The 60948-nt window shown below is 42.1% G+C and overlaps 9 protein-coding genes across 9 annotated transcripts; 6 read left to right on the top strand and 3 right to left on the bottom strand.

Moving 5' to 3' along the window:
• Positions 1-2073: 2073 nt before the first annotated feature.
• SERLADRAFT_431948 (uncharacterized protein) lies at positions 2074-3092 on the top strand (the record flags this gene model as incomplete). The annotated part of the gene is made up of 3 exons (XM_007312230.1): positions 2074-2253; positions 2362-2916; positions 2955-3092. The coding sequence occupies 3 exons, from the start codon at positions 2074-2076 to the stop codon at positions 3090-3092; spliced, it is 873 nt and encodes a 290-aa protein (XP_007312292.1).
• A 20685-nt stretch (positions 3093-23777) lies between these two features.
• On the top strand, positions 23778-24090 carry SERLADRAFT_431943 (uncharacterized protein; the record flags this gene model as incomplete). The annotated part of the gene is made up of 3 exons (XM_007312229.1): positions 23778-23796; positions 23843-23937; positions 23965-24090. 3 exons carry the CDS (start codon positions 23778-23780, stop codon positions 24088-24090), a joined length of 240 nt encoding a protein of 79 aa, XP_007312291.1.
• A 4438-nt stretch (positions 24091-28528) lies between these two features.
• On the top strand, positions 28529-29079 carry SERLADRAFT_431942 (uncharacterized protein; the record flags this gene model as incomplete). The annotated part of the gene is made up of 2 exons (XM_007312228.1): positions 28529-28670; positions 28727-29079. 2 exons carry the CDS (start codon positions 28529-28531, stop codon positions 29077-29079), a joined length of 495 nt encoding a protein of 164 aa, XP_007312290.1.
• A 3584-nt stretch (positions 29080-32663) lies between these two features.
• Positions 32664-34095, top strand: SERLADRAFT_454720 (uncharacterized protein; the record flags this gene model as incomplete). The annotated part of the gene is made up of 9 exons (XM_007312227.1): positions 32664-32719; positions 32778-32946; positions 33004-33035; positions 33092-33130; positions 33185-33203; positions 33264-33445; positions 33507-33613; positions 33664-33797; positions 33850-34095. 8 exons carry the CDS (start codon positions 32931-32933, stop codon positions 33903-33905), a joined length of 585 nt encoding a protein of 194 aa, XP_007312289.1.
• Positions 34096-40800: 6705 nt separating this feature from the next.
• SERLADRAFT_454717 (uncharacterized protein) lies at positions 40801-42903 on the bottom strand (the record flags this gene model as incomplete). Its single annotated transcript, XM_007312226.1, has 11 exons — positions 40801-40881; positions 40945-41023; positions 41074-41219; positions 41280-41364; positions 41413-41475; positions 41529-41740; positions 41799-42065; positions 42114-42530; positions 42583-42685; positions 42737-42770; positions 42826-42903. 11 exons carry the CDS (start codon positions 42837-42839, stop codon positions 40802-40804), a joined length of 1500 nt encoding a protein of 499 aa, XP_007312288.1.
• Positions 42904-49008: 6105 nt separating this feature from the next.
• On the top strand, positions 49009-51760 carry SERLADRAFT_404587 (uncharacterized protein; the record flags this gene model as incomplete). Its single annotated transcript, XM_007312225.1, has 10 exons — positions 49009-49076; positions 49160-49374; positions 49525-49716; positions 49826-49948; positions 50523-50764; positions 50885-50914; positions 50948-51012; positions 51052-51108; positions 51179-51316; positions 51397-51760. The coding sequence occupies 10 exons, from the start codon at positions 49009-49011 to the stop codon at positions 51758-51760; spliced, it is 1494 nt and encodes a 497-aa protein (XP_007312287.1).
• Positions 51761-52861: 1101 nt separating this feature from the next.
• Positions 52862-54185, bottom strand: SERLADRAFT_431937 (uncharacterized protein; the record flags this gene model as incomplete). Its single annotated transcript, XM_007312224.1, has 3 exons — positions 52862-53671; positions 53739-54051; positions 54130-54185. 3 exons carry the CDS (start codon positions 54183-54185, stop codon positions 52862-52864), a joined length of 1179 nt encoding a protein of 392 aa, XP_007312286.1.
• A 662-nt stretch (positions 54186-54847) lies between these two features.
• On the bottom strand, positions 54848-55652 carry SERLADRAFT_404586 (uncharacterized protein; the record flags this gene model as incomplete). The annotated part of the gene is made up of 3 exons (XM_007312223.1): positions 54848-55264; positions 55317-55442; positions 55512-55652. The coding sequence occupies 3 exons, from the start codon at positions 55650-55652 to the stop codon at positions 54848-54850; spliced, it is 684 nt and encodes a 227-aa protein (XP_007312285.1).
• Positions 55653-56675: 1023 nt separating this feature from the next.
• On the top strand, positions 56676-60029 carry SERLADRAFT_404585 (uncharacterized protein; the record flags this gene model as incomplete). Its single annotated transcript, XM_007312222.1, has 13 exons — positions 56676-56814; positions 56866-56945; positions 57062-57238; positions 57295-57573; positions 57792-58003; positions 58060-58170; positions 58210-58276; positions 58335-58509; positions 58630-58802; positions 58878-58997; positions 59167-59199; positions 59525-59824; positions 59874-60029. 13 exons carry the CDS (start codon positions 56676-56678, stop codon positions 60027-60029), a joined length of 2022 nt encoding a protein of 673 aa, XP_007312284.1.
• Between the last annotated feature and the right edge of the window lie 919 nt (positions 60030-60948).

Raw genomic sequence — 60948 nt, 5'->3', positions numbered from 1 at the left:
TGCCTTTTCTGAGAATTGGTTCCACATCCTGATTTGCCTCTCTGTATATACTACATGACTGGTGTGACAACACCAACAAGACACAGTCTTGGGGCACTGGAGCACAACAAAAACAACACTCAAGAGAGTAATGAGAAGGAGGGATTTCCCCTCAAGGTGCGACCGGGTTAGTTGTTGGTAGACAACAGGAGGACTTGCTGAGTCCTTCCCCATGTATTACTCCTGTATATATACTAAAATACATGAGGTACTGTACAATTGTAACTAAAGTTTAAAGTCCGATGTTTAGCATGTGACCAGTCACATGGTGAGCCTAGACACTGGTCAGGTGATGTGTCACATGACTGGTCATGTGACTATGAAAAGTCCGAAAATGTAAAGTAAAGTAAATGGTCATGTGACTGGCCATGTGACTTGGAAAAAGTAAAAGTAAAAGTATGAAAAGAGAAGTGTAAGTGGGTACTGGTACATCAATTGTAACAGTGGTTCCAGTTCAAGTTCTGTGGTGAATACTGCCAGGGCAGGAGCTCATCCCATAGATTTGTCACATTCAAATTGTCCACACTGCTGGAATAGGTAGTATTCTGGCTTGCCACCCAGGAAAAGGTTCCTGTTGAGGGATATGATTGTTGGTGTGTTCACCTTGACCCACGGATAGCACAGAACACAATGACAATCCATAAGTGACCAGTACAAATAAGTTTGAGCGGAAATTTACAGGGTTTGGTGGTAGGTTTGGGCTGTTGTTGAGCAGTTGAAGTAGAAGCTCCAAGTCATGGGTATGTATGTCAAGCACACGGAGCAACACCTCAGTACCAGATAAGGATAATTTCATGGCTTGGTAGTTGGCAGTTGGCAGTATATTGCAGAAAGGTCCTCAATTCCACGAAATGATTCCCATATTGCAAGAGGACAATGAGAAGTTGCAGGACATGGGTAAGATAGCTCCAGGATGTAAGTGAACAAACCAGTGCTTGAGCTTGCCACTCAGCAAGACCTCTCCGCTTGCTGCACTAAGTTTATCTCATGATGCCTTGTCTCGCCTTCCCCAGGAATTCTCCACCACCCCTTTCATGTCACACTATGCTCTCCTTGTTACGATAACACAATTTTTGGACCTTTCTTTCATTTTCATTCTCCGCTTTAACCTTGTATACTTTAACCTTCACACATGGTGCCACGCGGCACTTCCCCTTTTGTTCAAAACTCCTCTTTCTCGCGCCGCGTTGCCTTCTTCTTATTTTAGGTACAACTCTCTCACACAGTGGAGCTGGTCATGTAGGCTAGGCCCCATGACATCATCAGCCACTAAACTTTATCAACTGTACAGTACATAAGTACAAACACTCTGTATTAGTATATATACCCCAATAGATCCAGGAGACTCCTCAGCGAGTCCTCCTGTTGTATACCAACAAACTCTCTGCAGCTTAAGGGGTAATCACTCCCTCATCACTACCTTTATAGTGTGTTCTAGTGTGCGCCAGAGTAACTAACTCTTGGTTGTTACATTAGGACTCGCTCTTCTACTCTCTCGCACAATTGTGCAAAAAGTCCCACTGGGCACCCGGACTCCAGGGTGAAGGAGATTTGGTTATTGGTTAGGAATATCCCGCATAGCAGATAGGTGCACTCTTCACAACGGCCTTGTAGTGCTTTGGGAGAAGAACCAAAACCTTTGATACGTGGCCCCCAGCGTTAAGGGGAGTACTATAGCTCAACAGTTGGTGTGGAACCTCTGTTGGTAAGATTTTAGAATACAAAACTTCTTCTTGAAATACCTCTGACCGGGCCGGGCACTTGCCTCCGCCAGTCTGGAGAAGGGTTGACAGCTTAACAAGCGGACCACCCCCCTGACAACCGTTCGGACCAGGGTTTATTACGAATAACTTTTATATAAACTTTCAAATACTATAGTGTGGGTAGTCGGAGATTGAGATCCGATACTCAGCTGGGAAGGGGTAGATCCGCAGATAGGAAGCGGGGACCCCCAGTTACATTTTTCTTATTACTTTACAAAGAGAACAAGTTGACGTGTTGTCGCAACCAGATATCAATGCCCTGCTGCACAACATGCGTGCGCAGATTCAGGCGTTGACCACTCAACTTGCCGAGCTGCAGGCAAACCCCCCTGCGGCAACCCCCTCGGTAGAGAAAAAGTTCAACAAGAAAGTTGAAGTCGTCGCTGACCCTGGCACCTTTGAAGGAAACAGAGCGCAATTTGCCGAATGGTGGATCAAACTCCAGATTTGGGTTAAGGCAAACTAGGACACATTTGCCGATGACTTTGAGGTAGCCACTGCAGTGCTATCTCGACTAAAAGGACCTGTGGTGGGTTGATACGCCCAAGTAAGACTTCAGGAGTGCTACACTGCGGGAGTGTGGCCCACCTGGGACGATCTCGAAGTAGAGATCAAAAAATATTTCAAACCGCAAGCTGAGCGCAACTGGGCGCGTCAGCAAATCTGTTCCTTCAAACAAGGCAACATGAGGACGGATGATTTTGTAACCCAGTTCCTGGCCCTCTCCATCCAAGGGGGCCTTGGTTATGAACATGCAGTAGAGCTGCTGGAACGCAATGTGAACCCCCACATTGCAGAACAGCTTTATCTGCAGGATATGAGAAACGAGAACCTCTCTCAAGCAGCAGAGGAGGTTCGAAAAATAGGTAGGGCCATAGAGCTCTACAAAATGCACCAAGGTGGCGAGACCACCAAAAACAACACACCCCAGAGGCGCCCTGGGTCATCAAACCAACATAATCATTCTCACGGGTTCAAGCTGTTCGGGCTGCAACCAGGGCAGGGAGCCCCTATGGATATTGGCGCGGTCCAAGGAGGACAGATGCGCAGATTCAAAGGGAACTGCTATATTTGCGGCCAAGAGGGACACATGTCCCGGGATTGCAGAAACGGGGTGCAGGCTGCCCAACAAAAAATAACCAAGGGCGCCAGGCGCGCCAATTAGAATCCGAAAAACCAGACAATTGGCTCCAGACTCTGGCCGGTCGTTCGTACGATGAAATCTGGGCCTTTTTCTACGATCAGCAGGCTGCTGAAATGAAGGCTCAGGGAAAAGAGTTCGGAGCTTAGGTCACTTGGGTGCCTTTGCTCCTATGAACAACGTAGTAAACCACAACAAGGTGGCCCCTGCTCCGGGGTGTTGCACAAGCAATAAAGGAAAGACGGGGATGGCTCCCCAATTTGTAAATAGATTTCTAAATTTGTCATCTGAAGTATGTACTTATATGAAGCACTGTGAATGTAATATTTATAATACTACCGCTGCACCAGCGTCTCCCTTGGAGTGTGGCCCCGGCGAGACAAACAATAGGGTGCTTGATTCTGGTAAAAATAAAACAGAAAAACATGTAACTTTTGATACCTCTTCTTCTTTGTTGGAGCCACCCTTTCCCAAAATCCCAAGGCATGTGTTGATGCGCACGTATTTATTCCAAAAGGAGATCTGTTTAGATGTTGGTGTGGAAAATCTTGCCCGGGGCATAGTACACCCAACCAGCGCACTGCTTGATTCAGACGCTAACAAAATTTTCATAGATCAGGTCTGGGCGGAGCAAATTGGACTCCCCCTTGTAAAATTAGATGTATCTATTCCCGTCTATAACGTTGACGGTACGCTTAACGCGGGTGGCTGTATCACACACAAATGTTCTTTTGTGGTCGAATACCAAGGACACAGAGAACGAGTCACTGCCAAAGCTACCCAACTAGGGAAGATTAATTTAATCTTAGGCTGGACCTGGCTATTTAAACACAATCCTGAGATCGACTGGCAGACAGGGGTTGTCACATTGTCACATTGCCCTCAGGAGTGTGTAAACTTGGGTAAACCGAATCATGTCCGTCACAATGAGCGTCTTGAGAAGATAAACGCTGGTCACGTTTATGAGCTCAGATCTTTAGAAAAGATTGACAATGACGATGATGAGGTAAAACCCGAAGAAGAGATTAAGAGGCTGGTACCTCCCGAGTACCACGACTTCTGGAAAGTCTTTTCAAAACATAAATCAGAGCACTTCCCAGAGGCTAAGCCTTGGGACCATGTTATAGATTTGAAGGACACCTTCAAACCGAGAAAAGGACACATGATACCACTCTCTGCTCCAGAAAGAGATGAGGTATCAAGTTTCATAGATGAACAGCTTAAGAAGGGTTACATCAGACCTTCTAAAAGCCCTATGACGTCCCCAGTGTTCTTCATTCCTAAAAAGGATGGTAAGAAGCGTATGATTATGGACTATTGTTACGTAAATGAGCACACAGTTAAAAATGCGTATCCACTACCTTTGATCAGTCAGCTAGTAGACAAATTGGCTGGTGCCAAGATCTTGACAAAGATGGATCTCAGATGGGGGTACAATAATGTACAAATCAAAGAAACTGACTCTTGGAAGGCCGCGTTCACGTGCCACCGAGGATCCTTTGAACCCCTTGTTATGTTTTTTGGGTTGACCAACTCACCGGCGACCTTCCAGAACATGATGAACAAGATCTTTGCGGATATGGAAAACTGTGTCGTCATTTACATTGACAATTTGTTAATATTTACAAAGTTGGACGATGAGGCTGAGCATGATAGGACCATGCAAGAAGTCCTTTAACGCTTACAGGAACGGGACCTATTTGTCAAACCTGAAAAATGTAATTTTAAAGTGAAGGAAGTAGACTTCCTTGGTATGATCATAGGCCAGAATGGAATCAGGATGGATCCTGAGAAAGTTCAAGCTATATTGGACTGGCCAGGACCTACTTGCGTCAAAGGAGTTAGGGCCTTCCTTGGCTTAGACAATTTCTACCGAAGGTTTATTGAAAACTTCGCAAAAATCACAAGACTGTTGAACAATCTCACTAAAAAGGACATTGTTTTGCACTGGGGCGCCAAGGAACAAGAAGCTTTCGATAAGCTTAAACAGGTGTTTACAACGGCGCCCATATTAGCATTTCCAGAATTAGACAAAGAGTTCCGGCTAGAAACCGACTCTTCTGATTTTGCTACTGGGGCTGTTCTATTGATTAAATGCCCTGACGATATTTGGAGGCCTTGTGCCTATTTATCGCATAGTTTGTCGCCTACAGAGCGCAACTATCAAATATATGATAAGGAGATGCTGGCCATCATTAGAGCTCTAGAGCACTGGCGGCACTACTTAGAAGGTGCTAGACACCAATTTGAAATTTGGACTGATCATAAGAACCTAGAGTACTTCATGACGGCCCGAGACTTGAACTGAAGACAGGCCCACTACACGGTATACTTGTCAAGGTTTAATTATAAATTAATTCATAAGCCTGGAAGCTCTATGGGGAAAGCGGACACTTTGTCCAGAAGAGAGGATCATGCCAACGGCATTGAAGATGACAACAAAGGTGTTACCTTGATAGACCAATCAAGGGTTGCCAATGTTAGAATTGGACAGGATTCCAATCTTCTGGAAGTCTTCAAGAAAGACATCTCCTTAGAAGAGAAGGCGCACCTTGATGGCAATGAAAACTATTTATGGGAAGACGGGCTTTTCCATTTTAAAGACAAAATCTATGTGCCTGAGTCCGCAAGGATCAAGGCAATAGATAGACATCACAATACTCCAGTGGCTGGGCACCCTGGGTGGCAACAAACAATGGAGTTGATCTCCAGAAATTATATGTGGCCTGGCATGGTCAAAGATGTACAGGAATATGTAAAATCCTGTCTGAAGTGTGCCATGGCTAAGAATTCTCACCAACCGCCGGCCGGTAAACTTATGCCGAATCCAATACCAGCTGGTCCCTGGCAGGATATATCGGTTGACTTTACGATGCATCTGCCCAAATCAAATGGGTATGATTCAGTAATGGTGGTAGTGGATCGCTTCTCCAAAGAAGTGGTATTCATACCCACCAATAAAACCATTACCGCTGCGGGTACAGCAGATTTATTTAAAGATTTTGTATGGTCTATCCATGGGTTACCAGAAACGGTTATCTCCGATAGAGGACCTCAATTTGCTAGCAAATTTACGAAAGAATTATGCCGGATGCTGGGCATCAAACCTAAGTTATCAACGGTGTTCCATCTGCAGACCGATGGACAAACGGAGAGACTCAACCAGGAGTTGAAGCAATACCTCCGTATATTTATTAATGACAGACAGACGGATTGGGCCAAGTGGCTAAAGATAGCCCACTTCTCTTATAATATCAATGATTCCTCCCCCTGTTTGAGCTGTTGCCTCCTCAGCTCGCCAAACGGACATATCATCATGCTTATACTCATTCCCAGGATCCTGCATCCTTTAACGCCAAGTAGTGGTGTTTGTCAAATCATCATAATTTCTATGGCCTTCCTTTCCTTATTTTGCACTACTACAGCAGCAACGCTAATAATGGCAGCAACGTTAAAGTCAACTATGATCTCAATGCACCAAAAAAGGCACCTGATAACCCGAGGCAGGGCCAGGCGCTGGACATTGCCTGGTCTACCTTGTCCACTAAGAATATTGGGTATGGGTATGTGACGGTTTCACAGGCTCTGGGCATGCCACAGACTAGCAGATTAGATATAAAAGACATGTAGCTTGCTCACTTATAGAGTATCTTGCTCTTTCCCCTTGTCAGAACCGTGGCCTCTTTGAAGTACGGAGCTGCAGAGTACAAGGGCGGAGTAATGGAGTGTAGAGGACAAGATGGGAATTGGCTTAGCTTGTGCGCTAGACCCTTCCACAAACCTTGGTCCCTAACTCGTTGGAAGTGGACATAATTGCATATGTCCGAGAGGAAGCAGATTTCAGAACCACTGGAAAAGGCCCAAACGAGTCAGCATTAAATGCCCAAAAGAAAAGGGGAAAAGGAAAACCACAAAAGCAAAAGAAAAAATGTAGCAATCTTAACTGCAAACAAAAGGGCCATACAACTGAAAAATGCTGGAGAAAAGGCGGAGGAAAAGAAGGGCAAGGCCCACATCAACAAAAGAAAAGAGACCAGGCCAATGCAGCCCACGAAATCACTGATGACAAGAACTACGCATTCACATCATTTGAAATGCCCAACATTGCCTCCCACACAAAATCCTCACATGACTCAGATATCATCATAAACTCCGGGGCCATGTTCCACTTCTGCCCCAACAAATCAAAATTCAAATGATTTACTCAAATACAACCGCGCTCTATCAGCATAGCCAATGGAGCTGATCTCCAGGTAACCGGGAAGGGCGACATAGACATCTATCTCCCAAATAAAAATCAACGCACAAAAATAACCCTGAAAGATGCACTATACATACCAAGAATGGCCGTAACACTTATTGCTGTAAGCCAAATCGACAAAGCGGGCTGTACCAAGTTTCTGCAAAAAAACATGCAAACACGGCTTGAACAGAACCAAGATATGTTTCAGCACAATACATGCATAAATGCATGGGCCATATTGCCTTCTCAGCCATCAAAAATATGACGTCCAAGGATATGATCCAGGGCCTAATAGTGACCAAATCACCAGACAACAATTTCTGTGAATCATGCGTCAAAGCAAAAATTACCAGAACACCAGTCCCAAAAGAAACCCTCACATGCGCTACAAAATATGGTGAACGGATCCACACAGATGTAGGGGGACCCATGCAGACCAAATCAATAGGAAATAAATCTTGTTATGTATCATTCACAGATGACTTCTCTCGCAAAACGGCAGTATACTTTCTATCAAAAAAGGACAAAGTATTATCAGTTTTCCAAGAATTTGTACGAAACTTCACTACACAGCACAAAAATGCTAAAATAAAATGGCTGAGATCAGATGGTGGTGGAGAATACATAGGAAAGGAGTTTAAAACCTACCTATCAAAACTCGGTATTCACCACAAAGAGACTATCCACGACACTCCAGAACAAAATGGCGTGGCCAAACGACTCAACTGTACAATAGTTGAAAACACTCGCGCCATGATGTTCGAAGCAAAACTACCAAAACACATATGGGCCGAAGCAATCAATCACGCTGTATGGCTAAAAAACTGACCCCCAACAAAATCCTTCCCTGAAAAAATGCTGTACAAAATGGTGAACAAAAAAAGGATAAACCTATCAAATATACATCAGTTTGGATACACAGTCTACATAAAAAATACTCACTCCCCCAAACTAGAACCCAAAGCTGAGGAGGCCAAATTTGTTGGTTTCAACAACAACAGCAAAGGATTTCAAATATACTGGCCGAGTAAACATTGCATATCAGTCGAGCGAGAAGTTTGCTTCAAACCCGAAAACGATGACTTACCAGGCAATGTTATACTTGAAGGGGAGAACTCTGAAAACAACCACAACAAACAAAACAAAACAAGAACAAACTCACCAAACAAATCAACACTAACCTTATCCGCGAACCAAAAACCAAACCAACCTCAAAACAATCCTGAAGACCCTCCAACCGAACGACAAACTCATAACAGACCACCCCCCAGGTTTACGTGGCATTGAATTGTGGACAAAGAGCAACCATGGTTTGGACAGACAACAAAGAAAGTGAAATGACACAAGATGACAATGATGGAGACAAGGAATTTGCTCTCATCCATCAAGCACTCAAAGTCATTGAGAAACTACACACCTGGGAAATCATTGTCCCACCGCTGAACACCAATATCGTCAAGTCCCATTTTGTCCTCAAGATGAAATAAGACGAACTTGGCAAAGTCTCCTGCTACAAGGTGAGGCTAGTTGCAAATGGCTATGGACAATGTAACAACCAAGAGTTAGTTACTCTGGCGCACACAAGAACACACTATAAGGAAGATGTAGAGGGAGTGGTTACCCCTTAAGCTGCAGAGAGTTTGTTGGTATACAACAGGAGGACTCGCTGAGGAGTCTCCTGGATCTATTGGGGTATATATACTACTACAGGTTGTTTGTACATGTGTACTATACAGTTGATGAAGGCAGTGGCTGATGATGTCATAGGGCCTGGCCCGTATGGCCAGCTCCACTGTGTGAGAGAGTTAAGTCTAAAAGTAAAAGAAAGGCAACGCGGCGCGAGAAAGGGAAATGCTGCGTGGCACTTAAAGTATAAAGTTAAAGCGGAGAATAAAAAGGAAAGGAGATGTCCGGAAATTGTGTTATCGTAACACTACCCCCCTTCTAAGGCTCGACTTCCAGGCGAGACCAAATTCCGGAGGTAGTGGTAAAATTTTCGGGCATAGGTTGAAAGAGGGAATTAAAAAGGTTTGAATCCATGCCTCTAAGCTTCCTGGGAGCTGAGGGATTCCTAGAATAAAATTTGCGAACAGCATCGCGGGAGTTTTCCAGATGGGATTCTGGTTCCCACGTTCTGTCCTCGTCTCCATAGCCTTTCCATAGGACCAGGAACTCTAATTTTCCACGCTTCAAGCGTGCATCTACCACCCGTTCGACTTCGAACTCTTCTTCACCTTCCTGGGTGACTACCACCGGACCGGGCCGGTCTACGCGCTGTCCCGGTAGCGGTCCTTTGTAGGGTTTCACACGGCTAATGTTAACCGTGGGTACCACCCTCATTCGTTTTGGGAGTTCCAGCTCCACCGCATTAGGTTTGACTTCCTTAATCCGGTAAGGGCCAATCCACTTTTTGGTCAGTTTTCTAGACTGCCGGTCTTTTAATTTTAAGTGGTCGGTGTCTAACCAGACCAGGTCGCCGACCTTGTAATCAGGGGCCTTAGAGCGTCTACGCTCTGCCCTGTCTTTCATCTGCTCCGCAGTTTTAAATAGCGCTTTGCGCGTTTCGTCCAAGACAGACTTCATGTCTTTTGCCATGTTCCCAGCAGCCTCGTTTTTGCTTTTGCCAGGTTCTACACCCATTCTGGGGAGGTACAATCTAGTAACCTCGAATGGTGCCTTTCCTGTAGCCGACGACTGTTTAATATTATAAGAAAACTGGGCTATCTTTAGCCACTTGGCCCAATCTGTCTGTCTGTCGTTAATAAATATCCGGAGATACTGTTTCAACTCCTGGTTGAGTCTCTCCGTTTGTCCATCGGTTTGCAGATGGAACGCCGTGGATAATTTAGGTTTGATGCCCAGCATCCGGCACAATTCTTTCGTAAACTCGCTAGCGAATTGCGGTCCTCTATCGGAGATTACCGTTTCTGGTAACCCATGGATGGACCATACGGAATCCTTAAATAGGTCTGCCGTACCGGCGGCGGTGATGGTTTTGTTGGTGGGTATGAATACCACTTCTTTGGAGAAGCGGTCTACTACCACCATTACTGAATCGTACCCGTTTGACTCGGGCAGATCCGTCGTGAAGTCCACCGATATATCCTGCCAGGGGCCAGCTGGTATTGGGTTCGGCATGAGTTTACCGGCCGGCGGTTGATGGGAATTCTTGGCCATGGCGCATCTCAGACAGGATTTTACATATTCCTGTACGTTTTTGACCATGCCCGGCCACATGTAGTTTCTGGAGATCAACTCCATCGTTCATTGCCATCCAGGGTGCCCAGCCACTGGAGTGTCATGATGTCTATCTATTGCCTTGATCCTTGCGGACTCAGGCACATAGATTTTGTTTTTGAAATGAAAGAGCCCGTCTTTCCATAAATAGTTTTCATTGCCGTCAAGGCGTGCCTTTTCCTCTGGGGAGATGTCTTTCCTGAAGACTTCCAGGAGGTCGGAATCTTGCCCGATTCTAACATTGGCAACCCTTGATTGATCTATCAGGGTGACACCTTTGTTGTCATCTTCAATGCCGTTGGCATGATCCTCTCTTCTAGATAAAGCATCCGCTTTCCCCATTGAGCTTCCTGGTTTATGAATTAATTTATAATTAAACCTTGACAAGTACACCGCGTAGCGGGCCTGTCTCTGGTTCAGGTCTCGGGCCGTCATGAAGTACTCTAGGTTCTTATGATCGGTCCAAATTTCGAATTGGTGCCTAGCACCTTCTAAGTAGTGCCGCCAGTGCTCTAAAGCTCTAATGATGGCCAGCATCTCCTTGTCGTATATTTGATAGTTACGCTCTGTAGGCGACAAACTATGCGATAAATAGGCACAAGGCCTCCAAAGATCATCAGGGCATTTGATTGATAGAACAGCCCCAGTGGCGAAGTCAGAAGAGTCGGTTTCTAGCCGGAACTCTTTGTCTAATTCAGGGAATGCCAATATGGGCGCTGTTGTAAATGCCTGTTTAAGCTTATCAAAAGCTTCCTGTTCTTTGGCGCCCCAATGCCAAACAAGGTCCTTTTTGGTGAGATCGTTCAACGGTCTTGTGATTTTTGCGAAGTCTTCAATAAACCTTCGGTAGAAATTACCTAAGCCTAGGAAGGCCCTAACTCCTTTGACGCGAGTAGGTTCTGGCCATTCCAAAATAGCTTGAACTTTCTCAGGGTTCATCCTGATTCCGTTTTGGCCTGTGATCATACCGAGGAAGTCTACTTCCTTCACTTTAAAATTACATTTTTCAGGTTTAACAAATAGGTCCCGTTCCTGTAAGCGTCGAAGGACTTCTTGCACGATCCTGTCATGCTCAGCCTCATCGTCCGACTTTGTAAATATTAATAAATCGTCAATGTAAATGACGACACAGTTTTCCATATCCGCAAAGATCTCGTTCATCATGCTCTGGAAGGTCGCCAGTGAATTGGTCAACCCAAAGAACATAACAAGGGGTTCAAAAGATCCTCGGTGGCACGTGAACGCGGCCTTCCAAGTATCTTCCTCTTTGATTCGTACATTGTTGTACCCCCATCTGAGATCCATCTTTGTCAGGATCTTGGCGCCAGCCAATTTGTCTACTAGCTGACTAATCAAAGGTAGTGGATACGCATTTTTAACCGTGTGCTCATTCACGTAACGATAGTCCATAATCATTCGCTTTTTACCATCCTTTTTAGGAATGAAGAACACTGGGGACGTCATAGGGCTTTTAGAAGGTCTGATGTAACCCTTCCTAAGTTGTTCGTCTATGAAACTAGATACCTCGTCTCTTTCGGGAGCAGAGAGCGGTATCATGTGTCCCTTCCTTGATTTGAAGGTGTCTTTCAAATCTATAGCATGGTCCCAAGGCTTAGCCTCTGGGAAGCGCTCTGATTTGTGTTTTGAAAAGACTTTCCAGAAGTCGTGGTACTCGGGAGGTACCAGCCTCTTAATCTCTTCCTCAGGTTTTACCTCATCATCATCATCGTCGATCTTTTCTAAAGATCTGAGCTCGTAAACGTGACTAGCGTTTAATTTTTCGAGACGCTCATTGTGATGGACATGATTTGGTTTACCCAAGTTTACACATTCCTGGGGACAACGTGACAATGTGACAACCCCTGTCTGCCAGTTGATCTCAGGATTGTGTTTAAATAGCCAGGTCCAGCCTAAGATTAAATTAATCTTCCCTAGTTGGGTAGCCTCGGCAGTGACTCGTTCTCTGTGTCCTTGGTATTCGACCACAAAAGAACATTTGTGTGTGATACAGCCACCCGCGTTAAGCGTACCGTCAACGTTATAGACGGGAATAGATGTTTCTAATTTTACAAGGGGGAGTCCAATTTGCTCCGCCCAGACCTGATCTATGAAGATCCCGTTAGCGCCTGAATCAAGCAGTGCGCTCGTTGAGTGTACTTTGCCCCTGGCAAGGTTTTCCACGCCAACGTCTAAACGGATCTCCTTTTGGAATAAATACGTGCGCATCAACACACGCCTTGGGATTTCGGGAAAGGGTGGCTCCGAAGAAGAAGAAGAAGAAGAAGAAGAAGGAATCTTGAATGACACATGTTTTTCTATTTTTGTTTTACCAGAATCAAGCACCCTAGTGTTTGTCTCGCCGGGGCCACGCTCCAAGGGAGACGCTGGTGCAGCGGTAGTATCATAAATATTGCAGTTACATTTCTTCATACAAGTACATACTTCTGATAACAAATTTAAAAACTTATTTACAAATTGGGGAGCCATCCCCGTCATTCCGTTATTGCTCGTGCAACACCCCGGAGCAGGGGCCACTTTGTTGTGGTTTACTTCATTTTTACCAGGAGCTAAGGCACCCAAGTGACCTAAGCCCCGAATTCTTTTCCCTGAGCCTTCATTTCGTTGACCTGTTGGTCATAGAAGAAGGCCCGGATTTCGTCGTAAGAACGACCGGCCAAAGAGTTGAGCCGATCGTCCGGCTTCTCGATTTCTAGTTGGCGCGCCTGGCGCCCTTGATTATTTTTTTGTTGAGCAGCCTGCGCCCCGTTTCTACAGTCTCGGGACATGTGTCCCTCTTGGCCGCAGTTGTAACAGTTGCCCTTGAATCTGCGCATTTGTCCGCCTTGGACCGCGCCAATATCCATAGAAGCACCCTGTCCTGGCTGCAGCCCGAACGGCTTGAACCCGTGAGAGTGATTATGATGTTGGTTTGATGACCCAGGGCGCCTCTGGGGTATGTTGTTTTGTTTGGTGGACCCGCCACCTTGGTGCATGGTGTAGAGCTCTATGGCTCTACCGACTCGTCGTACTTCCTCAGCCGCCAGGGCCAAGTTGTCACTTCGTGTATCCTGCAGATAGATCTGTTCGGCAATGCGAGGGTTCACATTGCGTTCTAGCAGTTCCACTGCGTGTTCATTGCCAAGACCCCCTTGGATTGAGAGGGCCAGGAACCGGGTTACGAAATCATCCGTCCTCATGTTTCCTTGTTTGAAGGAACGGATTTGCTGACGCGCCCAGTCACGCTCAGCTTGCGGTTTGAAATATTTTTCGATCTCTGTTTTGAGATCGTCCCAGGTGGGCCACACACCCGCAGTGTAGCATTCCTGGAGTCTTACTTGGGCGTATCGACCCGCCACAGGTCCTTTTAGGCGAGATAGCACCGCAGTGGCTACCTCAAAATCGTCGGCGAAAGCGTCCCAGTTCGCCTTGACCCAAATCTGGAGCTTGATCCACCATTCGGCAAATCGCGCTCTGTCTCCTTCGAAGGCGCCAGGGTCAGCGACGACTTCGACTTTCTTATTAAACTTTTTCTCTACCGAGGGGGTTGCTACAGGGGGGTTGGCCTGTATCTCGGCGAGCTGCGAGGTTAATTCAGCTATCTGCACACGCATTGCGTGCAGTAGCGCATTCATATCCGAACGGTTGTCAGGGGGTGGTCCGCTTGTTAAGCTGTCAACCCTTCTCCAGACTGGCGGAGGCAAGTGCCCGGCCTGGTCAGAGGTATTCGAAAAAGAAGTTATGTATTTTTGTTCTAATCAACAGTGGTTCCACACCAGCTGCTGAGCTAAGTACTTCCCTTAACGCTGGGGGCCGCGTATCACAGGTTTTGGGTTCTTCTCCCAAAGCACTACAAGGCCGTCGCTAGGAGCGCACCTATTTGCTATACGGGATATTCCTAACCGCTAACCAATCTCCTTCACCCTGGAGTCCGGGTGCCCAAATGATGGGACTTCTGCACACACGTGCGAGAGAGTAGAAAGAGCGAGTCCTAATGTAACAATCAGAGTTAGTTACTCTGGCGCACACAAGAACACACTATAAGGAAGATGTAGAGGGAGTGGTTACCCCTTAAGCTGCAGAGAGTTTGTTGGTATACAACAGGAGGACTCGCTGAGGAGTCTCCTGGATCTATTGGGGTATATATACTACTATAGGTTGTTTGTACATGTGTACTATACAGTTGATGAAGGCAGTGGCTGATGATGTCATAGGGCCTAGCCCGTATGGCCAGCTCCACTGTGTGAGAGAGTTAAGTCTAAAAGTAAAAGAAAGGCAACGCGGCGCGAGAAAGGGAAATGCCGTGTGGCACTTAAAGTATAAAGTTAAAGCGGAGAATAAAAAGGAAAGGAGATGTCCGGAAATTGTGTTATCGTAACAGACAATGCCAAGGCATTAACTACACTGAAACATTTGCAGCAGTTGCAAAACTCCCATCAGTAAGAGCCATCCTAGCAAATGCCACCAACCAGGGATGGCATATCCATCAAATAGACATACAAAATGCATATTTAAATACCACGCTCAAAAAAAATGTGTACATGATGCCTCCACCAGGATACCTTAAACCAGAAAACAACCGAAAATTTTGCAAATTAAAAAAGAGTCTCTATGGACTCAAACAGGCTGGACATGAATGGTGCGAAACACTGGTGAATATGCTACGAGACATCGGATTCAAACGATCAGCCATCAACCATGCAGTTTTCTATTACCACACGTCAACTGGATCTACAGTACTGTCAGTATTTACTGACAACATAGGGATGACGTCAAACACAATGCAGGCCATAGAATCGTTCAAACACAACATAGCAAGATACTTTGAGGTATCTGACTTTGGACACATCAAGTGGCTTCTAGGATTTGCTATAGAATAAAAGTTACACACCATAGCAATATCCCAGAAAGCGTACATTGATACAATGATTGAACACTTTGGACTGAAAGACACAAAACCAGCACTCACCCCATTAGAACCTGGCATATCCCTCAGCACTGAACAATCACCATCTACACTAAGGCAATTCAAAGAAATGCGTGACACACCCTTTCAAGAGGCTATTGGATGCCCCACATGGATCACACTAGGGTCTTAACCAGACATGGCTTTTGCCACGAATCTACTGGCTCAATTCACTCAAAATCCGGGCAAACAACAAGTCATCTGCTACCTGAAAGGGACTCGAGAACTCACTCTCAAGTCAGCTGATGGAAATGAACCAATTGTCTCCTACACAGGCACTGACCACGCATCCCAGGATCACCAACACTCTATTTCAGGCCATGTTTCATTCTTCTTGGGCCTACCAATTGTATGGGGAGCCAAGAAACAATCAATAATTGCATTATTGAGTACAGAGGCTGAGTATATAGCGGCAATGTATGAACTCAAGGATGTTTTTTTGGCTCTGAAGCCTTATCGGCAAAATCAGATCCTCCATAGACAAACCCACAATACTCTATTGTGACAACCAAGGAGCAATTGCCCTGTCCAAAAACAACAAATGACATCCCTGCACAAAATACATAGACATATGATATCATTTTATCCGAGAAGCAGTTGATGATGACAAAGTCACACTACTATTCTGTCCTACAAACAACATGATAGCAAACATATTCACTAAGTCTCTATCAAAAGTTAAACATGATAAATTCACTCATATTAATGGTCTATGCTAGGATTGAAGGGGAGTGTTAGAATATACAATCCATACTATAGACTTAGAATATTTCCGCTTTGTTGCTTACTAATGGCATAGCCACAACGCAGTATGTCTCGTTGCATCACAGTTGTTTTCCTTAGTTCTACTGAGGCAGCCAACTGTGAGTATATCCACATTATCACTATAGTAGTACTTTACTGACAATTGTGTATAGTATTAACTCTACTATAGTGTTGGCCAACTCACAGTACTCGCCTCTATGGCATTCTCTCAGAACTCAAGTGGGGAGGATGGAAATTTGTTGGACTTCCTGCAGTCCTCAAATCTATACCTGCATTGCTGGAGCATGAAACAAAGCTGACTATACGTCTTTTTGCTAGCTTGAAGAAACAAAGGAAAATAAGCAATGTAAGTGTGTTTTGGAGAAGATGTCTAGAGTAATGGGTTGTCCACAGATTAGAAACATGGGAGAGCAAAGAATTCTTCACTTGGTATGCCTAAATCAAAAGCAAACTACAAGTCTGCCTACGCAAATTAAGCATGGGTAGTTGGTTTATGCATGTGTACAATAGCATTGCACCATCCTTCACAGTGGATCAATATAGTGGATCTTGGGGTTATCACAAGCTGGGGTTGGTCGGTGAGTGTACTGGAGGGATTGGTGGCACTACTGTGAGCAGGTACCTTATTTTTTTTCTGCTATTGCTTTGTGCACTGACAACAAAATTACAGTCCAACAAACAAACCAGTGTGTTCATTCTTAGAAATTTACACACCCCTCAAAGCAACCCTCATTTCACATTCTTGCCTTCTCCATCTTGGTTTCCTCAGGATTTTGGCCTCTTCACTGGTCAAGGCTTCACTGGGAGAGCAAGATGTTGTTAAATATTGTCTACAGGGAGAAGAAGTATGCCCATGGAGTGCATGAACATGTTTTGCACATCGGGAGAATTGGTCAAGTAGTAAAGGATGGTGACCGGCTTGCTGCGGACCTTTGTGCAAGATGGCTTATTTGTGCAATTTTATTCATGCACCAGCTGTTATTAATTCTCACCCAAAAATTATAGCACAAATCAAAGTCAACCTTTGACCTCTGTGGTCCCTTGCTACCGAGGCATTGTTGTTGCTCTTGCAGAGATTTGGTGACCAGGTTTGGAGTTTGATGTTTGACAAGCTTCAGGCTTTTTTGCATAGTCTGTCTAGTAATAGCATGTTGGAGGACCAAAAATGATGCTTTAATCTCCAGCCTGCTCTCCCACTGCCAAATTGGTATCCTCTACAAAGTTGCTCACTATATTTCCAACGCAGGGAAGTCATCTTGGCTACTAGAGCTGCTCACACCTCTTCTGCATAAACTGTCCAATGTGGTCCCTGAGAAGACCAAGGTTAACCCGTTGAAGCTACTGGGGGAAACCTTGCTTATTCCAGATCTCTCAAACCAACAAAATACATCAAGGTGTACAAATTACTCTCCCAACTTTTTCAAAGCTTGTGATACAGTCTCTTTCATGCAGCTCTCGTTACGACTTTCCAGCGCTTATCAACTGTAGTTGAATTTACAATCTCTGACAGCTTGGAGATCCCAAGCCATGAGTTAACCTTTTTCTGAAGGCAAATTGCACACCTTAAGCTGGATTGTTTGCATGGACATAGGCCAATGTTTGGCCGAGTCTCGTGGCTGCAGTTGAATATGCCAGGTTTGTTGTGCTAGGGGTAGGGTTGTTGCATGCTGCAGGTAGGGTTAGAAGTTAGACCTGACTTTGTCTTCTCTCCTTCAAGTCTCTGCTATGGAACACTATTCTCAAACTGTACAATTCCTTGTGTTTTCTGCCAAACAGGAAGGCATACTCATTTCCAAACACTCTAATCCGAGGATGAGCAAGAGCTGCTAGAAATTTTTGTATCTGTAATAAAGTCTTTTGAGGGAGTTAGCAACAGTGCCTCTGGCACTCCCCTGCAAAGGGTGTTTGGGACTCCAGGGTTATTAAGGTGCTATCTATCTGCACCCAACCTTTTTCTAATTTTACTGAGGAATACCAATCTACAGGGAGGAAAAAGAAGAGGATGAGGAAGAAGAAGAGGAATAAGAAGATCTGTGCATTGAAAAAAGCCCTAGCTGCACAAAGGTGGTGCAAAAGAGGAGTTGTTCACGGTGCAGCAGTCACAGGCTGGTAGAGTAGCTAGATCTTTTCAAAAGGCTTGCCGTTGCAATGGGGTTTAATGGGCTCCAACAAAGGTACGTACAGCCCGAGAGCTAGCATATTCTCAAGGTGCAGGGGCCTTAATTGCTGAATTAGCAGGTGCACACCTGTTTGGAGAAGTGCCTCAACCTGAAGCCATAGTAGAGAGTATCAAATGCTGCACTGGACTATACACTGATTCTGACAATTCACTTGCTTCCACTGTTACACTTTGCCAGGCTTTTAGAAGGGAAGGTGCTGGAGATAGCTTCCTTATGATGATGAGCTATATACAACTTTTTATGAAATGCAAAAGGTATTTTTGCTGTTAGTATCTAAAAAGTAAGCTATTGATAGTATGTAAGTCTTATCTCTCAGACTTCTACATATTCTAATATTACAACACTTTACAAAGGAGAAATACCAACTGGATACTAAGCCTTCTCTTTGTAGGTTCCAAGAGTGGAGAGCTTTAGGAAGTAAATACGGAGCACTTGCTGCTTGTGGATCTGTTTATGTGCTGGCTCTTTTAGCTACTCTGGATTGGAAAATGGAGAGAGTCTCTTACAAGACAGTAAGGGAAGTGGGAGTTATATTAAGAGCACCCAAACCTAGTAAGCTTTCAGAATTTTTAGTTTAGCATAGAACTTCAAATTGTCTAGATACCATGACTGGGAATGTCGTTGGATATTATACCCTATGTCAACAGATTACACCATTTACTGCCTTTATCACTGCCCAACCTATTCAGTGATACTTATATCCAGTCTCAAGGCCTACAAAAAGTTTATAACTTTGCAATACTAGCTGAATCAGATAACTTATTTGTTTACTTTTTTGCTAAATAAGGGTTTTTCCTTCAAGATTTTGCAAGGTCTAATATAGAAAATCTACAGCAACTTTTACCCCCTGGATGCAATTCTTCTGCTTGGGCTGTTTGCCTAATACCTTCTCTCAAACCCCCCTCTATTTGGGTAGAATTGGGGACCTTGTTTTAGGCAATGCTGGTTTACAGTTATCCAGGTCTAGCTACGCAGAAGGTCTTCCCAGAGGTTCAAACAATAGAGTTGATTCCTCAGATCTCTCGTTTTCCACCATTCATTTACAGATGTTCTATTATCCTTCTATCCTTGCCAACACCAGTTATCCTGTACCTCGTAACTATCAAGAAAACATACAATGGACCTAGCATCAAAGGCACATCATAAAAGATAAAAGCATCACTGTGCATAGTACAGAAGAATTAGAACAACTTGTAAGTTTAATTCCACATTACAGCCACTTTTCTATCTATATAGATTTAATCTGTAGATCCAGTCATTCTATCCAAATGGTCAGAAGGTGCCTAATTCCTTTATTACTATTCCAGAGGGCACAATTACCAGGTGAGTTTTATACTTTTGCTTGTTGAATAACAACTTTTAACAAATATGTTTGAAGTAGTACACTAGATTTGTGCAATGTGGATGGCACACTACTAGCCTTTATATGCACTTCTATGTCAAATTATCTGCATGCCAATCTACAGAACCTTTTAGAGCTCTTGTTTGATACTGAAGGGATACAGCAACTTATTCACCAGTCTGGTAGTTCTTTTAAAGAGGCAGCACCTTTCCAAAGCCTGCATTTTTCAAGTTATAATTGCTATACTACTAAGGTTGGCTTTTGTTAAAATACTTTCAAGTAATTTTATGCTTATTTTATTTCTTTGTTTAAGGGAAAAGATGCTCCAACAAATGTTCACCCAAGATATCTGGTATGAGAAGATGGTAGAAGGGTAAACTATTCTCAGATACTGCCATGCCCATCAGAAGATATACAGAAATTGCCTAGTCTTTATAACAACCTTCGAAAGGCATTTTCAGGAGTTTTGTCATGGATAGAAGTATTAGTAAGTTTATTTTACTCTGTAATTTCAACCATCTAAAATTATGGTTATTAGGTTAAGAAATCCCTTCCTGATGAATATGCAACATTGGCAAAAGTGATAGATATTTTGCCAGGATAGCCAGGATCACCTGTTTCTCCTTGGTTATCCTGGGTAGTCATTATTAATGTTTGCACAGAAGCTCATCATGATGTTGGTGATAGCAATATTTGCTTGATCCTTTCTATTGGTTCCTTTCAAGGCGCTGAGCTTGTGTTATTAGAGCAAGACCTAATTGTAGGTTTAAGGAGTGGAGATTTAGCTATAATCTGTTCAGGAGATACATGGATAGATGGGCATAATGGGTGTGAGGAACACCCTTCATTTAATTGATTAACATACATATTTCTGTTACTAAGCTAACCAATGTTTGCTCTACTTGAGACCAAATATTCAAGGGCCTTCAAAGTAGGGGAGTAAGCTATCTCTCTTCTCTGAAGCCTAACTGATGCTGATTTCTCTCTAGGAAGTCAGGAGATGTTATCTGATATATCAATAAGCTACAAAAACCTTGAGGAATCAACTGCTTCTTCGCAGAGGAGCGGGTAACCCAAGGCTTCTTCACAGAAGTGGGGTTTCAGCAAGAGGAACATGAGGCTTACTAGAGGTTTACTGTTAACACTTAAGTATTACATATCTGCCTTATACTCCTGATTTCTCCACAATATATCTATAGGCTTCCACCTATTCTATTTGTGTTTTTTAGACTTTAAAATGGTCAGTTTGCTTTATGGTTTTAAGAGCTTAATATTTGAAATGACAGTTTGATTTTTCTATTCCGTACTCCTAGCATCTAATACAAGGATTCCACATGGTGCTGTGGAGTATCAAAGCATAGAGCTTTTAATAGCACAGTTCTCCTACATGCTTATATCACAAGCAAGGGTCCTTGAAGCGAACCACTAGCAAAAATGGTATAATGCTGAAAAAGGGAACATTACAGTGTAGGATATATATATTAGATTTCTTCTTGCTCAAGTTGGACATAATCTACTTCTGTTGTATTATCATCAACCCTTGCTCCAAAGGTAATCTGTTCAAAGGGATTTCAAATGCCTCTCCCAACACCAACCATTGGATAAAGATCTTCATCAGAACTCAACACATCAAAAAAAATCTTCAACTATTGATAAGACTGCAAACTCAGTTGACCTGAGTCTGATGGGCTCCACTAGCTGCAGGAGCTAATGCCACAGGTTGTAGAGGATGGGCTCGTGTCATAGCCTTGAGGTAAGCTTTTGATTTGCTAAGGTGGGATATACTTGTGTTTTTTTAAGTACGTGCCCATAGTCCCAACATTGAACCTTCTGTGGTTCATTTGCCTTGGAGAGAATATCACTAAAACCTTGATGATGTGTGTGTTAGTACAGTGACTCCAAAAACCCTTTCCATGTTAACTCTAAATGTCATCATGAAGCATACCATCAAATGGCTTGAGTACTACACCTAGCTTTGGTGGGATTATAAACAGTACATACCACTGGCTATAAAATTGCCTAATAGGTCATGTAATGTGGTTCACATGCTTTAGAGATATGGTCACTTTAAAACAGCAACACTATGGAAAGGGTTTTTTCATTGTTGAACTGATGACTGGAATTTTGGTTCAAATATTGAATATTTGCCTTTATTTGTTGGTACAAACAAAGATATATATACAAATAATATGTCTGAGTTTCAAAAAGTTCACACACTTCTTGATTCTCAACTATGATTATGGTCAGAATCCTCTCTCTTACTCAAAAAAGCTCTATTTTTTCATTGCTTGATGCTGGCTACTCTGGTAAGCCATTGCCAAGCAAACTGATAGTAGCCCTTCTATTCTACTATATCTAAACTTCACTCCAAAGAGTGTTCTGCCCTACCTAAAGCTATTGGAGGTTGTGTTAGTTTTGGTGATTCTGCACCTTTGTGCTAACTATATATTTTCATTCCTTTCTCTATCTATTCTTCTATCATTCACTATTGATTGTGTTCTCTATTATTTCGCCTTTGTGGCTGCTTTGTTTACCTTTGTTTACAAAACTTTGGACAGTACTGCAGAGTCCAATGCTTCCTATTCTCTAGTTACTCACATTGGACTCTAGGTACTGTATACCTGTCATACTCTCTAATAATACAGTTACTCACATTGGACTCTAGTTCCAGTCCCTGATTGCTCTCAGCAAGTGGCTAGACACTTCCTTCAAGCTTTGTTCTTAATAGGTTGTCCTTTCAAGCTTTCCCCTATTAACATTTGTCATGCCCAACATCTTATTACCTCTGACAAAGTTGACAATACTGTCAAAGTGACCAAAGCCCTTACCAAAATCATCAACCAGCCTCTCTCTCCTAACACTGTTTGTCTTCATTTGAAAAAATCTGGTATGAAGACTGTGGTGAAGTCCAAACTTCTCTCTACTAGGGATCACAAAGTTTGTTGGGATTTTGCCTATGCCCACAAGGATGAGGGCCTGTTTGGGAACAATTTTTTCATGGTTTTTCTGATCTTTTTTCTCAAGCCAAATTTTCCCCAAACACAGTTCAAACTGAGAGTAAAATGGAAGGATAGAACTATTGTACCCATCATAACTAGCCGTCTACAAATGTGCGCAGAACGAGCTTATCAAGGCAATCAAGTGGATGGAGAGGGAAGAGATCAGCTGGCAAAGGTGGAAAGGGCCAAGATTACCTCTAATCAATACTGTACTCTCCTGCATGCACAGCGGTAAAAAGATATCAGGACACAGGTATCCAAGCTGATATCCATCATCCTCGGCACTATCACTTAATCTGCCACCCTTATCAATGATGATTATGCTAATAAATTGCCTCCTGTTCTGTACCATACCTTCATCTTGACGGGATACACATGGGTTTGGGAGCTGATAGATGGGCATCCAGATAGAATCAGGACCTAGCTTGGCATGTGACAGGAAATATTTGCAAAGCTTATTGATCTTCTCCAAGTGCACAGCTACAACAATTAAAAGCACATTTGGATCAAAGACCAGTTTGCCATCTTCTTACATGCCTGTGTAACAGGGCTATCTACATGACATTTTGGTGAGCATTTCCAATAATCAAATGATGCTATCTCAAAGTAAGTGTATTTATCTTTATCTGCGGCTCCTTACTAAATTTTACACAGATACTTCAAATGAATGTTAGAAGAGTTCACCTAAGCTGATACATATATATATGGCCTACCTACATCTCCTGGACACCAATTCACCAGCACCCACTGTGATTGCCAATAACCCCAAGCTCCACCATTTTGAGGGCATGTTAGATGCAACTGTTAGATGCAACTAATGGGACTCACATTGCATGTATTCCATCAGCTAGTGGGCAAGACACTTCCCGCAATCACAAGGGTGGGGTCTTGCAGAATTGTCTATTATGCTGTGACTTTGATATGAAGTTGACCTTTGTCCTTAGCAGGTGAGAGGGCTTGGTTTCTGATACAACTTTATTCCAGGATACTCAGACTCACAATTTGTATATCCCCCCTGGCCATTACTACCTCGTTGATGCAGGCTTCCCATCTTGCAACCATCTGCTGGTATCATACCGGAATACTCAATATCATTTGACTAAATATGCATGGGGTAATCTTTGGTAAGTAATGCAAAGCTTTGGAGTGGGCTGTTCTGATCTATTACAGGCCTCAAGGTCCACAGGAATACCTTAAACTGTGTCATGATACTCAAAGTTGCCCCAGAATTCAATATAGGCATCCAAGCCATGATTCCTCCAGCAGTCTGCCTGATCCACAACTTTATTTAGATGCACGACCCAGCCAACATCAGCAAGCCCAATTCTGACATCCTTGAACCTCTTCCCAACACGAACTATGGAAACATTGCTGACAGTCGGTATGCCAACCGAGGCAGGCCACATACTTGCAAATGAAAGGCGGGACAATATTGCAAGGGCGATTACCAAGCCGAGCTTTATAGGAGATGTAATTATTTATAGTGAATGAAAAAAAAGATGAAAAGAAAGATGCAGTCTTGTAAATAGAGACTGTGTTATTAAGAGAGATATATACTTAGTGAATGAAAAGAAAAATTAATGGTATAATTAGTATGGTGTATCTCTAGGTATGATAGTATTAATCTTACCTCAGTCTTGTAAATAGAGACTGAGGTCAAAATAGTAATAAGTGGAATGCTAAGTACGAGTTGAACAAAGTCCAAAGTCTAAAATCCAAATTGGGAAGGAGTTTCACATACCTCAAGAAAGAACACATGTAAAGTGGAATAGAGTTTGATGGTCATAGTTCATGGTCATACTCTTATCTACCTCAACATATTATGGTCTCAATCCTGCTAACACCACCTTTTAGCAGGACAATGACCCCAAGCACACCTGCAGGAAGGTCAAAGACTGGCTAGAGGAGCAAGCATTCAACACTATAGTTTGGCCTGCACAGTTTTCTGACCTAAACCCTATTGAATATCTCTAAGGTTGCCTCAAGAGGAGGCTTGCAAGGTGTGAAAATCCCCCCAATGGGATTCATAATTTTTGGGAAAGGGCTCAAGTAGAGTGGAAGAAGATACCACTTGAGAATTGTCAGAAATTGATTTAAGCATGCCTAGAAAGATTCAGGCAGTGCTTAGGGCAAAAGGAGGCTATGCCAGTACTGATAATACCCAAATACCCTTATCAATTCAAAAGTGAAAAAACCATTTCCATGGTGTTGCTGTTTTAAATTGACCATCTCTCCATAGCATGTGAACCATATCACATGACCCATTGAGCAATTTTATAGCCAAGAGTATGTACTATTTATAATTCCACCAAAGCTAAATGTAATACTCAAGCCATTTGATGGTATGCTTCATGAATAACACCCAGAGTTAATATAAAAAGGGTTTTTGGAGTCATTGTATTGGTGAGTGTTTGTGCTTTTGATTCATACCTCCTGTGACGTCTTGACCTCTCACTACAGGCATTAAGTGATTAAATCCAAATTGGTTTTTCACCCCAGCTGCTGGCACCCAGATCTCTAACCTGTGGTGCACTGCCACACTAAAAGTATTCTATCCGGTTTGTGCCTCTTATTTCCACTTTATTTTCCTTTTTATGCTGTCTTTAATTATTTTTTTTTCACCCATTTCTTTTCAATTTCTTTTTATCCATGGCCAACTGTGCTGATGAATACAATATTCCCAGTTCTTATGTTGCCATTCCATGCTCACTAACCCCTTTCACAAGCCTAACCTCCATACCACCTGAATCCCCAAACCAGGAAAATATAAGCCCTTGCCCCAACCTAATTACTGAAACTTTCACTTTAAGCTCTGCTCAAAAGCGACTTGCTGAAGACCTGACTCAGTTTGCAGAAGAAGTCATTTGAAATGTTCAACTAAAACCTGCAGGCTATTTACAGATGCTTGCATTTGCACACTTTTCCCCTGCCAAGTGGCAGATTGCACTTGCAGCTCAAATCTACAAAGTGCTGGAATGTCAAGATAAACTCCAACCCCTGGGTGTTGCCTTCACAATACCTGACAGCATGCAGGTGAGCTTGTTTTACTCCTCTTTTGTTTGGTGTTGTATATTGACAAAAACCTATTCACAACAATCATCTGCCCAACTTTAAGTGACTACAAGAAGAACAATGGGCTAGATAGATTATTAATGGTGAAGAATTCATCCCTCATCCTTTGAGATTCAGTACTCAAAATGACCTGCAGGATAAAGTTGAGAAACAATACCTAGCTACAACATCAAGTGCAAGTTAATTGCAAAGTGCATGAAAGATTACCTCATATTATGTTGGTTAATCAGATCACAAACTCAATTGGAAAAGAAGATCCTACAGACAACAACAAGAATGTTGCAGCACTCAACATCCTTGCACTATCCCATAAGATACTGAAACTTGATTTTATGGTACAGGTCTCACCATTAATTGAAATGGTAGTGAGGTTTGCATTCTTGGTGCATCACAGTTTTTTCTTTCTTTTGAATATTAGACTTTCTCATACTTTGAGGCCTTTAGTGAAGACACTCACAAGATTCACAAATATGTATTTACTTGTTCATCCTCATTGCTCACTACACTTATCACACAGAGTCTTCAAGTCCATTTTTAATAATTCTACATAGGCCTATCTATTGAATATTAAGCTACTGTTAAGACACTATTGAGCAGAAGGAATACTACTGAAACATGAACTGGGGACATTATAGAGAGACTTGTGCTGTTGACAACCAGAATTCCTCAGAAAACCTTGTTAGGATATATTATTGAGACATTTTAGACTATATATATCTTTTGACATTGTATGATTTGACGTTTTGGTATTGTACAGACATTCCTACATACTCCAGGTATGTCCAGGCCTAACGGGGCCAACTTCATCCCAAAATGTCAATGTGTCATCTTGCCAGGATGGTGATGTACTGCACTGCTCATGTGTTGCAACAAAAACTATGCAAGCAAACCTAAGTGAAATAACCAACACAATGTAACAACCAAAACTTTATACTCTGGCGCACAACTACATCAAGCAGAGAGGGTGAGGGAAGGAGTGGATCAACTCCCTTATAACAGGACTAAGTTAGTTATGGGTAAACAACCGGAGGATTTACTGAAGAGTCTTTATCTATTACAAGAGTGTATATACTAAAATACATGTGGTATTGTACAGTTAATACAAATTAAGGTAAATGTTCCATAGTGTTCCATCATATTATATATAGTGTCACTGCTGAGTAAGTAAAGTGTCTGATGTCATAGCATGTGACAAATCATGTGTTGAGTCTAGACATTGGTCAGGTGATGTATCACATGACTAGTCACATGACTTTCAAGAGTTAAAGTCCAAAAATAAAAGTGAAATTAGATGCCAAAAATACTGTTGTAACATTTTTCTCAAGACAACGTCTCCATTTTTTTCCTTGTACTCCTTGCACCTTCAACTAATTATGCCTGCATAACTGGTTAGAACTTTCCAATGAAATCCAGCACTGGCTTGTAAGGCTAACCGCCAAATCTCAGCATTTAATGTGGGGTCACCATGCCTTCTGGATTGATTTTGTAGCATTAAGTCCCGAGTTCCCAAATGTTCAGAATCAGATGAGGGAGAAAAATTGGCAACAAATAGTAAGGATGATGTATTTGAACGCATCTGGTTTGAATTTTTCAGATGTGCTGCCCTCTTTTTCTCTTCTCCCCTCACCTCTTCTAGATGATTGAATGACATTGTATACTGCTGTAGAATTTAGGTAGTAGTTATCATGTTCCATATATATGTTATACTGTATATCTTGTTTGTACATTGTATTATTTTGCTATTAAAATTTTGCTGTTCTCATTCTCAGATATTCCCGCATCATTACTAGATATTCAGATGTTTATAGGAAATACATTCAGCATAGAAATTGTCACACACATGTATACCACACATCTAGATAAGACACAATACATATACTTGATTGTGAGTATTGATTTGTGTTCCCACATTATTCAAAAAATATATAAGGTCCCAAATTCATAATCATGTATGCAACACCAATTACAACTTTGATTACATGCATTACAATTTTGTTCAATATTTACTTGTCATAGGTAAAGTTGGGGCTTTGCTGGATTTAGGCTTAACCTTTTGATAAAACTAAGTGAAAGGGCAGGATGCCCAAACTACAATAGATGTCAGTTTCAAGTAATCTCTATAGAATGTAATGTAACATACCTCAGCCACTGTCTGAGAGGCTATAGAAATGACTGAGGTATTCCTATACTAATTCCCCTACTACTCATAGACAGAGGTGCTACTTGCTAAGGTATAATGACTCCAAGGAGCACAATAGCTGCTTGGTGTAAGCCTATGTAGGCTTACTACAATTGCTCAATGCTCATTGGACACTCTTCTTTGTTTATATGTCATTGCTGATGTAGATACATTGTTTGTACTGAGTAGTACTTAAGCCCCTGTTGTTTGATAACATGTAGTTATTGCTGGTTTTCCCCCTTGTTATACATGCTCCCGTCTACTTTCTGTTCTGTTCAATCATCTTAGTGTTCCACCCCACAGTGGCTTCCACTTTTTTTGAAAGTTCAATTGTCGCATAATAACAACCAAACCCCTATCACACTGTTACATCCCTGTTTGCCAAACTGTCACAATTATTGTCAAAACCGGTGTTTTCTGCAACACATAGCTGTTCCCACCACCACAGTGCTACATACCATCACATTACTTCACATCACCAAATCCAATCTGAATCATCATCACAATACTCATCATCAGATGAACATCCCCAAACACACTCTATTATGAATTCCTTGTCAAAGAAGTGTTGTGTTGAACAAGCCTCTGGCAATAAATCATCAATAATGACTGCTGGAGAACTGACACTGGAGGCTGCTTGTGCATGGGATATGGTGTGTTGTCAATACTTCATGCACAAGGCTGTTCCCAATGATGAACAAGTCAAAAAGGTTGCCTGGGGAATGCAAGATGTTTGCATCAAGACTGGTATTTAACTGATCAAGCCTGCATTGTTAGTTTATCTTTCAACAAATACATTGCAGAACTTAGGTCAAACTGGTTGCCGGCAGACTGGACCGCCATTGTTAGGAAGAGAATTCTAAATTCCACCCAGGGCTGGTGTCCCTTTTTTGAGTGGGCAATAGAATGCCAATTCCAGAATTTTCTTCTTTGCAATACAACCTCACACTTATCCAATGTCCTGCTCAAGCACCAGCTTGAGGCCAACATGCTGGACAATCTCACCCTTGACTGTTGCCATGATAAGATCAACGACGAGAAAGACTTAGCCAAATGGATTGACACTGTCAAACAACTCAATGATAAAAGACTTATAGCTCTTGCATGCCAACAAGAAGCCATGGACACAGCTATCCGTGCAGAAAAAGCCGCTTAAACTGCAAAAGACACTAAAAGCACTGAACGTAAACACTTCAATAACAAGACCAATACCCCTTTTATTTGATTACCGCCTCTAACCCCTGCGGAAAGAGAAGTATTATCCAAGCACTCCAGCTGTTTAAAATACCACAAGCTCAATGTTGATCACAAGTCACCTGACTGCCTGAACGGCTTTCCCAGTGGCAAAGGTTACAAACTGATCACAGAACCCAACACCATGAAGACAAAAACAACGCCTGTGGCTGCCGTACTGGACTCTGTTGCAGTAGGTATGCCTTCCTCTGTCCTAGGCAATGGCTCCAATTCTGCAGATAAGTGCATTGCACCATTTTGTGTCCCCCACTTTACTTGGTTATGCCTACTTGATGGGCCTCTTTTATCTGCTGCGCTTCCTGTTGGAGCACTTATTGACCATGGTTTGCATGCTTGTTCAACAACTTGGTCTTTGTATCCACAAACTGCATAAGAAGTGTTCAAAGTACCTGTCTCTAAAGGAGACCATTCTGATTTTGTTTTGACTCATTATGTCCATCTCTCTTGTTCTTCTCTTGATTGTTCTTGGAATTCTCGCACAATATGCGCAATTATTGTGCCAAATCTCTGTACCCCTCTTTTGTTAGGCACCCCTTTCCTTCAACACAACAAAATTGTGTTAGATCACAAATTACGCACTGTTATTGCCAAAGACTCTGGATATGACTTGATCAATCCCATTACTATTGTTTCCTCTTCTTCCTCTGGAATACCCAATGACTTCACTTTAGCTGATCATAAAAAATACTGGGTTACCCAACTTAATGTTGTACTTCCCACCCGCAAACAATGCATGCAAATAGGTCCTCAGCAACGTGCAGATTATCACCTAGTGGCAGCTGTACCACAAAGAATCAATGTGATAGCATATAAACAAGAACTATGCCGCTTAAACTCCTCCTTCAAAAACCAGTTTGCAGACAGACTCCCACCGGATATTCATCATAACGACTCCTTGCCTTCTGATATCCTGTTCCAAATCTCTCTTAAAGATCCCAATAAAGTCATACAAACCCATTCTTATGGCTGCCACACAAAGTATTGTGATGCATGGAAGAAGCTATTAGATTCACATCTTCAAAGCGGCCAACTACAATATTCAAATAGTGTGCACTCCTTCCCTGCCTTTATTATTCCCAAGTCCAATCCAATGGTCCTACCTTGCTGGGTCAATTATTTCTGTCATCTTAATGTTAACACAGTCCTGGATAACCATCCTTTCCCAAGGATTGAAGACATTCTCAGTGACTGTGTGAAGGGTAAAATATTTGGTAAAATGGATATGACAAATTTGTTCTTCCAGACCAAGGCACATCCCAATGAAAATAAGTTCTTGGCCATCCATACTTCTTTTGGTCTGTATGAGTGGACAGTTATGCCCATGAAAGTCTACAACGCTCCTGCCATACATCAATGTTGTATGACTATGGCATTCCGTCATTTAATTGGTAAGATCTGTCACATCTATTTAGACAACATCATCATCTGGTGGCAAACAATAGAAGAACACATGGTCAATGTTGACATGGTTTTAAATACCCTTCAAGAAGCCTTATTATATTGCTCCTTAAAGAAGATGTCACTGTTTAACGCCAAAATAGACTTTTTAGGCTATCACATCTCAGCTAGAGGCATCAAGCCTGACCAAAACAAGGTGGCATGCATACTTGATTGGCTGGTGCCCACGAAGTCCAATGACATCCGAGCCTTCCTGGGACTTGTACATTTGTTTTTCCAGTCATCTACTTGCGATCACCACAGCAGTTGTATGTCCTCAATCTGTGGTCTGTATTATTTATTTATTCCATTTTCTTTTCAGATTGAATGTTCCCTCAGGGGATATGTGAATGGTAACAAAGCTACCCAAGAATTCTCAGAGAGTATTTTAAAATCAGGTACAATATCATTTATTTATGTCAGACTTAGTTTTTATTTTATTTAAAGGTGGGAGTGCTATTTCAGAAAGCTGTTGGTGCTTCAGAAGAAAGGCCCTGTGTGGATGAAGTAAATGGGAGACGGTCTGTACCAGGACATTCTGTAAGTACCAGTATTTTGGCTGTTACCACCATCACTAATTCTACTATAACAGAAATCTGGCCAATCTCCATTATCTAGGGATTGATGAAGACCAGATGAAGGACGAGGATTTTGGTACTGATTTTGAAGCTCTAAAGGATACTATCATTGCACAAGCTGCTTGATAGTATTTGTAATTGCTCTCCTATTTACTGTTGCATATAGTATGATTGCTAGTACAAAATATGACTGCGCTGTTTTCATTTCATTATTTGGTAATTGAATGCAATACGTGCTATGAGTGCTTTGAGTACTATAGGTACTATGGATATTCTAATTGAAATAAGTGCTATGGCTACTCCAAATGCCATTATAGTATTAGCATTACTATATGAGTGCTATAAACACTATAATTATAATTGCCATAGGTGTTATGGATCCTATGTCTACTCTAAATGGCATCATAGTATTGACATTACTATAGAAGCTTCTTGGAACTATAGTCAACTATGAGATCACTATAAGAGCACATTGTGCCTAAATAGATGATGGGGTTTCTCTTACAGCTATGATCACTATGACAGCTATTTTTGCAATTATAGTACTATAAGAGTATACATAGCCAAAGTGTTTTTCCTGATGCCTAAAGAGGAGAAAGAAAGTTGAAAGTCCAAAAATTATATGCTGTAATAGCCACAGCTGAACCTGAATCACCAAGCAAAAAAGAATGGTGGGCAGATTTTGACATGAGTATCTTATTGAATGGATGAAGAATAATAAGGTTTGTCTTTCTGGCCTCAAACAGAGAACAAAAAAGGCAAGTAGTATGACATGTTTATTTTATTAATATAATATACCGCTACAGATCTCATCACTGTGATTCTTGCCTTACCACATAAAAAACAACCTTCAAAGACTGAGGTTGCATTACTTATGACTGATGTAAGCTTTTGTCCTACTTTTGAAATAATTATACTCATAACTTTCACTCCAGCAAAAAATGAAGAATGTCCCTCGCAAGGCCACAAGGACCTCATGAATATCAGTGTCAATTATTGCACAGGGATGCATGTGTACACTTACACTTAGGATTTAGGGCTCAATTTCTGGTTGGTTGTTTACAAGTTTGCTTTCCTTCTTTCATGGTAAATTTGTCATATTCCAAAGACCTTGCATTAGTATGTTTCAAAATCTCATGGTAGTTCATTTTATTGACTGTGCATGCTACGTGCAGACTAAACTTGACTATTGTGTGGCTAAGTGCAACTACAATACTGACTACTAATGACTATGCCAGACTGTGAATTTAACTAAACTGGACTACAGCTTGACTACAGTTAGACTATGCCAGACTGTGATTACATTGATTGGTGAGATTATTTGACTCTAGTAGACTAGGTTGGACTATTCTGACATATTTTAGTCCTCAAAATACATGTTTCTTGCAGATCGGACTAATCCCGGACTATATATGACTACAGGCGACTATTCCTGAATAATGCTTTTTACTGAGCGTGACCTGTGACCTGTGACGGGGAAACAAATTCATTCCGGTGCCACATTGCAACAAATATTCATTCGCTGTTGTCAGTTCTGTCCAAGTGTTCCATTCATCGAGGTGCTTATACGATATCTCACCTCTAGTTGGCTGATGAACTCAGCCTCGACTAGTTTTTGTCGACAGCTTGGCACAAACGAGGATACGATTCCACATCTAAGTCAGGTTTTGCTCCCGATCGCTCGGTTCTTCCTTTCAGAGACTGGTTTGTACTGTAGTCATTCTGTACAATTCCTGTGATGCAGGCAATCAAATGTGGGCAACACTCATTTTTACCTTCGTAGCTTGAATACTGACTTGGTGTTGCTCCAGGTGTTGTTGTTGGTGACGGTGCCGTTGGCAAGGTGATTTAGTTGAAACATCATACAGCGGTCTGCTGGTTTCTGACTTGCATCACCAGACCTGTCTATTGATTTCCTATACGACGAATGCGTTCCCGGTAAGGCAACCTCTATGTTCGATATATTATCCATTTATGCTTCATCCATTATAGGGAGAGTACATTCCAACTGGTGTGTAGTCGAAGATCACAATATAGAATACGATTGCACTCAGATTGAATTATATTCCAGTGTTTGATAACTACTCTGCCAATGTGATGGTTGATGGAAAAACTATTTCTCTCGGACTATGGGACACCGCTGGTCAAGAGGACTATGATCGGCTTCGTCCCCTTTCATACCCTCAAACGGATGTATTCTTGATTTGTTTCTCTTTGGTCAGCCCTCCGAGTTATGAGAACGTTAGGACCAAGGTAAATTCTGCAAATCTACTTAACAATTGACGGGATTGGTCATTGATTATCGCATCTTTAGTGGTGGCCCGAGATATCACATCATGCTCCTTCTACATCAGTGGTGCTTGTTGGAACGAAATTAGACCTTCGTGAAGATCCTGCTACGATTGAGAAGCTTCGTGATCGGTATGTGTATCATGTACTTCTTGTGACATTGGGTCCCAGACTTTATATAGGCGCATGCAACCAATTCAATACTCGCAAGGCGTCACAATGGCTAAAGATGTCGGAGCTGTGAAGTATCTTGAATGCTCAGCGCTTACGCAGAAGGGACTGAAAACTGTATTTGATGAAGCCATCAGGGCGGTTTGTGAGTCCTTTTTCTGATAGTCTAGAAGACATACCTAATTGTCTTATTTTAGTAAATCCTCCCCCAAAGAAAGAGAAGCGGGGTGGTGGTAAATGTATAATCGCGTGACATGCGATCGTACTTTAGTGAATTTGACAGTAACACTGCCGCAGGTAGAATTTCTTCTCGTCCTATGTCCATTGAAATATGTGGTATCTCATTTCACCGTCAAGTTTAAAATTTACTGCAAGGAAACCAGGTTTACTATATAATAATCCGCAGAGATTGCTAAACCAAACAGTGATATGTCGGAAAAATCAAATTTACTAGAAAAAGCGAGGGAAAATATGACTGCTTGTGGCACATTTATGGTAAAGCGCTTTAGGCGAAGTCATCACAAACAGAAAAAGCATAACAATAACATGGCCCTCCAGGGCAATCTGGACCCGGTTGTTTTGTGTTTCGGTCCCCTTGGTGAGTTACCGTAGCATTAGCATTCATTTCTATGAATTACCAAACGGCGAGGTAAAGTTTTTCAGCACCAACTCACTTGAAGTACTGTTTTGCAGGTATCTATGAGAATGGACATTGTTTGATCATTGTCGTTTGCCCCATTTCTGCTGCACTTAGGTGTAGGTGCTCCACAAATTGTATGTCAGGATCTGGCTCTGTCTGAACAAGAAAGAAGAGGCACAATTGAGTCATACAAATTGCTTACAAATGAGAGGGCAGATCAGTGGGGTAACCAACATAGGTAATGATGGATAGAAGTGTACAGTCAGCCACTGTATATAGTATACAGCATGCCAGCCACAAGCATTCACAGCTGTGCTTGAAACCTGACATAATCACAAGTCAGGTGCAACAACAATAATATACATCATACAGTGTAATATGGCTATTTGACAATACTTATAGTATGCTCAGCTGATAGTCTCCAACAACCATCCTGAAGGGCCTTGTATGGTACACATGTACTGTATCATAATATGAATATGGTGGATAGCAGCCATTACATATATGTGTTGTATGGTTCCTTGGAACTATATAGGACAGGATGGTCACCAACAACCATCCTCAAGTCATATAGAATGGTACATATGAACTGTATCATAATATGGTGGATTGAAACCATTACATACATGGGTTGTATGGTTATATGGAACTATATAAGACAGGATGGTTGCCACCGACATCAGGAAAAACCATATAGCTAGGCAGGTTGCTATACCAGCTATAGGAGTCAGTATTGAGCCTTATGTGTATTATGATAGTAGGTAATCCGATGGGGACATGGATCAAATGCACCTAAAATTTACCCACATAATCTGGTAAGGATACAAACCAAATCAATTATTTATTGAAGCTTTAATCAATGTTGTGACAGTAGGTAATCAAATGAGGGCATAGATTAAATATGCTTCTACCACATAGTCTGATATGGATAATGGTACAAACCAGACCAATTATTTAGTAGAAACCTATCACAAACATCCAAAACATTACTAGACTCCCAATTGTCACGTATCATATCCTTTCCAAATATAAGAATAAGCTGACATCCTTGTCATAAACTGGTGAGAGGAACTATAGTGTCTACTGGTCTACTATCTGACCTTCTGCTTGGCTTTGAAACCATATACATCATATGACTTGGTTCGGCTGTAGGCTTAAATTTAAGATATCATTCAATATAAGCCAGAGGGACTTTTGGCCAAGCATTGGGAGCTGTAAATGCTCTAGCATGAATATGAGTAGGAAGTTTGAATATGACTTTTAATCTTCCAAATCTAGTTCCCGATACATGAAAATTATGAGACACATAGAACTAGATCAAGATATAGTATACTCACCTGAAACACCAGTTGATTCTGCACTCAAAGACTCCAATACTAATACAGTGTCAAACTGAGCTTTGACAGTATTGTTACCAGTGGCTCTAATCACAATCACCTACTTCAACAAGGGTGAGCTTAAGGTTATAAAAAATGTCTAGTGCATTAAAAGGTAGGGAGGATAATGAGATTTGATTTCTGAATAGATGGCTGAAATGCCCTTTTTGATGTTGATTGAGGAATTCTTTCAAATCATGTTCAAAGCCTGGGCACTTATGTTTTTGTTGAATTGACTGAAGTGGCTGAACAGGATAAGATGGTAATTTTGTCAATTGAATGCCTAACCCAGAGCATGATATTGGTAGGTGGGGTAGACAATAGTAGAGATTTTTGATAGCTTTCAAAAGACACCACTTTTTCTTGTCTTGTGAGCCATGCAATTATTTGAAGATACTTATTCCTATAATTAGATGCTCTCCAAGCATCTTTGGCCATGTCAATATGAAAATGTTCAAACATCTCAGTATTGTAGTTGTCAGTGGTCCCAAACCACCTACATCAGGAAAACATGATTTAGATATAAATACAATAAATTGCTATAATAGCAAAAATATCTCTTATATCCATAAGTGTGATTCTTCCACAGTCCCTTACTCCAAACTGCATAAATATCATATTTAATGATATTTATGCAATTTAGAGTATTGCTATATCATCAAAAGTGGTTTATAGCACAGTCATTAAAACAAAAATGACCTTGCACTTTTTCACTATAGTTTACTATAATTTACTCTAATTGCAATTACAATGATCTATACTCAATTATATCCAAAAAAAAGCATTAATAAAGCAAATTATATTGATTCTAAATGTTTAAAATGCTGCAGCACTATTGTAATATTTGTAATTATGATTTGGATGCTTTTGCTGCTTCCTCTAAAGCATCAAAACCAAACATAAGCTCAGATACATCAGATTGCCCCACTGTTATACAACCATTCCTACAAAAATACTTGAGGTTAAAAAAAGGTTTGAATGATGATGAATTTGTAGTAAGCTCTTACCAAATGTATTCATCAATATCATCAAATACAGCTGCCAAGTATGTAGGAGAACATTTCTGAACTATTTCCAACAACCTCATATGATGATCCCACCTTGTAAAAGTATAATTAGTATAGATTTATTGTGATTAAGGTGATGTACCTAGCAGAAAATGCTGTCGCTGAGAATGCTATTGTAGTGTTGTTAATAACACCTAGTAGAGCATATTCAATCTGGTAAATAAACTTGATCATCAGTTTTATTTAAAGAAGGGTATGAACACTTACAGAGCATGCTACTAGAGTCAAAGTAGGGAGATTGTGTAGATAAGGGTTATTAATTCTAGGCATTGAAGTCCTCCAAAAAAAACAAGCAAAAATGTCCAAACCTGAATGTGTCTTCAGCAGAATGGTAATTCAGAATAAATAAGCAATAACAAACCACACTGGGACCCACAAAATGACACATTACCTCTGTTCCCTCTATCCCTTCCTTAACCTATAAGTCAAAACAAGCAACCCAAATAAACTGATATTAAGTTTTAAGCTACATCTACTTAAAGAATGCATTCCCCTCCCAACCATTCCTATTTTCTACCCAATTCCTGAACTGACCATTTGTGTTACGATACACAATTTTTGGACCTTTAATTTTCATTCTCCTCTTCAACTTTCTTTTGTAGTTTTCACACACTGTGCCATGCGGCACTTTCCATCTTTGTTCAAACTCCACCTTCTCGCGCTGTGCTGCATTTTCCTTATTTTTAGCTACAAGTCTCTCACGCAGTGGAGCTGGTCACATGGGCTATGCCTATGACATCATCAACCACTGCCTCCATCAACTGTATAGTACATATATACAAACAATGCTGTAGTAGTATATAAACCTCAATAGATCCAGGAGACTCCTCAGTGAGTCCTCCTGTTGTTTACCCACAACTAACTCGGTCACATCTTAAGGGGTAACCACTCCCTCTCATTACTCTTCTTGCTTGTCTGAGTTGTGCGCCAGAGTAACTAACTCTTGGTTGTTACAATCTGTGTGTAAGACAAATGAGGCTCTCTTACCCTGATAATCTAAATTAAAGTGCGTTGACTCCTTAGATCTGAAAATAGCAAAGTCCCCACTCTTCAGTTCAAGAACAAGTCCTTGCTTATGCAACACAAGAGCACCCTCTGTAAACTCTTCCAGTGGAAGAACAAGACAAAAGATGTGATCCTTACCATCCATATGAGCGGTGGTGCTCACATTAATATTAACAACAAGAGATAAAAAAGGGGTGACCGGAGACCCTGGTTTTCCAGGGAGCGTATCAACTACCTCAGCTAGCATAGAGTATTCTTCTGGTAGGCAGAATTCCATCTAGGAAACACATACATCAGAAAAATTTAGGCATGAAACAAATAGCAGAAATCTTACAACATCAGAAATCCATTGGAAAATATCTGCAAAAGCATCCTGCAAGTTCAAATAAAGCTGCTCATTGTCTGAGTCCTAATTCATATGGGTGCACATCAATAGGTGCCCCATAACCCTTGATTTATGTCTTCATGTGAGTGATATATAGAGAGAGAGGGGGGAAACATACCTGAGTCCCATATCTGTTCCACCAGGAGAAGTGGAGACATTTGAAAGGTTTGTCACTACCCGGGACACTGGAGAATACTGGCAACCCATCAAAGCTAGCCTTGAGGTGGGCCACTAGAGTTGTCTTCATATGCCTAGGCATTGAATAGCATATGAACACCATCAATGTGTCGTCATCATTTTGTATATTGATTGCTGGAGGAATAGATGACATGGGAATGTGTATATAAACTCCATCCCTTTTGCATCCATTAGGATAAAATGTAGATAGCAGTATATCAAGTATCGGATGAGGGGGGAGGATGAGGGGGGAACACAGGAAAGTGACTGGAACTTACCTTGGCAGGAAAATCTTGCAAATCTGTGATGGCAGGGGCATTGCATGCTAAGACACGCTTAGATATTGTCCATCAATTGTTTTCTGAGCAGTTATGGCTGGCTGGAAATGCAATGTTGCATTCTGCAAGGCACTGAAACTTTGTCTTGATCCTGCAAGGGGTTGGGATTGTGTCCATTGCATCATCCATTGCATCCACTGCACATGTAAAAGGTGTCTGGGTGGCCCAAAGAGAGAGCAGTTCTTCCATGCACAATGTGAGTGTTTGGGTAAGTGAAACATACTACAACATAGATAGATATTAACAGGAATATAAGTGAAATTGAAGACATACTTTAGTTCAACAGAATTAAACAGCCTGTCCGCGACTTTGAGAGACGTACAATTGAAGATTTTTTTGAGGAAAAGACCTGGGAAGGTGATTAGGAGGGACTGGCATAGGCACATGATGGTGGGGATAATCCAAGCATGAACAAGAGCACCAACACCTTATAAAAAGTGAGTAGCTGCTTGTTGGGGATGTGAGAGGGGTGAGGAGGAGGACAGAGCGACTTACCATCTGTTCCAGGGTCCATCAGCACCTTCACAACCTCCCATGGCACGCTACTCTCTAGACAGGCTAGAATAATCTTAACATCTTGGTAGCATAGCAAAACTTCGGAGATTTTACATGTGTCTTGCATTTTGAGACTTTTTGCTGAGACATTCTCTGGCGCTGTGTGACACAATGTGGCCCTACCCGCTGCATGTTGTGGACAACATTCTCACGCCCATTTTACAACCTTGCTGCAGTACTATTTCTGCAAAGTTTGAGCATAGTTCTGGAGCTCTGGTCCTGGTCTATACAATGATTAACTATTCCTGATGGTATTGTTAAAGGAATGGGACCAGAAATATGAACCTATTAATGGTTATCAGAGATAGAAGTGACTGATATATCTTACTCACTCAGAAAACTGCAGACACCCCTCAACCCCTTCACGCTGACTTGCACACATTACTAACATTCTACTTGACAGATTTCTCTCTGTTTTCCAATGCAATTACTTGATGAATCCAGACATGTGCATGACACCCTATTCTGCATGTGGGAAAATTTTACTTACCCAATTTGTAGTTGGGACATGGCCATCGTAACACTGGACTTCCAGCCAATTCCCAAGCTTCACAAATCAATCTGAGCTACAGATACAGGGTAAGCCTCTCATTTTTCACTAGGAGGTTACTAGTTGATTGAAGGAAAAATAGTTGTTATCATTTGTATGGCCATATGGCCACATAATCTGAATAAAATTGCAACTCACAAGGCGATGGATATTGAAATACACAAAGAGCGAAGTGTGCATAGCTATTCCGACTTACAAGTCATGGATTTTAACCACATATTCAAGTTGCCACCTATGCCACTCTGGGCCAATTCAAATGTGATCTATAAATTCATTGATTGTCACAAAAAAAAAAGGTCAATATTACGACTTGAAGGATTACCTTTACGTGTTCCTTTCTGAGCAGCTCCAGAAACCCCACGAGATCCCAGATGTATCCTACCTTTTGAAACAATGCATAGAAGATGGCCAATTTCTTGAGGTGTTTGCCAGCGAGCTAGATTCTCATGCTATTGATACTGCAACATGGCATGCTCACGCTCACGCTCAGTCAAAGATGCCACAGCCAACTGACTCACCATCCCAGACCATGCAAGAATGGATCCTTGCCCAAGATACCAGGCTTTCTGACAGCCTGTTGAAGGAGACTGTGGTGTCCATTGTGGAAGAACTTTGCAATTTTTTGGTTAACTCAATCTTTCTTGATTTTGATATCTTATCAGTTTGTACATATTTTTTTTCAACTACAGCATGCTTACAAATCATCACTTTTTTTTTGTTTCAGGCACCTGAAATATTTTCAGCACTTACTTCGAACACTGCTCATGGCTTGGGATCAAGTTGCGACCTTACGCTGGCCCGAAGACTAAATTCTTTGGTTTTCTCACGTTCCGTGTGACACCTTAGAATGCGAACTTTTGCCCGACATCGTATGACTAGATCTGACTCCACATGACTAAAGCTTAACTTTTTGTTTTCACTGAGTGACATGGCATATGACCTTGCAAGTAAAGTGACTTAGGCTGGCAGACATGTGTAGGTCGAGATCAATGTGAAAACAGGCAAAGACATTTATGCCATAGCTTAAAATTGGTCAGGATTTAACATCTTGTTACACTACACAACACCTGAACCCCGCCGGCAGTTTAGTTCAAGCAATGTATGTGCTAGCGGAAACATTGCCTCCGCGACCAGTCCAATTAATATCTATGTTGGTGGAATATGAGTGTATGAGGCATTGGGGGGCCCGAATTACGTACGGATATCTTGATCTTTCTTCAGTTTCGCAGTCTCCTTCTCCGGAAGTACTCGGAAAGTATGTGCACCGAAGTAATCACGCTAGAAACGTCACAGTTTATCTAGATAAAAGTGAACGAGATGTTACATACCTGGGCCTGGATGAGATTGGCAGGAACTATTTCACTCCTATAACCATCAAAGAATGCCAAGGCTGTGCTGAATGCGGGAGTTGGGATACCCCAAAGCACCGCTTGAGCAATAACTCGCCTCCAACCAGACTGGGCCTTGTGAACAGCTGGCCACAATGACCAGTAATATGAACAGTAGTACTATAAATGATCCATGTCGAGCTAACCTTTGTTGAAGAAATCATCGAAAAGCAGCGACTCCAAATTAGGTGTTTTTTGATAAGCCGCCGTGATGTCACCCAGGAAGACACTCTACAATGAAAATTGAGATGACATGGACGAAATGAATATGCTGCAAACCTTGATGATACATCCACCACGCCACATGCGAGCAATACCAGCATAATTTAGGGTCCATTTAAGCTGCATGCGTAAATCAGATAAACCGGGTATACAAAGATTAGACGATATCGGACCTCCTTGGCTGTCTCTCTCATCAACATAAATCCCTGAGCGTAGGAAATGATCTTAGACGCATATAGAGCTTGTTCAAGATCATCAATAAACTGTTTCTTGTCGCCTCGGAATGGCTCTTTTTGAGGACCAGCGATCACCCTGGATGCACGGGTGCGCTCCTCCTTGATAGCTGACAAGCATCGGGCAAATACTGCTTCGCCGATCAAGGTGACTACGAGGAAATATAATGATTCGGTGATCTGCCAGAAATAATCCTAGTGATCACCTACCTGCGGTGCCCGCATCAAGAGCGGCTATGGCTGTCCACTTTCCTGTACCTTTCTGGCCTGCCTGGTCAAGTATCTTGTCAACAAGTGGCTCTCCATCATCGTCTTTAAATTTGAGTATATTGGCAGTGATATCGATCAGGAAGGAATCGAGAACCCCATTGTTCCACTGCAAGAAGATGTCTGCAATTTCCTCTGCACGAAGACCGAGGCCACGTTTAAGAATATCGTAAGCTTCAGCAATAAGCTGCATGTCACCGTATTCGATCCCTATTACGGTGGGATCAGTAAAAAGTAAACCACAAGTCAATAACATACCGTTATGAACCATTTTCACGTAATGGCCTGCTCCGGTCTCGCCGACCCAATCACAACAAGGTTCGCCATTGACTTGCGCAGCTGTTGATTGGAAAATTTCTTTGATAGCAGGCCAGGCAGCAGGAGAGCCTCCGGGCATCAGAGAAGGTCCATGGCGGGCGCCCTCTTCACCACCAGAAACACCAGAACCCACGAAAAGTAATCCTTTGCTTTCCAATTCCTTAGTTCTACGGATGGAGTCGGGGTAGTAGGAGTTACCCCCGTCAATGATTATATCACCATGTTCAAGGTATGGCTGCAGTTGATGCATAAAACTGTCCACGGCAGGCCCGGCCTTGACGAGTAGAATAATCTTTCGGGGCTTTCTGAGTTTGGATACAAGCTCTTCTATAGAGTGCGCGCCTTGAACTTTGGTCCCTTAGGCGGGGCATTAATACAATATGGTGAGCATTTCATTAAACGGAGCTACCTTTCGCCTCGTTGGCAAGAAAGTCGTCTACCTTACTTGTTGTACGATTGTATGCGATTACATTGAAACCCTTGTCATTCATGTTAAGAATCAAGTTTTGGCCCTATCAAAAATTGTCAAGCGCTAATGACCAGCTTTATAGATGGACTCATACCATGACGGCGAGACCAATGAGTCCAATATCGCCACTGCGCCAAAAGCTGATTAGCGAATAAATATGATTTGAGATTTTTGAATCCATACGTTGGGTTTGCCATATCGTTGGATAAGGATGGGTGTGTTGGAGGGAAAAAGAGGTACCTTGACTGTATGGCAGATACGTTTGGTTGAAATAGATACCTATCGGCGCGTGAGAGATTATGTCATATCGATAGGCCAATTGCGTGCGAAATTTCCGCCGAAGGCGGGCCGGCAACGCCACCTGTGACTTCCCTGCTATAGTGCACTGTGAGACCAAGAACTAGTGTAGTGGTTATCACCTTGGGCAAAACCCATTTTTAGTAGGGAGAAATTCGCGGGGTCTTCAAGTGGAAATAAATACCATGATTAACACTACTTCTTTAGGTATTTTCCCACTACAGTTCACCAGTCAAAAATACACTGATTTTAGGCATGTTCAAAGCATGTTCAAATACACATTGATATTGCCTATGTAAGCTATTGAGTATCTACTACTAATCTGATAACACATACCTCATTATTGTTGTTCAGAAGATGAGGTACAAATGAATATAAACATGACCTTGATAGACATGTCTGATTATATCGATTGCACCAGAGTATACAAACTTTGGGTATTGTCACACTAGAACATGCTCTCTTATCACTCTCCTGTATACTGTGTGCAGCCAGACATCAGCATTAAGAGGAACAATTTGAAAAGCTTTTTTGTCATACATCAACCATTGAGCTTAGAGCCATGTAATAAATACTTAAGTCTGTTCCTGCAGAGTAAGGCAAGTGATAAAACTGGATAAAACTGGTCTCAGCTAAAGCTGCCAAGCAGCCCTTGTTCTTTTAGGAGCACAATTATACTCCTAGGAGTCATTGTACCTTAGCAAGTGGAACCTCCAACTATAAGTAGTAAAGGGACTTAGTATAGGAATACCTCATTCATTCATTTCTATAGCCTCTTGGGCAGTGGCTGAGGTATGTTACATTACATTCTATAGAGATTACCTTAAACCTGACATCTATTGTAAAAAATAAAATAAAATAAAAATCCTATACATTTTGACATTTGTTTTTTTTTAGTAAGCAAAAAACATACATTGGCCAGGGCTTGAACCTGGGACTCTAGCATTCATGGTCTGGTGCTCTTACCAATTAAGCCACCAAGGTGTACTTGGAAAGCATACTGATTGGTTGCATACAAATCCCATTGTGTGTTGTGATAGTAAGCTCCTGCTCAAGGGAACTAAAATCAAACAAACAATTTTTTATGTAGACCCCAGTGGTAAAGGGAGCATATAGCAGCAGCAGTTAGCATGGAACTACTGTTGATTACATAGTTTTGTTTTTCTCTGACTGTTGAAGATACATTAGGGAAATGTGATTTTGCTATAGTCAGATATAATTAGAATTTTTACCAATTATAGCAACTATAACTAAAGGTGCATTATATCAACAACCTATATTGATTTATAGTGATTATGACATGTAATAATAAATGGTATTTTATCTACTACTAATATTACCAGATTGTTTGGTATGCAAAATTGCTAGTTCAATTGTCAAGTAAAAATATGGAATATATGTCTAGTACATTTTTTGTATGCCAAGTTTTTGGCCATTCCACTCCAGGTCCAGTAATAGGAATAAGTTGGGAGTTTTGGTGTATAGTGCCCAATGGAACAATATCACCAGGTGTAACCTTATTTGATTGAAGAACTGGCTTTGTTAGCACATACATATTATGATTTTGTTCAAGGTTTCTGGACATCAGTGAGGATATAATCCTTAACCTCTCAACCTTCATGATTATAATAATATAGTGAGCAATAAAACATTAAATTAATAAAAATGTGTGATGCACCTTGTAAACTTGTTATCTCAGTATTTTCAGTGTTTGCTACTATGACAGTATCAAATTTCCCCTTCTCTCATGCCTTACCAGGCTTGGCCTTTATAGTATCCAAGCTTTTGCTATTATCTACATCATTTCCCAAACTACGAAGTATAAACTTGAGTGAATGCCAAACATCCATTCTATCAAAGAAAAGCTGAGAAAATGAAGTTAAGACCTAGGAATAGTGTTTCCTTTGCCTATAAATTGATTGAGAAAGGTGCATAAGTGATATGAGAATTAATGAACAGCTGTGGTTTATTTAAGTAATGTTGAGTGGTTGGGCATGTCAACAAGGACAATTTGCCAGAAAATAGGATAATTGTAAGATTCTATATCTTTTTGTGTTTCTTGCTCCTTATCCTCCTCTCTTTTGTAATTGTTTAGATAGTTTCAAACATGGCAATTCTTCTTATCTGCTAAACCATTGCATTATTTGAAGGACTTTGTCATGGAAATTTGATGCCCTCCAGCATTTTTTTTACAATGTCCATATGGAACCTTTCAAATATTTTTGTATTATAGTTGTCTGTGGTGCCAAAATAACAAATGTATTCTGCATAATGTCTGCATAATGTAGCATAAAATGAAATTGTGGAATGTTGAGGTGTTCCACCCCAGTAAAATCCTTGCCATATTTTTTCTCTCCATCCCAGATATTTGGGATAGTTGTGACCATCCATGTTTGAAGTGTTGTACACCAAAGCATGGGGGAAGTTTGCATACATGATCATCAAGCTTTTTATCAATTATGAAGCTGGAACACCAATAGATTAAGTGTTTTACAACACCCTGATAGAGTTGATAGAGCACATCAGGAGTTATAGCCATGTGGATATCACATGACAAACACCTCCAGTTACATTATGAGCCTTGCATCTCTCCTGAAATTGGTGGTAGACATTACAGTAGCTTTGGCTTTTATCATAATTTCTGCAGTCTTCCTCTGGTTCCTCCATCTTCCTGGATGTCTTTCTCCCATGGTATGTTCAGAGGCCTGACATTTAGGACAGGTTCCATATTTTGTACAAGTGATGAGGCATTGTTTGTTCCGATCTATGACTTTGTCAACAACATAAATAGGGATGTTGCTCCTATCTTAGGAGAAGAGCTACTGCCTCATGGCACCAAAGAGATCCTAGTTATGTGCATCATGTCACGTGATAGAATTACATACAGAGTGCCCAACAAAGGAAGTCCTGACGTGAGAAAGAGCCTCATTCTTGGCCGACTGCCAACTACCAAGCCATGAAATTGTCCATATCCGGTACTGATGTATTGCTTCGTATCCTTGACATGCATACCCATGACTTGGAGCTTTTACTTCAACTGCTCAACAACAGCCCAAACCTACCACCAAACCTTGTGAATTTCCGCTTAAACTTATCTGTACTGATCACTTATGGATCATCATTGTGTTCTGTGCTATCCGTGGGTCAAGGTGAACACACCAACAATTCTATCCCTCAACAGGAACTTTTTCCTGAGTGGCAAGCCAGAATACTACTTATTCAAGCAGTGTGGACAATTTGAATGCGACAAATCTATGGGATGAGCTCCTGCCCTGGCAGTATTCACCACAGAACTTGATCTGGAACCACTCTCTTCCTGCTACAATCAATGCACCTATTGATGTCTCCCTTTCCACACCTCATTCTTCCATATCCTTGCTTCCATCACCTCTCATTGCTACCTCTTCACAATGTCCCATTTCTGACTTCTGTTACGATAACACATTTTTGGACCTTTAATTTTCATTCTCCTCTTTAACATTTTACTGTAGTTTTCTCACATTGTGCCATGCGGCACTTTCCCTTTTGTTCAAACTCCTCTTTCTCACGCTGCACTACCTTTCTTTTTATTTTAGCTACAAGTCTCTCACGCAGTGGAGCTGGTCACACGGGCTAGGCCCCATGACATCATCAGCCACTGCCTCTATCAACTGTACAGTACACATGTACAAACAAATTTGTAGTAGCATATATAGACCAATAGATCAAGGAGACTCCTCAGCGAGTCCTCCTATTGTATCCTCACAACTAACTTGTTGAAGCCTGAAGGGTAACCACTCCCTCATCATCCTCTTTATAGTTGGTTCTAGTTGTGCGCCAGAGTAACAAACTCTTGGTTGTTACAACTTCTCACTTCCACAGGTTGATATAGGATCACCGCCTTCCCAGTGCGTACCAAGGACTCAGATGGCTACTAGTCAACATGAGATAGATAAAGCAAAGTCAAATGCTACAGCACCAGTATCAGCATCCGTGCCACCATTGCTTGAAAAAAAAAAAAATTATCACTGCAAAACTGGGGGAGAATCCTATGACACTGACAAGTCCCAAGCTCAATTAATGTGTCCAAGGGGGGGTGTTGCATTTGCCCTACCACAGAGAGATGGCAGAAGTGTCTGGAGAAGACAGACAACTGCTTGGCTCAAATTTAACAACAATATTAATGCCATTGTTGCAGCTCTGGCATCTGCACACTGGGACTCGGACATTCATAACCCCAGTGTTTGGATTGATAGTGTAAAATCAGCAATGGAGGGGAATGGATATGTAGATGAGAGCTTGGGGTCAGTGGTGCAGAGATGCAGAGGTATCAGCAGCAAGGATATTTGCGTCAATTTTCTGTTGATGGTAAATTACATGCAATTGGTGACAAAGTGCCAGAGGTGAGGGCCCTTGTTATTCTTATTCCACTAACATCTGATTTACCAACTCTTTTCTAGCATCAAATTGCATACCCAACAATCTCTCAATGCTATCTACAATACAGAAGTTGCACATCTCCCAGGAAAACCTAGCAAATGAACCTTTCAAGATTGGCATTCAATTGACAGTAAATTTGCTGCAATTGCTGGAGGGGGGTCAGTCTATATACTGATCCTGGTTGCAGGACTTGGTCTTAGGGTATCTATTGGTCGAATGGAGGGCTTCTTGCCTTGGGACTTGGCTAACCTCCTATAATCTCCTATCCTTGGTAAGTATGATTTGTGACAATAAAAAATGGTTGAATAACTTGTCAGTCAGGATCTGTGGAGGGTGATTTAATCATAAATTGCATTATACCAACTATCAGTTGCATGCATCATCTGTTCCCAATTAGTATGGCATCAATGTTCTCCCCATTAACACTTTCAGAGCACCAAGTTTTTGGCAAGTTTGATTGCACTGATATTGTAACAACCAAGAGTTATTTACTCTGGCGCACACAGGAACACACTATAAAGAAGATGATGGGGAGTGGTTACCCCTTAGGCTGCAGTGAGTCAGTTGTGCTAGACAACAGGAGGACTCGCTGAGTCCTTCTCCATGTATTGCTCTTGTATATATACTAAAATACATGAGGTACTGTACAGTTGTAAATAAAGTTCAAAGTCCGATGTCTTAGCATGTGACCGGTCACATGATGAGTCTAGACACTGGTCAGGTGATATGTCATATAACTGGTCATGTGACTATCAAAAGTTGAAAATGTAAAGTAAAGTAAATGGTCACATGACTGGTCATGTGACTTGGAAAATAAAAGTAGAAGTACAAAAGTGAAGCGTAAGTAGGTGCTGGTATGTCAATTGTAACAGATATTGCATCTTCTGATAGATTTTTTCACTCTGTTGTCTTCAAGTGAGCATCACTCATTCATCACTATATTCCGTCAGCTTGGCTATGAGCTGCTTGCTCCAATATTGTCTTTCCTGCCCAGACTATATAGCTTACCTCTATCAGACTCACAAGACTTTTTGGCTTTTTTGGATGCGGAAGATAACCCAGTCCCACCCCCCGCTATCCAGCCAAAAGGTATAGGGATAGAGAAGACAATCATATGCACTACTTATGACCGATTTCTGCCTCGAAAAAAGTGTTTTTGAGCTAAGCGTGATTGTTAAGCTAATAATATATGGACAGAGCACAAATGTGAGCATGCAAAAAAGGGTGCCCAAGTTAGAAATATAAAAGATTTGCAGGCACAGGTAATAAATCTAAGTGAAACTCAGCCGCTGCCTAAAAGGCTATAGAAACGACTTTATTATTTACCTAAGTGAAACTACAATAGATGTTAGTTTAAGGTGATTACTAGTAAATGTAATGTAACATACCTCAGCCGCTGCCTAAGAGGCTATAGAAATGACTGAGGTATTCCTATACTAAACCCCCTACTACTTATAGTCGGAGGTGCTACTTGCTACAGTATAATGACTCCTAGGAGAACAATGATGACTCCATGAAGCAGCCATTATGCTCCATGGAGAACAATGGCTGCTTTAGCAGAGACCGGGTTTATCTGGTTTTGTCAACAGGTATGTAATTAGGTTTCTACACCATTGCCCCCTTATTGTTTATTTGCATTGCCAGCTCAATATGCACTACAAGGAAGGAATGAAGGTATCAGATGACTACATTTGCATCCCTATGGATGCTATTCCCAAGTAAGTTTTCCATAAATTTCTAATCACCAATTGCTCACTCATTTATCTGAAGTTCCTTGTTGGATATACGGAATTTGGATCAGACACTCATGGCATTCATATGCATCAGTGCTTAACCAAAGCCAGCTGACAAGTTTGTTCCAGGATTATTGCTACTATCTTCAGCGGAAACCCATTGGATTGCAATCAGTAATTGTCCGTTTCTGTCCCAAAGGGACCGGATGCATTCACATCCACTTTCTTAAGGAGTATGGGGAGGAGTCATTCCCGGTAAATATTGAGGGCCACCATTGTGGGGGTAAGTGGTGTCCTATCAAATGTATACTGGATCTCTGGCCCACCTAACAAGATGATGAGAGTGTGATACTCTTCTCTTGTCAACTTGTCAACAATGACAGGTTTTCAAATTTGTTCTCGGTCGCATTGTCCAGTCACTATGGTGTCAAAGGTCATATAATCGTCTCCTACAACGGTTCTGACTCTGGGGACGGGATTTGGAACTGTATGAAGGACCACAACAATTGTTGTAATCACATCACCAAAGCAAGACACCACTTGCGCAAGCTGGTGACCTCGAACCCAAGTGCTCAAGACAATCAAGGCAAGAATTTGGATCCAAATGATGTCCTGCAGGTCTCAGGTATGCATATTAAGGATTTTCTGGGTTACTTTTGAAGCAAATGTGTTTACCACTACCTGCGTGTGCCCTACAAGGTCTTATGGTTCTTTTTCAATCTCTTATCTTCCAGTGCTTCCTCCATCATGGGGGATCCTCCCATCCAATCTACAAGTAATTTCCCACCCACTCCCACTCCAAAAGACCCCAGACCTGCTCAAGTTAAATAACACAGCAGCATGTATCTGTCGTCAAGGTGGGTATTCCCCATTTTGTACAAAAGAGCAAAGGGTCTGCACAATATATACCCTAACAGGAGGCTACACAGCCTCAATTGAAGTACAGTTATGCCTGCCGTGCTCTCCACTACATCAAAGGTTCATCAGGCTCAACCTACACAAAATGGGCATATGTAATCTCAACAACCGCCTTCTCTTTACTCACAATCTCCTAGATGAATATACTTGTGCTTATACATTATCCGAGACTCCCTTTGTGGCCTTTGTTTCTACACTATCACAGCGGTATCAAAATCATCATTCTAAGGTCCAATTTATATCTGAAGATGCATTCAGAACAGTTTGGTTCTCTTATGTGAGGCTTTCAAGCTACGAGGGGGATATGAAGTATCCAAATGCGGACCCCTACCCCAAGAAACTATCTGGGATGGCACCTCCTACCTTCACTACATCCACCAACCACATTCCATGATATGTCATCTACAAGGGAACATGTGCATTACAAATACAGTCAACAGGCCCTGCAAGACACAAAACTGCATAAAAATATTCACAATCTTACTTTGCGAGCATTGTTGGTTCGTACTCCAGAGACTGAGGATGACAATACTAGACAAGACCCTACTGGCCCGGATTACCTGACAGAAGATAGCCACGAGGTGTCATCTGATCATGCACCAGATAGTCTTTTAGACCATCTGGAGGCTGCTTCTGATGTTGAACATCATTTACAGCTCATCAATCCAAGCATTCAACTTCTCTTCTCAACACATTACAGTACCATACAGTCCAAGCCTAGACCACCAAAAGCATATCATAGTCTCTTTGTCCAGGTGAGTAAAACAGCTTGTCACAAAATTTATGTTTAACATTGGTATCAGTTGGTGGCCGATGAATCAATCCTTCAAACCATCAACTGAGCAGCACCTGTTGTTTTGTATGAGTTCCTTCAGCATCCCAACACTGTCACTGCATCCTCCTTGGTAGGCATACCGTGTCTTTTTGATGTCTTACAGTACTACAATCATCAAGTTGAGCAATACCCACCGGCACTAATAGGTCTGTGCATCTGGATGTACAAGTGAGTGCTGGATGTGCTACAATCACTCCAGGCTTATAGTGATCCACCACCCTGCGTTGAGGGCACTGACCAGTATCAGCTGGGAACTGGCAAAAGGTATGTATTGGCTAAATCATTCCTTATGCTCCTTACAGAAATAATCTATCTAGACTGGTTGCTACTATAGTATGCCACTTGTCCAGCACCATCCACACTATTCCCATCTCAAAAATGACCTGCGGAATGAACCTGATGGCCGCAGAGGCAAAAAATGCTCCAAATATTATGCTCAATACGGCAAACAAAGACTGACCAGTGGGATTATGTGTGTCTGGTGCACACACAGCATCTGTTACGGATTCCATTGCATCCCAAAAGGGGAGGGATGCAATGATGTGTTTTTAGCACTTCTTACAAGATAGCCCAAGGCACCAAGAGTAGTAGTTACAATTTTGCTTGTGCTCTGGGACCTTATTGTCTCACTCAAGAGCCCGACTTTTTTGCGGACACTCTTTTTGTGGTTGATGCTTTCCACGCCAAGGGACATCCTAAATGCTCCCCAGCAGCATTTTTGACCAGCTATGCCAGAACAGATCCTCAACTCGGTCACATAAATTCAATTGCAGCTAAATGTGGGGATAGTGCTATCAAGAGAATCCAGAAATCTGTTAGCTACATGTCCCAAGATCGTGCCATATTGTACACCAAAGTCTTCTTGTCCATATGGAACAGATTGAAAATTCATCATATGATAGGTACTGATATGTAAAATGCTTACAAATCACAAAAGTCTCTGAAGTACTATAAATTAAAGTAACATGCCAGCTCTACAGCCAACTATTACAAATGATAAAAGACCATATGGCTTGTGATGTGAGTAAACCATAACATCAACTCACAGAATAGTCCACATGGACTATAACACATCATATGGTATATTTCCACCATAGCACCTAGTGATGTAATGGTACCCACCAACCATATACCATGTTACGTGCTGCTGCAACCATCATGCTATTTCATGGAATGGTCCAGTGGATTATATCACACCATATGGTATATTGCAACCAAACCAAGCACTGCCATAATGGTACACCGGTACCATATTCATTAATATAGTTCAGATGAGCCATGCTATGATGACAGAATGAGCCTGGTTATGTGCTGTTAACAATTTGACATTATGTGAAGGAATTGTCCCTACAGACTATTTTGGCCCAAATGGTTCACCCCCACCATCTAAACTAAATGGTATCTCACAACTATATATTTTCATATGGTGAACACAAGCTATTTGTCACACTTGAATAGCTTGTCATGCTTGAGATGTTTCATTTGCACCATTTCGGCCACTGAACATGTTCCCACACAGTGCATTATGTAAGCAATTGCGGCGGGCTGTACAACCTATTTGGCTGTTAGGCTGTATACGTCTATTCCGCCGGTCCTGTGTCTGGTATCTGCTCCTAACCCAACTCAGAACGCGGTGATTACAACTGGCACTTATTATGAGGTACGTTGAGAGACCTGCAAGTGTGACTTGCAACAATCACACAGGACATCAATCGGTCGCATTGTCAAGTCCTCGTTGTAACGTTTTTACGTTCCACTAATGATATACAAGTTCAAGTAAAGTATCAATCCGTTGAGCTGCGAGGGATAACTGCCGAACAGCAAGGGGAAAACAACAGGAACCCATGACTTATTAGGTTTCATGGTTCTAAGCAAGCATGTGGCGAGTCGAGTTGTCCGAATGTTAGATCCCATTTATTGAACTTTTGCTTGACTTCGGCTATACTTTGCAAACTATTGGTCACCGAAGCTGCAATTAATCGAAAATAAACTTACCTGAGAAGGATATCGATGTTGTTCACCCCGTGCGACCGGGTAACCTTTGCCTCTGAAACTGTTTTAAGGAATCTTCTGCTGCTCTCCTCATGCGTCCTTCATCGTCTGCTATCTGTTCTGCCTCCCTTCTTTTCCTGACTTCTTCCTCTAGCATGGTCTCCGCCGTCCTCAGGGATGCTTTCGCTCTGGAACATTCTGCATGCGCTTCGGCTAGCTGATCCGACAGCCTGAGAGATACAGAGATGGCATCAGCAGACTGCCGCCGCAATCCCGCGACTTCTATATGCAAGCGATCGATGAGGTTATCCTCTGAGTTTGGTATGTCAGACGTAGGTCCACGAACGAAATGGTGATTCAACAAAGGTAACGGCGATTGTTGCATTCCAAAGGTGCTAATACCCGAAATCGAGGGGCGGTGCCTTGGTGGTATAACCATATCTTCTTCACTTTCATACTCGTCTGATAAATCAGTGCCACTATTTCGCTCGTAAGCCACTAAGATATCTTCATCTACGTCCTCAACATGGTCGCCTTGAGATCGTACTGACGATACCCGACACGGCGGCGGCGACGCAATTGGAAGGGCAGGGTGACTTGGAGGAGATGGATGGATTGTATATGTGCCTTTCCTGGGGCGTCCCCTTTTCTTTGGGGTATTGGAGCTCAAGCCGTCATCAATAATTTTGTTCGGCCTACCGCGCTTTCGTGGCCTCTTGGTCCCAGGAGGAGCCGACAGGTTAACTGTCCAGTATGAGCCAAAACCTGGATCAGTGACAGGTCGTGGTTGCCGTTCAAACAAACGATTGAGTGATAAATGGTGTCGAACAGATTGCTAAGATGAGTGGAACAACATCGATGAAGCTTTTAGTAATTAAAATAGATACAAGTTAGAAAAATACCTTCCAAGTTGGACCTGCAGTTTTATAGTATGTATACTTTCCTTCCATTGCAGCATATATTTCACGAATAGTCAGACGTTTTCGAGGACTTCCTAATATTGCGCATCGCAAAATAACTGGTAGGGTGTGTTGCGGTCTTCCGGCTGTGTCTGGAAGACACACCAAGGTGTCAGGACAATTGGGATGCAATTCATGCTGTTTATATAGCGGTTCGATTTGAGAGGAATGATTGAAAGCCGCAGTGGTATTTGCACTGATATCAGATGGAGTAGATGATGGACTACCACGAACTGGAAGTTCTCGAGATTGGGGTCTAAGTTATTGATAACAGAGAGGCGATGAAGTGACAATTTAGAACAGTTGAAGTGTATTTGAGTAAAAAGCCACAAACTTTGCCGATCTTTTGTGATTAATATCTGGGTTCAGGATATTTTGCAGACTTGACATGTCCAGTCTCTGAGCATGACAAGATGGGAAGAAGGAATGTGTGAAATTAGTGGTTCTTGTGGGTCCATGTTTTATGTAAGCAAACGCCGAGTCCGCTTACAGTCAAATAACATCGCCCTCCGGGCACCCCCACTTGTGATTCCCACGGGATGTCTCTAACTACACCGCTAAATTTGGCCTACGCTTAAGTCATGTTTGACGAAATATGACGGTCATATATAAGCTATAAGCCCAGTTAGCCGCTTGGTAAGGGATTTACCGAGGTTCAAAATCAAAGCTTAGTCTAATGTTGTGACACAGTCGTTTGTGTTAGCAAAAGATCCAAGGTCTGCCAGAGGTATTCTGGTGGTATCAGGGAGCTGCAGTAGCCGTCTGTATGATGTTTACAGCAATGGTTTTGCTATGGCTGACATAGTAGCATTTCTTGAATGTTTATTATAAATGATTCTTGGCCATCATACCGACCGTGCATAGACACCCATATAGAGGTTCACCTAAGTATAACTTGAGATTCTTTCTCAAAAGGCAATGTCATTGTTTTACCATTCAAGCATGTCTGAAGTTAGTGTCGAGGACATAATATACTGCAGGTTTGTCAAAACATTCATTCACAGCAAGTTATTTGTAACAAGGACACGGCGAGGACAGGAGAGAACAAAGAACTATATACCAGCAGAAATTACACGGCCATCAAAAATCAAGGCAACTGTGTCTTGGAATCTCTCCCAGATTGCACCCCTGGTTGATACATAGTCCACATTGTCATTGAATAACCTGATTTCCTCCTGAACAGCTGATGTGCACTTTGTCATCCAGCCCTCCAAGAAAGATCCTTCAGGAGAAATTTTCAGGCTCCAAATAGTCCATCGGCCATTAGGAAACTCGGGATACGCAGCAATGTACGCCATCCAGAAAACCTCTCGACCCCAAGTCCACTCCAGAGAGTGCCTGTCAACAACTTCTATCAGCAGCCAACGCTGAATCTTATTCATCAGTCCAATCCAACACTGTGCATTGTAAGGATTGAAGCTGGAGTGTAGAGGCAAGAATGAGAGGGGGATGTCCAGACCACTTTGTCCCTGCCAGAATATTAGCAATGTCAATATCAGGAAACAACAAACTGATGTGTACCCGTTGATTTTGGCAAAGAACTGACTGTAAGCTATTGGAGCCGTACATGAAGTCCAAAGGTCCTGACTTTATAACTGGAGTAATGCCAGCACAGTCTCTTGGGAGTGTGATTGTCACCTTCAACCGCTGATAAATATGATGATTATTATCAATGCAAAGCACAAGAGAATGGAGGGGGAAAAAAAAAAAACTCACCATTTCTGCAAAAAAAATCCTTGAATTTGGGACTGATCCTTCAAACAAAAGACTCATGTTCAATGGGTTTAAACCATTTCTGGTACCCCAGTCCCTACTAGCAACCTTGGGATATAAAACTGTTGATGCGACTGTAGCCATTGAGTTGGTGGAGGCAAAAGTATGAGGGTGGGAACCAGTTCAACACAACTGATGCGCGAGGACTTGGGGTGGCTGTGCTGATTGTGATCACTCTGAACAAGGCGGGCCTGAACCTCTATCAGTGTAAGGTCCAGAACCAGCAAAGTCCTTTCGTAACATTTCCTCAAACCCTCTGAGCTCCCAATCGAGGTACTGGCACATCTCTTGTTCCATCCATACCGCCAGGAACTTGTTACAGACACATCTCCTGGTCTCAATTGAAGTACAGACACATTTTCCGTCCCCTCTATACCACTAGGAAATTGTTCCCACATGCCCAAATCGGTGTATTTGGATGATCGAGGTTAGTTGCTTTTTATTTTATTATTGATACACCCAAGCATTTATTAAATTCCCTACTGTAGTCTACCGCTCCCTGGACAGAGATAAATGTGTCGCATGCCTTGCCTGCCCCAAGCAGAATGGGCTTTTCTTAACCATGAGGCGATGCCATTTGGCCGGTCACAATTCCAGCAAAAAGCATATACACCACGTTGCCAGACTTCACTCAGAGCCTGAATCTGTCCTGCATTGTCTATCCCGGGCCCCATCTCTCCCACCATCTCGGTCATCTCCAGCTCCCCAAACACCTCTACAAAATATATTCTGTCCTGATTCTGCCTCTCCTCGCCACCGCCATCTCTCACCATACAGTGAACCTCCACCTTAGCTGAGTAATGCGCCCCAAGACCAGCCACTTCCACTTCAAGACTTATGGGGATCAGATTCTGGGCTCCGTATCTTCAAGCTACTGCCTGATGTCGACATCTACCATGAAATCTGTGAATCTTTAAGCAAAGGCGATAGTCCTTTTGTTAGAATATACTCTGACATACCAATACCCCATAGGATAATACCTCTGATTTGTAAGCCAATCCAGTATGCAGCAGCTATACTGTGTAAGACATCCGTGGTTGCATGTCATGTTTAAGATCCTACATTGTATAACCTTGGCCATATAGCTCAATTGGTAGAGCAGCTGGCATGTATTCAGAAGGTTCCAAGTTCAATCCCTGGTCTGGTCATTGTCCAATTTTATCACCTTTCTCGTGCCGTTTGCGTCCTGCAACTGAAGAACTAGGAATAGAAGGAGATGGTGACAATTTTGGCATTGAATGTCCAGGTACATAGACTCCTCCTTAAAAACTGTGCACAATAGAGGTCCTATCTACAGATATCCCTGGTAGCACATTTGAAACATTGCAAACTGATGTTCACCCCAGCACACCAACCTATCCATGGCCATCTCAAGAGGTAAGCCAACTTCTTGTGTCACTATATGACCTGAGAATATACTAACCTGATCCTGCCAGGTGTTTGCAACTGACCTTCTTTTTAGTTTGCCCCGGCTCCAATTTTCTCATGCTCAGAAAAAGGCCGTTTTGTCCTGGGCCAAAGAGCTATCAGCGCACAATGTTCCAACACTCCATGCATTGAAGAAATGCCAAGAAAGGATTTGCAAACTTGTAGGAAACCCAACCAAAAAGAAGACTACAAATACCAGTCATGTATTCTATCAAAATTCAGTCGCTCGAGCGATTGCAAATGTAGGTTTTTTTTCAGACATGTAGTAGCTTAACTAAATCAACCCAACAATGAACAGGACTATTCAAACCTGATTACAAGATGTTCCATGCAAGATTACCCCGAAGAAGGTGATGGTTCCATGTCTCAGGTTCACCATGGAACAAAGATGTTACATGATCTCCCGTTCTCCCTTGTGGCACCTTTTATTCTCATAAATGGCAAGATATATTTTGTTGACGAACTTCTACAACAAAGCAATGGTGCCTATTTCATTCCCAAGAAAATATTCCAGTCTCCAGATCAGTTAGGTATTGTGGAGACACTAGCTATCGGGCACTCTGTCGTTCCATCTGAGGTAAGTATTCTACCTCCATCAGTCTTGCTGACATTTCAAACACTTCTCAATTATAGGCCGGTTTTATTGTGGATCCAGAGTGCATCATTGCACCAACACTCACATTTGTGCGGACATTCAAGGAAATTCAGGCTAATCCGCAGGAATTTACTGGATTTACTGATAAGTCAAATCTCCTCACATCAATCTTTCAGTCCTCTGACTGATTCATGTAATAGAATCATCCAGTTCGGACAGTCCCACTAATAATTTTCATGGATAATGTGTCCAGCAATGTATCAAAGCAGTGGAACAAGCACCATGTAGTGTACCTCTCTAACACCTTAATGCCCCGGAAGATGCTTGAGAAGGAGTTTTCTGTGTGGTTTGTTTCATCCTCACCACATGCTGCACCGATGGAGTTAATGAAAGGTGTCACTGATTCTATCCGGTTGGTAACAGCTCTCCTCTCATGTCATCCATACAACTTACACAGATCACATGTAGTGAAGCAGCAGATTTGGGTGTTATTACCTGGGATTGCAAGTATGAGCAAGAAGTCATGTTACTTCCTTACATTCTATTTGTTGCAGGAGACAACCCCATGCACGCTGAGAAGTGTAGCCATTCAGGACTGAAAAGTAACTTTTTTTGCAGAATGTGTAAAGTCGGCGGCACTCAAGCACAGAAAAAAACTAACGAGGGATATCAGAACATATTCAAAGTAAGCCATTTCTTTCTATCTCGTCTCCTTAACCCTTCTATCTCTCCTTTTTTTGCAGTGTGGGCCACCTCAAAACCCAGAAGAGACGCAAGAACAAATCCACCGGCAAGTGGATTGTTCCCTTGAGTCCGGTGGAAATAATAAAGTGAAAACTGCGGTGACAAACTCAGGGATACGCAACAGCACTAGCGCCTCAATCGTTCAACAATTGCTTGCACTGGGCAAGCAATTGCGTAAGTGTGAACCAGTGAAGCCTGCTTTACCTGAAATAGAAGTGTGCCAGCAACTCGGACAGGAGCTTGAGACCCTACTGCAGGGTTCTACACTTGACCATCACATTAACCCACTTCTAGGGATGCCAGCAGTTGATATTCATCAAGACACTCCCACTGAGATTTTGCACACCGTATTACTGGGTGTTGTAAAGTATTTCTGGGGGCAAACAGTATGGCTCCTCAAGAAGTCACATTTACTAACTAAATTCCAGACTCGGCTCAAATTTATCAACAAGGATGGCCTTAATACGGTACAGCTTGGGGCAGAATATATCTGTTGATTCAAGGGCAGCCTTATTGGCAAACATTTTAAAAGTCTTGCCCAGGTAATGCCTTATATGATTTATGACCTAGTTTCGCAAGACGTCCTTGATGCTTGGAGTGTCATTGGTGATTTGGTTGTACTTTTGTGGCACACAAAAATTGACAATACCAAGGAGTATTTGGTGAGTCCAAATCCATTAATATTGCAGACTGTTGATGATAACACATACAGGCTCAACTCTCACGAACCATTGAAGACTTTCTGAACATCACTGCAAAATGCGCACCCAGCATACTAATAACAAAACCAAAAATTCATTTTCTGCTCCACTTACCAGCCTTTATATGTAGATTTGGCCCAGCTTTGCTGTTCTCAACAGAACGGTATGAATCCTTCAACCACGTTTTTTGGCTTTTGTTGGTTTACAGCAATCGGAAAGCTCCTAGTCGGGATAGCTGTCAATTGTTTGCTTCACAAGACACCATCAAGCACATTACTACGGGTGGGTACTGGCATGACCCCACCACTGGAAACTGGTTAAATGCAGGTTGTACAATACATGATCACATTGCTAACCACCCAGAGCAACATCATCTGTTTGGACTCCATCTGAATCCTAAGAAAGTAGCGGGTACAGCCAGGTTTTTCAGCACAACACAATGCCGACTGCAAAAATATATTTCCTGGAAATCAACGCACTCGGCGCAGGTTTACATCAAGTGTCACCGTACTGCTCCAGTCAATCAACCAAGGATGATGAAGGCTTCAGCATTCATAACACAGAATGGTGATGAAGCAAAACTTGGTAGCTATGTAGTCATCTCTTCTGCATCTAACAAAAACCACCCACGTATTGGCCAAGTCATAGAGATTCTTGTGACTGAGGAGAAGCCACGAGTGGCCACTCATATTGTGATTACTTATTTAGAGTTCCTGCCAGCGCTACACCCCAAACTTCTCATTCCTTGCTTGCAAATTATGGACGTACAGGATGTGTTTACCCCAAAAGTAATTTATTTTCTATTATCGCTCAACTACAATACTGACCTCTCTATAGAATTTCCTTTGCACGGTTAATGTTCTGCATGACTGCTGTTCTGCAAACTGTAGTAATGTCAAAATGGTTCCTGTGCGGCAAGAATACAGCAAAACCACCAAGGTCACCCAGGTTGTCACACACAAGCAGTTCAACCAATATCTATGCACTTCATAATAACAGTCATATATGTTCTGTAGTTCCCCCACAACTTCACATCAAAACACCTCGGGTTTGCAATGTCAAAGAGGTTCAACTGAATGCTGCCAAGCTTATACGTGAAAAGAAGGCTCTTCAAGGGGCACAGGGGGAAGGCACCACCAGCTCTCTTGACAACCAAGGAATTGCTGTTCTACCAATACCAATGCCCGCCTTTGACCCCACACCAACCAGAAGAGGCCAAAATAAAGGAAGTAGTAGCAGTAGGCCCTCAAATGACAGTTGTCCTCTCCCTCCCACTCGACAAGTTTATCCACAATCAAGGCTCAGGCCATCAAATGTTCAAATGCTCTCCCCGCCCACACCACAACCCAGCTCAACTCCCTACCAGTATCACCATAATCAAATTCCGCTCCCTGGCCCATTTCACTCACACCATCATCAAAATCCATTGCCTCCGCCAGATTCCTATCCGCAGACTGACTATTCTCAGACACAAATGGTGTCACAGCCCTTGTATTCACCAGGCCAGCCTTTGCAGCCATTATATTCACCGTTCCAGCCTTCATACCCCTCATATTATTATAATTCAAACTAGCATTCACAGAGACAAATCTGATTTTTTTTGATACTGTTAAGTATTATCTTTCTGCATGTCAGCTGTTGCTTGGGGCCTGCAGGATTATTGTTTTTTTCCTTGCTCCATCATGTTTGTGGAGACACGGAGCTTAAAGGGTTTGCTTACGTCTGAGTTGGGCTCTATTTTTTTCCCTTCCCTTTCAGTCCCCGTCGCACCCAGAGCTCACCATTTTCTTTCAGAATAGCAGCTCGGATGTCCTTGCTCTCTCAATTCAAGTGACAACAGGTTGTCGATAGCCTCATAGGAAATCTGAATGGTGGAACATCTCCACAGTCCCCACCGGCCTTGGGTGGGGGT

The sequence above is a fragment of the Serpula lacrymans genome (genome assembly GCF_000218685.1).
Source record: "Serpula lacrymans var. lacrymans S7.9 unplaced genomic scaffold SERLAscaffold_1, whole genome shotgun sequence".
Taxonomy (NCBI): Eukaryota; Fungi; Basidiomycota; class Agaricomycetes; order Boletales; family Serpulaceae; genus Serpula; species Serpula lacrymans.
This window is presented reverse-complemented; position numbering and strand designations above follow the sequence as displayed.